Here is a 60,948-nt window from a genome sequence, read left to right as displayed (position 1 = left end):
AAATATAACCACCTTGGGACACCTAGGTGGCTCAGCTGGTTAAGCATCCAACTTCAGCTCAAGTCATGATCTCATGGTTCATGAGTTTGAGCCCTGCATTAGGCTCTACGCTGGCAGTACAGAGCCTGCTTGGGATTCTTGCTCTCTCTTCTTTCTCTGCCCCTCCCCTGCTCATGCTTTCTCCCTCTAAATAAATAAATAAAAACTTTTAAAAAGCTTATGATCCAGCAATTGCACTACTGCATATTTACCCAAAGAATACAAGAATAATATTCAAAGGGATACATACACCCCCATGCTTATGGCAGCATTATTTACAACAGCCAAGATACAGAAGCAGTCCAAGCACCCACTGCCTGATAAACAGATAAAAAAGATGTGGTATGTATATTTATATACATGTATACACATATAATGAACTATTATTCAGCCATAAGAAAGAATGAAATTTTGCCATTTGCAACGAGATGGATGGAGCCAGAAAGTATTATGCTCAGTGAAGTCAGTCAGTCAAAGAAAGACAAATACTGTATGATTTCACTCACAGGCAGAATTTAAGAAACAAGTAAAGGAAATAAAATAAGAGGGAGAAATCAAAAAGAGACTCTTAATTATAGAGAACTGATGGTTACCAGAGGGGAAGCGGTAAGGGGATGGATTAAATAGGTGATGGAGATTAAGGAGTACTTGTGACAAGTACAGAACAATGTAGGCTAAGTGTTGATTCATTACATCGTACACCTGAAACTAATACATTAGTTATATATAACAGTTAACTAACTGGAATTAAAATAAAAACATAAAACATAAAAACAAAAGAAAAAATAAAACAAAACCATAATATAAAACAAAATCACAAAACAAAAACAAAAAACCCAAGTGATGCCAGACCTAAGGACAAAGAATGAACGGCAGGCTAAAAAAACAAAAAGTTGATGAGGGAAATCCTCAGGTAAAATAAGAGAATAAAGTAAGGAGATGGGCAGCTACCGGAGTCAATTCATTAAACCAAAATATTAGAAAGATCTAGAGCAGTTTTTCCCAAATAGTTCCCTCCATCTTCCCCTCCTTCAGTCTAACTCCTAGGGTCCAGGGTACAAAATCAGAGGCGTTAACAGTGTCCACAGCAGAAACTGGGCTGGGAAACAACACAGAACAGTCTGTAGGGAAAATCCCAGAAACACTAACCAAGACAAAAGTGACGTAAAAGAAGAGAGACAAAGGGACCACTTTACTTTCGGCAAATTTAATGACTGTAAGAGCTGTTCACATAACAGCAAAGAGACACATTTTCCATTTGACACAAAGTTGCTTCACCACCTGCAGCCTGTCTCTAGAGCGTCATTACCTCTTTCATTAGTGACCAGTCCTATCTCCCTTCCTGTCAGGAAGGACAGCCATGTCAACTCTAAGGCCGTTTACTAAGGGCGGCAACATGCTGAGGAGTCCTTCAGGGTGGTCCTGCAGAGAACATGTCCTTTAAGTGTCTGAGAGCTGGCGGACGTAATCTGAAAGAAAACCAGTCAGAAGAAGACAAAGTAAGCAGAACTGCACTTGAAGGACTTACGTGGAGCCTCCAGAGGAGAGACCACAATAGAGATCTAACAGAGGTGGTGTCAGGCCAGCAGACTGTATGGTTCCCATGTTCCCCCCATCCTGGAAGGAAGAGATATCTAACATCTAATGCAATGGGAATATGTATCATTTAAGAAGTCTAAAAAAAAAACTGCTACTTCTCCCTTCTCTTGAAAGATGACTCTTCTCCAGTACCAACCCTAAGTTTCTGGTGTGGGCTGCCCATCACAGACCCTGCCCTCCTAGCCCCAGGGATAAGCTTTGATCCAGGCTTACCAAATTCTTCCTTAAGATATTTATGGCCCAAATTTGGTGAGAAAAGCTGTTTTTCCTCCCTAATGGAGAGCTAAAAGCATGTGGCCCCAAAGGAGATTTCAAGAGAAGACTGAAAACAAGTATGTAAACAAAGATGACATCAGGCACTGAAAAGTGTTAAGAAGATAAAATGGGCTAATGTCATAACTAATGTTAAGAGCAAGGCAGAGGAAACCTGCTTTGGCTTCCCTAAGGAGAAGGCTTCTCAAGGAGATGACATTTCAGAGAGAAACTGAGCAGTCATGTAAAAATCCAGAGCCTCTCAAGCAACACAACATGTGCAAAGTCTCTCACTAGAACTTGGTCTGAAGGGTAAAAAAGGACACCAAGGCTGGAGGAGAGAGGATTAAGAAGAGTGGAGGGGACACGAGGTTAGAAAGGTGGGTGGGACAGATCATATAAGGCCTTAGACACCGTGCACTTCATGCTGGCTCCAATGAGGACCCACTAGAGGGCTTAAATAGAGGAAGGAGTGATCTGATTTAGACAGACCACCTCGACAACGGTGGTGCAGACAGACTAGAGGAGGGCAAGAATGGAAGTGGGGAGGGGTGCCTGAGTGGCCTGAGTTGGAACATTCAACTTTGGCTCAAGGCATAGTCTCACGGATTGTGAGTTTGAGTCCCACATTGGGCTTTGTGCTGACAGCTCAGAGCCTGGAGCCTGCTTCAGATTCTGTGTCTCCCTCTCTCTCTGCCCCTCCCCCACGCAGGCTCTGTCTGTCTGTCTGTCTCTCTCTGTCTCTCAAAAATAAAATTAACATTAAAAAAAAAGAATGGAAGTGGAGAATCTAACGCCTTAGGAATTCTCATGCACTGCTGGTCGGAGTGTAATAAGGTACAATTACTTTTGGCTAGTTCTATTATACACACCCTAGGACCCAGCAATTCTAAGCCATATACCCAACAAAATGAATACCTATGTGCACTAAAATCCATGTACAGAAATACTCATAGCAATTCAATTCGTAACAGCTCTAAAATGGAAACAATCACAATGGCCATCAACAGTACAATACATAAACAAACTGTGGGTACATTCGTATAACATGGATATATAATCACAAATGCAATGCACAACACAAGACTGAGGATAAGAAGACAAGCACCAAAAATACATGTTGTATGACTCAATTTTATAACAAAAATAGGCAAAACTGAACAATGGTATCAGAAATTAGGATGTAGGAAAAAGAAGTAACTAGTAGGAACAGAAGGGTCTCTGAGGTTCTAAAAATATTCTATTTCTGATCCAGTAGTAGTTATATATGTAGAGTCACTTTGTGATAATTCATCAAGTAGTACACTTATAATATGGGCAATTTTCTACATTTATGACATGCTTCAATAAAATAATTCCTCTTTAAAATACAGAAGCAAAAAATCATGAAGAAGGCTGCTGAAATCTCCAAACCTAGAAATGGTGGTGGCTTGGAGGTGGAAAGAAATGGGCAGGTTTGAGATATATCCCATAAGTGAGCTGAAACAGATGTACAGGAAAGTGAGTATCTAGGACAAGTCCTATATTTTTGGCTTGAGCAACTGAGTGTTTCATTTACTGGGATGGGGAGGGCTTAAAAAGAAGAAAATTACAGTAAAGAATTCATTCTATTTTGGCCACATTAAGTTTAAGATGCAAGAGAGAAAGGATATACATGCAAATCTCTTGAGAGGATGAGAAGGGATAGAGAGGAAAACATAAGGGGCAGGGAAACAGAACATGGAAATGTTTTCTATAGTCGCATATAAGCAGACAGCATGTATAGGTAGGGAAGTGAGTGGGCTGCTAGAAATAATGAGACAATGAGGTTTCCATCTGTTTGTATCTCTTTTCTCTATGAAATACAAGGCAAAGACAACAGCTGAGACCTGGGTATGGATAGGTGAGTAAAGATTTAAGGAGAGGGGTGCCTGTGTGGCTCAGGTGGTTAAGTGTCCGACTCTTGGTTTTGGTTCGGGTCATGATCTCACAGTTTGCGAGTTCAAGCCTCACATCAGGCTCTGCACTGATGGTGTGAAGCCTGCATGAGATTCTCTCTCTCTCTCCCTCTGTCTCTGCCCCTCCCTGCTTGCACTCTCTCTCTCTCTCAAGATAAATAACGTTAAAAAAAAAAAAAAAAGATTTAAGGAGAAAGAGTAGAAAAGTCAATTTACTAGGGAAATATAGTAGGATCGAGATTTCAAGGCCATCCTGAGTGCTTATGTGAATTTTATGGTCATGAATTTGAACTGAACACAGCTGGGTTCATGTGGCGGAGATGGTTACTTGTATCCCAACATGTCTCCTCTTCTTCCTCAGTAACAGAAATTGTAGTTTTTAGCAGGGCATCCGATCATTCAGAATGAAGACCACACTTACTGGCTTCTTTGCAGCCTGGTGTGATATGTTACAGTGTGTGGAACTCTGGCAAATTGCCCTGAAAGGAAGGGGGCATGCCTTTCCCCCTATTCTTCCTCCTTCCCACTAGTCAGAATATGAACATGATGGCTGGAGCAACCGTCTAGGGTCACGGGGTAACCTTAAGAACTGAGACCACACCCAGCAGAACAAAAGATAGGAGCCTGGACCCCTGATGATCATGAAACCACCACAATCACCAGTTCTGGACCTTCCATATCCAGATTTTTATGTAAACGAGAACCACTATATTTAAGCCACTGTATGTCAGGTTTTCAATCACCATCATCGGACCTAACCTACATAATACAGATTACCTGTGTGCTTTTCCCTAACAATGTTCAGCAGCTAGGGTGCACATGGAGAAAAGGCAGATAACCACTTTTGCCAGGGCTGGGGTTTAGCCAAACAAGCACCAGAGCAAAAAGGGAGAAAATAAAATGAAATTTGGGGCAGCTGGCTGGCTCAGTCCATGGAGCATCCAACTCTTGACCTTGGGGTTATGGATTCAAGACCCATGTTGGGTACAAAGATTACTTTAAAAAAACAAAAAACGAAAAAACCCTTAAGGAATGAGAACAGCAGAGAGGAGCAACAGAGCGAGCCAACAGAGCCTCCGTTTCCACGGCTCCTCCTTCATCTTGGTCCTTCCACTAAATCTTACCTATGGGGTTTACGTCACTTGGGAACAAAAACGGAGTACCAAGGAACACAGGATCACTTTTCTACCTTCCTTGACAAATGGAATATTTCCAGTATAGAAAAGAATATCACACTAACAACAAAACCCAGCCTACCAACCTCATCCCCCTTTTCAAGTAACCCTTAGCTACACTAAAAAGAATTAGGAGGAGGTATGGGAAAGCATCTAAAAACCAAAGATGCAAATACTGAAAAGACAAGAGAAATAAGCCAACAAGGCCATGATCCCCCATCCTCACCCCAAAAAAAGAAAGATTGGAGAAGCCGATGAAGGATTATATCCAAATCAATCACATTGTTGCCTAGTAGCAATTATTCCACTTAGGAAATTCTTAAAGTAAGACAAAGCCCAGTCAAAACAGAGCCAGAAGGGAGTAGGATCAAAGTCCCCAACCACTAGGAGCACCTGGGTGACTCAGTTAAGCGTCCGACTTCAGCTCAGGTCATGATCTCATGGTTCATGAGTTCGAGCCCCGCCTCAGGCTCTGTGCTGACAGCTAGCTCAGAGCCTGGAACCTGCTTCAGATTCTGTGTCTCTCTGTCCCTCTATCTCTCGCCCGCTTGCACTCTGTCTCTCTCAAAAATTTTTTTAAAGTCCCCAACCAGCAAATTGCCTGTTTTAAGTTTTTATTAGAAAGACAGAACATCTCAGCAGTAGTAAAATTTCCCGGCCAATCCAAAGAAGTTACATGCCTTCTTCAACTGTAAGCCATGGACCAGGGCCCCCATGACAAGGCAGATGTGACAGTAAGGACAAAAAATAGAGGGTGAGGAATGAAGGAATAAGGGAAAGGATATAACACTGATCAGAATCAGCAGAAAAAGAACTGCCCTCTCTCTGTCTCTTCCACAGATTTTTCAGAGCTCAGTGTGGGAGAAGCAGCTTTGTTTCTATCTCAGCAGTATGTGTTCCGCCAGCCTCCAGTTTGGGGGTAAAGTGGACATGAGGACCAGAAGGAAAGGAAGATGGCAGTAACAGACCTGTTAGACCCTGTAGGGTGAGAAGAAAAGGAGGAAGGAAGAAAGTACAGGAAGGAAGGAAGAAAGGGGGAAAGAAAGAAGAAGAAATCCCATGGCCATTCATCTTGATCTGCTAGTAAGAGAAGTGAGGGTACCTAGGGCGTCAGAGCGACGATCAACTCACTCAGAATCACTTACACTTCCTAGGCTTTCTGCAGCCTTTATGCTACCGTGTACTCCAATCTCACCAAATTACTTTCTATGACAGATGAAAGGAGAGGAAAAACAAGAAGGCACTAGGAGCAGTTTAAAATTCAACTCAAGGTGCCCTTCCATTATTCAGGCTGAGAAGAGATTTTTATTTTACTAAAGAATTTTTCCTGGGAGCAGCTTCATGGCTCAGTCTGACTTCAGCTCAGGTCATGATCTCATAGTTCATGAGTTCAAGTCCCACACTGGGTGAATTTGAACCCCACTTCAGGTGAACACAAGCCCCACTTTAGGTAAGCATAAGCCCTGCTTCAAGTGAGCCCTGTTTCCTTCTTGCTCCCTCTCTCTCTCTCTCTGCCCCTTGATCACTTGCACTTGTACCTTCTTGCAGAAAAAAAAAAAAGAATTTCTCCTGGAAGAAATTTCATTCCCCCAAATTATCCAACCCAATATCCATTTCACAATGCAAGGCAAAAGCCCAAAAGGACACCTTACCTTTACTAGCACATAGTCCCCAGGTTGAGCTCTAACCTTGACCTCAGAGTTATTAACATCCTCCATCTCTACATTAGGGAAGATCACTTTAAGGTTTCCATCATTCCGGCCACACAGGTCAGTGGTAGAGCGTTTACTGTGCTGCAAAAAGAATAGAAGAGAGTTTATGAATCTGTCACAATCATCAGTCTGGGAGGGCAGAAATTGTGCCTTCTTTGTCTCAGATCCCTAAGGGTCTTACTCATACAGCATTCCTTAATCAAGGAATCACTTAAGACTACAAAGGGGCACCTGCTCTGGCTCAGTCGGTGAAGCATGGAACTCTTGATCTTGGGGTTGTGAGTTCGAACCCTGTGTTGAATGCAGACTTTAAAAAAAAAAAAAAGACTACATGTTTACTGCCAATTTTTTTTATAATGTTTTATTTATTTTTTAGAGAGAGACAGAGACAGCATGAGCGGGGGAGGGTCAGAGAGAGAGGGAGACACAGAACCCGAAACAGTCTCCAGGCTCTGAGCTAGCTGTCAGCACAGAGCCTGATGCAGGGCTCAAATCCATGAACCGTGAGATCACGACCTGAGCTGAAGTCAGACACTTAACCAACTGAGTCACCCAGGCGCCCCCTAAACAAATTTTCACTTTATCCAGTCTCATAGTAAATACTCAGGAATGTTCCAGGGTTGTTTGGCCTGGGTTACTACCCCCCAGTGATAGGCAGACATGAAGCCAGAGTCTCCAGCACAAAATACCAAAGACAGGGTCAGGAGAATAATAAAACCAGTGTGATGGTATTAACTTCTAGCATATATACAAGTTTTTCTCTTCCAGCCATGATGTGACAAGAATCAAATTTAACCTCTGGCCTTAACCAAAAACTGGACAAAATATATGAAATCACTATTTTCAGATACTGAACAACAGACTGTGCAAGACTGTGAAGCTGAGAAAAGGAAAACAAGTGAGATGAGTCCTCCATTTTGTGAGAAGGCATGTGTCAGACGAGGGCATGCCAAGCAGGGAGGAAGATCTTAAGGCACAGCATAGTGGTTCTCTCTGGATTTAGGAAAAAGAGATCAGAGTTCAGGGAGCCTGCAATAGGTAGAAATTGTGGAGCAAGTTCTAGAGAAGAGGGACCTAAGCACAAAAAGAGCTATAGAAAGCTATAGAAATATGCACAGGGATCCCTGGACTCTTTGCTGGATACCAACACATGTTTGCATAGGGTGAAACTCCATGAAGTCAGACAAAGAAAGTAACTGGGAACTGTCAGTAGATGGGTTTCCAGAGCTCATGCAGGGCTGAGAATCACAACTTATCACTGGACAGTCCTCACTGATTCCTTGGGACATGCAGTACTAACTCCAGAAAAGCCATACCTTGGTAATGAGGTCAAACTATCCCTGGGATAAGAAGCGCTTTCCTAACAAAACTAGAAATTGAGCCTTGATAGGTTCAAACTGAACTATAAGTAATATAACCACCTATCAGAACAAAGCCCAACACAAAATCCAGATTTCAAAAATAACACAACGTCAAATGTCCAATCAAAAATCACTAGATATACCCAGAAGCAAAAAATGTAACCTATAATCAGGAGAAAAGTTTTATCAATAGAAACAGACCAAGAAATGATAGCAGTGATGGAATTATCACAAAAATAATAAATCATTTTTTATGATTAAATTCAAAGGAAACTAAGTTTCAAAGGAAAACAAGAGGGGCGCCTGGGTGGCTCAGTCAGTTGAGCATATGACTTTAGCTCAGGTCATGATCTCGCAATTCGTGGGTTCAAGCCCTGCATCAGGCTCTGTGCTGACAGCTCAGAGCCTGGAGCCTGCTTCAGATTCTGTGTCTCCCTCCCTCTCTGCCCCTCCCCTGCTTGTGCTCTGTCTCTCCAAAATAAATGTTGGAAAAAAAAATTTTTTTTTAAACAAAAGAAAACAAGAATACAGAAGTAGAAGGTATTTAAAAAGAACTAAATGTATCTTATACAGATGAAAAATGTAATATCTAAATTAAAAATTCAATAGGTAATAGCAGATTACTCACTGCCCAAGGAAAAAACAGTGAATCTGAAGACAGAGCCAAAGAAACTATTCAGAACAACCCACAGAGATATATAAAGAAAAAAAATGAACAACCACAATGACCTACAGAAAAACATTTTTTTATGTGGTTGGACATATATGTAGCTGGAGTCATGGAAGGAGGGGAGAAAAGGGGGGTGGGGCAGGAAGCAGGAGAAGTACAGAAAAATTATCTGAAGGGGCTCCTGGGTGGCTCAGCTGGTTAAGCATTCGACTCTTGGTTTCGACTCAGGTCATGATCTCATGGTTTTTAAGATGGAGCCCCACATCAGGCTCCACCCTGACAGTGCAGAGCCTGCTTGGGATTCTCTTTCTCCCGCTTTCTCTACTCCTCCCCGCCCCCCATCTAAATAAATAAATAAGTAAACTTAAATATATATATACATCTCAAGAATAACAGATGAAAAATTTCCAAATTTGATGAAAATTATAAATCCCCCAACTAAGAAGCCTCAACAAATCCCAAAGAAAACACAAAGGTATAAACACAAAGAAAGCCATGCCAAGACACATCAAATTTCTAAAAACAGTGATACAGCAAATATTTTTAAAAAGCAACTAGAGAAAAAAGGTATTTTATGCATAACAGGAAGAAAGATAAGGATGACTGCAAACTTCCTGTCAGAACCAAGTTAAGTCAGAAAACAACAGAATGATACCTTTAAAATATCAACTTAAAATTTGACACCTAATGAAAAAACATTTTTAAGAATAAGTGAAAAGAAATTTCTTTCAGACAAACAAAAGATGAGAGGATTCATCACAAAAAGATCTGCATTACAAGAAATGTTAAAGGCAGTTTTTCAAGCACAAAAATAACGATACCAGATAGAAACCTGAATGTACACAAGGAATGAAGAATGGTGGAAGCAGTAAATGAGTGAGTACACAGAGAAGACTTTTTTCTTGTTTATAAAAAAGCTTTTTTAAAGTAACTGAGTATTGTACAGTCAGTGATGGACTGACGGCGGTCCCTCCTTTGTGGGCCTCTCATAGTGAACCCGTGACAGAGGAGTGTACAGCCCTGAACCACTGCCCAGCCTCCTGACTGATGGGTTATGAACACTGAAGGGGGGCTCAGCTGGTTAGGCATCAGACTCTTGATCTCACAGTTCGTGGGTTCAATCCTCACGTCAGGCTCTGCACTAACAGCACAGAGCCTGCTTGGGATTCTCTCACTCCCTTTCTCTCTGTCCCTCCCCAATTCACGATCGTTTTCTCTCTCTCAAAATAAATAAATAAGCTAAAAAAAAAAAAAAATCGGGGCACCTGGGTGGCTCAGTGGTTAAGGGTCCAACTCAGTTTCAGCTCAGGTCAAGATCTCACAATATATGAGTTCGAGCCCCACATCAGGCTCTGCATTGACAGTGTGGAGTCTGCTTGGGATTCTCTCTCCCTGTCTCTGGCCCTCCCCTGCTCAAACACACTGTCAAAATAAGTAAATAAACAAAAATAAATAAATAAAGACAAAAGGTTTAAAAAGAATCCACTGGGGACAATAAAGATGAAACAAGATTAGCCATGATTAACACTGTATTGACAGTTGTTGAGGTTGGTTAACGGGTATGTGGGCATTCATTATACTGTTCTCTCTATATCTATATATGTTTTAAATCCCCCATAATTAAAAAGTCTGTTGTTTAAAGGCTCTGGAACAAAACAGCCCTGAGTCAAATTCTGGCTCCGCCACTCGAGCTGTATGACTTTTAGAAAGTTATTCTACTTCTCTAAGTCTCTGTTTCTTCATCTCATAAAAGGGCTAATAATTAGCACTACTTCCAAACACTGTGGTGGGACTCAATGTGCCAATGACATAAAGTGCACAGTTCCTGGCAGTCAGTGAATGCTCAGTATACAGGAGTTATCATCATCTTCTCTGCCACTCTGGAGATTAGCAACCTGATGTTTTAAACTGGCCAGGATTAGAGGAAAGAAAGACTCTTCTTAGAAAAGTAAAGACTCTCCCAACTACTGGCCTTGAAAAATACATTTATTCTCTAGCCCCAAGTGAGGCATGGCTTATGCTAGATGCATAAGAAAGAATCTTATTTTGGTTTATTTAGTTATAATAGGTTTGTTGTAAGGCTGATGAAGTCAGGGACACAGAATAGTAAACTTTGAGTACTTGTTCATTCAAAAGACAAGTACCCTATTCTGTGCCAGACTCCATGAGGAGGGCTGGGAATAAAATAAGACCTAATTCTTGGGGCGCCTGGATGGCTCAGTCGGTTAAGCGTCCGACTTCGGCTCAGGTCATGATCTCACGGTTCGTGTGTTCGAGCCCCGTGTCGGGCTCTGTGCTGACAGCTAGCTCAGAGCCTAAAGCCTGTATTCAGATTCTGTGTCTCCCTCTCTCTCTGACCCTCCTCTGCTTACACTGTCTCTCTCTCTCTCTCTCAGAAATAAATAAAACATTTAAAAAAAAAGACCTGATTCTTACTGGATAAAATGTAGACTGCTAATAGACACATACATATCTCCAGAATCACAGCTGACACCCTAAATTACAAGGCATTTAGTGAGGCAAAAACCTCTTGGGGTATTACACTAGCTCAGAATCACCACCCATCAGACAACTGCCAGTCTAGACCACAGGAATATCTTCGAGCCCAAGATGGGCTGACCAAGTACCCCTCTTGGAAATCTGAGCTGGAGCTGAGAGACACAACTGTGATCTGTGAATAACGAGAAGTATAACACGTAAACATAGGACCTACACGGCAGCTGTACTCTGCAATAAAGATGAAGCAGCAGGAAACTCTGGTCTAAGGAGACAAGAAAGTATGAGCTTGAAGGTAGTCTTTCTAGACACCTGTAGTACTCCTGCCCTTGCGCTCCACAAGATACCCCTAAGGTCTTTTACAAAAGAATTCTTTTTGGCTTAGGCTGAATGCCTTGAAGAAATTTCTCACTGTTACTCACAACTAAAGAGTCCTAACAAACACAAATACCAGGCAACTGGTGGCTTTGATGCTACCATATCCTGAGACATGAAATAGGACTCTCCCTTCTCAATCCAGGTCTTAGGAGTCACAGAAAGGGCCCATCTCTCTCTTTCCCCTCCTCTCCAATGGCTGCAGCATGTAGCTTCATAAAAGGTCAGGCTCCCAAACTGACCACTTATTCCATGTATTTAGTGTTCTAACTGATGGTTAGGTTCCCTGGCTTGACCACTGATGCCTCCACAAACCCCAAACTTTTTGAAATACAGTACACTTCTAAGAAAATGTGATTTTAAAAAAGGATTGAAGGGGTGCCCAGCTGGCTCAGTGGTAGAGCATGCAACTCTTGATCCTGGGGTTGTGGGTGAGCCCCACATTGGGTGTAGAGATTACTTAAAAGAAAATAAAATATTGGGGCGCCTCAATGGCTCAGTCATTTAAGCGTCTGACTCTTGATTTCAGCTCAGGTCACAATCTCATGGTTTGTAAGACTAAGCCCCTCATCAGGCTCTGTGCTGACAGTGCAGAGCCTGCTTGGGATTCTCTCTCTCCCTCTCCCTTTCTGCCCTTTCTCCACTCACACGCATGTATGCACAAACATACTCTCTCTCAAAATAAATAAACATTTTAAAAAATTAAAAAATAAAAAAGGATTAGAGACAATAAAATTGATTCTAAAACATACATACATAGGATACTGCTTCCAGAAAGATGGAGTAGACATACTTTTCTTTAATCTTTCTGCTGTTAAGTACAAAAATATCTTTCAAGAAAGAAGGAGAGGGATGCCTGGGGTAGCTCAGTCAGTTAAGCAGCTAACTTCAGCTAGGGTCATGATCGCACAGTTCATGAGTTCGAACCCCACATCTCTGCTGTTAGTACAAAGCCTGCTTTGGATCCTCTGTCTCCCCTTCTCTCGTCCTTCCCCCACACTCTCTCACTCTCTCTCAAAACTAAACAAACATTAAAATAAAAAAAAAAAAATGAAGGAGAAATCAAGACATTCTAAGATGAAGAAAAACAGAATCAGCTGCCAGAGTGTCTAAAAGAAGCTGTCTAAACAGAAAGGAAAAGATAAAAGAAGGAAGCTTGGAACATCAGAAAGGAAAAAAAAAAACAAAAAAAAAACCATAATGACATGATTACTTTTGTAGAAAATCCCAAAGAAACTGCCAAAACAATTCCTAGAACTAGTGAGTTCAGCAAAGTCACAGATTACAAGATAAACATACAAAATTCAATGTTTCTATACAATATAATGAACATCTAAAATTAAAAATACAATAGCAACTTTTTTCTTAAAAAAAAAAAAGCCACTTAGGTATAAATCTAACAAAATACATATAAGACCTGTATACTGAAAATTACAAAAACTCTGATAAAAGAAATCAAAGATTTCCATGCTCCAAGATAGGAAGAACAAATATTGTTAAAATGTCAGTACTCAGGCACCTGGGTGACTCAGTCAATTAAGCGTCGATTAAGCATCTGACTTCAGCTCAGGTCATGATCTCACAATTTGAGAGTTCAAACCCCGCATCAGGCTTTATGATGACAGCTCAGAGCCTGGAGCCTGCTTTGGATTCTGTGTCTCCCTCTCTCTCTGCCCCACCCCAATTCGCTCTCTCACTCTCTCTCTTGCAAAAATAAATAAACATTTAAAAAAAAATTTTTTTTAATATCAGTACTACCCAAAGCAATCTACATATTCATTGTAATAACTATCAAAAATGACATCAGCATTCTTCAAAGAGCTAAAACAAACAATCCTAAAATTTGTGTGGAACCAGAAAAGACCCCAAATAGCCAAAGCAATCTTGAAAAAAGAAAACCAAATCAGGAGGCATCATAATCCTGGATTTCAAGCTGTATTACAAAGCTGTAATCATCAAGACAGTACAGTACTGGCACAAGAACAGACACTCAGATCAATGGAACAGAATGGAGAACCCAGACATGGACCCACAAATGTATGGTAAACTAATCTTTGACAAAGTAGGAAAGAATATTCAATGGAACAAAGACAGTCTCTTCAGCAAGTGGTGCTGGGAAAACTGGACAGCAACATGCAGAAAAATGAACCTGGACCACTTTCTTACACCATACACAAAAATAAACTCAAAATGGATAAAAGATCTAAATGTAAGACAGGAAGCCATCAAAATCCTTGAGGAGAAAGAAAGCAGGCAAAAACCTCTTTGACTTTGACCACAGCAACTTCTTAGTCGACATATCTCTGGAGGCAAGGGAAACAAAAGCAAAAATGAACTATTGGGACCTCATCAAAATAACAAGCTTCCGCACAGTGATGAAACAATCAGCAAAACTAAAAGGCAACCAATAGAATGAGAGAAGATATTTGCAGATGAAATATCAGATAAAGGGTTAGTATCCAAAATCTATAAAGAATTTATCAAACTCAACACCTAAAAAACAAAGAATCCAGTGAAGAAATGGACAGAAGACATGAATAGACACGTTTCCAAAGAAGACATCCAGATGGCCAACAGACACATGAAAAGATACTCAACATCATTCATCATCAGGGAAATACAAATCAAAACCACAGTGAGATACCACCTCATACCTGTCAGAATGGCTAACATTAACAACTCAGGCAACAACAGATGTTGGTGAGGATGTGCATAAAGAGGATCCCTTTTGCACTGCTGGTGGGAATGCAAACTGGTGTGTCCAGTCTAGAAAACAGTATGGAGGTTGCTCAAAAAATTAAAAATAGAACTACCCTACAATCCAGCAAATGCACTACTAGGTATTTATCCAAGGGATACAGCTATGCTGTTTCAAAGGGGCACATGCACCCCAATATTTATAGCAGCACTATCAACAATAGCCAAAGTATGGAAGAAGCCCAAATGTCCATCAACAGATGAATGGATAAAGAAGATGTGGTGTGTGTACATACACACACAATGGACTATTACTCAGCAATCAAAAAGAATGAAATCTTGCCATTTGCAACCACGTGGATGGAACTAGAGGATACTATGCTAAACGAAATTAGTCAGTCAGAGAAAGACAAATATCATATGACTTCACTCGTGTGAGAACTTTAAGATACAAAACAGATGAACATAAGGGAAGGGAAGCAAAACTAATATAAAAACAGGGAGGGAGATAAAACATAACAGACTCTTAAATATAGAGAACCAACAGAAGGTTGCTGGAAGGGTTGTGGGAGGGGGGAAGGGATAAATGGATAGGAGGCATTAAGGAATCTACTCCTGAAATCATTGTTGCTGTATATGCTAACTAACTTGGATGTAAATTTTAAAAATAAATAGAAATTTTAAAAAGATATCAAAGATGATCTAAATAAAAGGGAGATATATTGGATTCTAAAACACAAAAAAACACTGGGGTGTCCAGATAGCTCAGTTAAGTATCCAACTCTTGATTTGGTCAGGCCATGGTTCAAGCCCAGTGTCTGATCTTGCACTGATAGCATGGAGCCTGCTGGGGATTCTCTCTCCCTCTCTCTCTCTCTCTGCCCCTCCCCTGTGTGCACACACGCTCGCTCGGTCTCTCTCTCTCCCCCTTCCCTCCCTCTCTCTCAAAAAATAAACAAACCATAAAAAGCAAAAAAAACAAATAAAAAAAAATATATACATATGACCTTACCCCCTCCACCAACACTAGCTGGGTACAACCCACAGAGGCCATGTTGGCTTTTGTTGCTTCTTCTCGAAAGACAGTAATAAGTTCCTCCAAACGCCTTAATTTTACCTCTTCTGGAACATCATCTTTCAGCCTGTGATATGCCCTGGTCTTCTATAAAAAAAAAAAAGAGAGAGAGATGGAGGTCACCAAGGACTCACAGAATCTTTTTTTCCCCTTCCATAGATTCCATTCTTAAGGTACAGAGGAGGACCAGGTTCATTCCACTTGCAAGTCACAGACATATGTACAAGAACCCAAGCCACACCAGGAGGGTTCTCTAGCTCTAAGAATATTCTAAGAGAAAAAAGTAACTATGCAATAAAGTCACATTTTTGCAAGGGTTAAATTCTAAATTTAGCCCATGAAAATCATAGATTCAAAGTTTCTTGATTATTTATAACATACAAATGTAACCTTTATACAAATGTAACATATACTAAATAACTCATGGACCAGGTTACTCAGCAACACTGTTTATAGACAAGACAAAAGATAAAAAGCAGCCTTAGGACGCCTGGGTGTCTCAGTCGGTTAAGCATCAGACTTCAGCTCAGGTCATGATCTCACGGTTCGTGGGTTCGAGCCCCGCATCGGGCTCTGTGCTAACAGCTCAGAGCCTGGAGCCTGTTTCAGATTCTGTATCTCCCTCTCTCTCTGCCCCTCCCCTGCTCGCACTCTGTGTTTCTCTCTCTCTCAAAAATAAATAAACATTTAAAATTAAAAAAAAAAAAGATAAAAAGCAGCCTAAACATTTACCAATAGTTTGTTAGTAAATGAATTATGCTTTATCTATGCACAGAAAACTGCACCACTATAAAAAGACTGATGATTCCATATGTATTGATATGCTTGCTCTCTAAAACATACTCTTAACAAAAATAAGATACAGATCAACATGTACAACTTTGGTATAAAAAGAATACATAAATTTGGGGTGCCTGGGTGGCTTAGTCGGTTAAGCATCCGACTTTCGCTTAGGTCATGATCTCGCGGTTCGTGGGTTCGAGCCCTGCGTCGGGCTCTGTGCTGACTGCCAGCTCTGAGCCTGGAGCCTGTTTCGGAGTCTGTGTCTCCCTCTCTCTCTGACCCTCCCCTGCTCACACTGTCTCTCTCTCTCTACTACAAATAAATAAAACATTTTAAAAAAATTAAAAAAAAAAGAATACATATATTTATAAATACATGAAATAACTCTGGAAGTTTACAGAAGAAATTCCTAAGAGTGGTGGCCTTCAGGGAAGGATACGAAAAACCAGGCAACCTGGGAGAAGGAGAAGAAGAACTTCTCACTGCATACTATTTTGAACTTTTGAATTTTATATAATGAGGTCGTGTTACCTAATCCAAAACATTTTTCAAAGGGAAACTTATCCTAGGGGCACCTGGGTGGCTCAGTCAGTTGACCATCCAATTTCAGCTCAGGTCATAATCTCACAACACAGAGCCTGCTTCAGATCCTCTGTCTCCCTCTTTCTCTGCCCCTCCCCCAATGGTTCTCTTTCTCTCTCTCTCTGTCTCAAAATAAATTTAAAAATTTCAAAAAAGTATAAAAAAAAGGAAATTTATCCTTGAAAAGCCTTTAAGTTGTCTAAAACCATGGTATGCATACATGTGTGTCTATGTGTGTATATACATATATTTTTTTAAGTTTTACGTACACAAGCTTATATAACACAGCTGGGAGAAGCACAGAGCTAGATAAAACTATGGAAGAGGAAAACCTATATATCCAAGTGTGGACATTTAAACCAACTGGCCTTTGAGAGAACTACCAAATCCACGAAAATGGTGAATGGGTTTACTCTATTTTGTCTTATTAACAACTTGCCTCTATTGTGCATTTACCATTACCAAGCACTATTCTCATTTCACAGGTGAAAAGTCCAAAAACCTTTCTCAAGATCACAGTTATTAAGTGAGAAAGGTGCAATGTGAGGGCTTGCTCTCATCCACTAGACTACTTAAGTCTTTATAACCTTAATCCTAACCAAGAAATTAGATCCCAAAGTAAACACTCATATTCAATGCCCATAAGATATGCTTCTACCACACACTGAAAATCCACTTCCCAACTTGAGCATTATAAAAAATTTCTCTTGCATGTTTATGATGTCCATGGAAGAGTAACAAAATGGAGCCCAACATCTACTCTGAAGCTTCATCTCTGAAATAATTATGTGAAATACATAAATATATGCAATGGCCCACTTACACTGCCTACAGAACACTAGGCAGTGGGCTTTAAAAGACATGAATTAGGGGCGCCTGGGTGGCTTAGTCGGTTAACTGTCCGACTTTCGCTTAGGTCATGATCTCGCAGTTCGTGGGTTCAAGCCCCGCGTCGGGCTCTGTGCTGACTGCCAGCTCAGAGCGTGGAGCCTATTTCAGAGTCTGTGTCTCCCTCTCTCTCTGACCCTCCCCTGCTCACGCTGTCTCTCTCTCTCTCCTAGAAATAAATTTAAAAAAAAAAAATATTTAAAAAAATAAATAAATAAATAAAAGACATGAATTAGGTTAGTTGATGGCAGCTGAATGACAGTGGTGGCTAAGATCATGAGTTCCATCATTCATCAATCAGCTTTCCTGAGCCTCCTGGCCACTTTCCACAGCCTCCAGCCCAAACACAAGGAAAGCCACCCCTGAGCTTACTGGAGGGAGGAGAAATGACCCACGCAAATTCATCCCTACCATCAAGAAAATGACAAGAGGGGGCGCCTGGGTGGCTCAGTGGGTTGAGCATCCGACTTCGGCTCAGGTCATGATCTCACGGCTCATGAGTTCAAGCCCCACGTCAGGCTCTGTGCTGACAGCTCAGAGTCCGGAGCCTGCTTCTGATTCTGTGTCTCCCTCTCTCTCTGCCCCTCCCTTGCTCATGCTCTGTCTCTCACAAAACCAAAATAAACATTAAAAATTTTTTAAAAAAGAAGGAAAGAAAATGGCAGAAGACCAGAACTATCCCCTCTCTGTAGGAAAAACACCTTACTCTCCCATTCCTTCCTTATATCCTTCTGCTTTATTTTCCTGGGAATTTGTGTTACAGGAGAAACTCTAAAGTGGTTATCAGTAGGTTCACTGGCCTAAAAAAATGAAAACTAAAAAATAGCTGAGGATTGCTAGAAGGACAACAGATGTATCTGTAAAACAAATCACATCTGTAAGCCAAAAAAGTTCTGCATGTTGAGAAATGATTTTACCCTTCTAATAAAGAGAACACCATCCCTTCCTCCACAATGGCATCCCTCACTTCACATTCAAATTCTAAACACTCTAAACATAATTTAAAATATTTTAATGAAGACAAATATTGTCACAACGAATCCACATTCATCTCAAGTTGTTGAATTATATAATAAGGCAGACAGGCTGATTAGAAAAAATAAAGAAATGAGTGGTAAGATCTTCATAGCTTCTCAAGGACTGCCCTGCTGCCACTTTTTCTTCCCAGTTGTCTACAATCAACCAGAAACTGGTCAGGAATTCTGTCAGTCCAGCACAGAAGTAGCTTTTCCTTCATCCCAGGGCTGACCTGTCTCATACTGTAGGCAAAGAGGAAGCCCATGTTATACTGAACTTCCCGAAGCAAAGACACAGTCTGGAGGTGATCTTCCTCTGTCTCACCACAAAAGCCAGCAATGAAATCGCTGCTGAGGCTCACTCCTGCAACACATGACAAGGGACAAACACGTCACTGCTGCTTACCTTCAAGAAAAGCCCTTTTGGTATTTATGCGTTACAGACAGAGAGAGAGAGGCAGCAATTGTAAACCTTCCCTGGAGCTACTGAGTCCATGTGCAAGTGACAGAACAGTCAGTATGGAATAAGGCCTGCTTATCTAGAATGTTACCATGTCAGAGCCTGGCTTCTCAGTCTATATGGCCCTCAGCATATTAAAATTAGATTTAAGGACACAGCAGGAACTCCATGTTTTCAAACAGGTTCTGCTTTTACTGGTGAAAACTTTGCAGCACCTCATATAAACATGTATTTTTGAAGCCAGTTTAATACAAAGTTTATTTAAGACCATAGAGAGACCTGAGTGCCTCAGTTGGTTAAGAGTCATTCTCGGTTTCAGCTCAGGTCATGATCTTGTGATTTCGTGTGTTTGAGCCCTGCATCAGGCTTCTCTCTCTCTCTCTCTCTCTGCCCCTCCTCTGCTCAAACTGTCTGTTTCTCTCAAAATAAATAAATACACTTAAAAAAAATTTTTTTTAAACCATAGAAACAATAACTACTAGTAACTAAATAATACTAAGTACTATATTTTCCTACCTATTTAATATATTTAATTTCCCCAACAATCCAATAACATACTATTAACTCTATTTTTTTAAATTTCTTTTAATGTTTTATTTATTTCTGAGAGAGAGAGAGAGAGAGAGAGACAGCGTGAGCAGGGAAGAGGTCAAAGAGATTACAGAATCTGTAAAGCAGGCTCCAGGCTCTGAGCTAGCTGTCAGCACAGAGCCCGACGCGAGCTGAAGTCGGACACTTACCTGACTGAGCCACCCAGGCGCCCCAACTCTATTTTCTTTTTAAGTAGACTCCACACCATACGTGAGGCTTGAACTCAAGACCCACAAGATCAAGAGTCACATGCTCTACCAAATGAGGCAGAGAGGTGCCCCTTATTAACTTTGATAGATGAGGAAACTGCAGCCCAGAAAGCCTCCACACTATCCTGCCCCTCCAAAATGAAAGTATTCATACATAATACAAGTTACAATTAGAAATTTGGAAATAAATGTAGACCTTGTCAACCAAATCTATTAAAAGATTACAAAGAAATTTTATTAGAAGGGAAAAGAGAAAAAGGAGTAAGAGTTATGATAATAGGAAGGGAATTACCTCTAAGTACACAGTTTTAAAGATATCAATTGCCCCCAAATCAGAACAAATGGAGACCATACTGTCAGCTAACAAAGAAGGAACAAGGTCTCTCTCATATGTTCAGAAACACAAACACTTTCATCTCTGGGACATCGGCCCAGTTAGTTGGTGTCAGACTCTTGATTTCAACTCAGGTCATGATCTCTCAATTTGTAAGATCGAGCCCTGCATTGGGATCTGTGCTGACAGTATAGACCCTTGCGTGGGGTCTCCCTCACTCTCCTCCCCCTGCTTGCACACGATCTCTCTCTCAAAACAAATAAATAGGGGCATCTGGGTGGCTCAGTCTATTAAGTGTCTGACTCTTGGTTTAAGCTCAGGTCATGATCTCACAGTTCGTGGGTTCAAGCCCCACATCAGGCTTTGTGCTGACAGGCCGGAGCCTGCTTGCGATTCCGTCTCCCTCTCCCGCTGACTCTCCCCTGCTCACTCACTATCAAAAATAAACAAACATTTAAAAAATTGTTTAACAAAATAAAAATAAATAAACTTAGAGAGAAATCTCTTTAGCACTGAGGCCATAAGCTGATCCACACTTTTGAGAATATCTAGCAAGACCAAGACATTAAAAAACCAGAAAGGAGTAAAGTGACAGAAAGAGAAAAATGAAGGGGAGGAACAAAAATATAAAAGGTAGTGCCACAGGCATTGCCTATATCTGAAAAAACACTGTGGTCTCTGGTAATGTGCTCAGTAGAATACATTTCTTAAACGTACCTGGAATAGATTCTCTGATGTGATGAATTAACTCCACATAAGCTTCTCTTGAATATCTGCAATAAGGAACAAAAAGAAAAAGCTTAAATGAACCAATCTTCTTTAAATGAACGTTGTAAAAAGATAACACTATGCATCCACATATAATCACTTCTTATCCACAAGGACAGTACAGTATAAGTTAAAGTATCCAAAACATCCCTTTTGATTCAAATCCTATACTGTAACCTAATCTAGAGCCCATGATTCTTTAGTTCAGGAACATACATTATTTTATTTTATTTTTTTAACATTTATTTATTTTTGAGACAAAGAGAGACAGAGCATGAGCTGGGGAGGGGCAGAGAGAGAGGGAGACACAGGATCCGAAGACAGGCTCCAGGCTCTGAGCTGTCAGCACAGAGCCTGATGCAGGGCTCGAACCCACAGACTGCGAGACCATGACCTGAGCAGAAGTCAGACGCTTAACCGACTGAGCCACCCAGGCACTCCAATAGCCTTTTTTTAATATTTATTTTTGAAAGAGAGAGAGAAAGAGAAAGCAAGCATGAGGAGGCGAAGGGCAGAGAGAGAGGGAGACAAAATCCAAAGCAGGCTCCAGGCTCTGAGCTGTCAGCACAAAGCCCAATGTGGGGCTCAAACCCATGAACCATGAGATCATGACCTGAGCCAAGGTCAGAATCTTAAGCAAGTGAGCCACCTAGGCACTCCAAAAGTCTTTTATTTAAGAAGTGAAGACAGATTAAACCTTTAAGAGGATCTCTAGGGGTGCCTGGGTGGCTCACTTGGTCAAGCGTCCAACTCTTTGTTTTGGCTCAGGTCACATCTCATAGTTCACTACTACCCTGTTTAGTACTTTGCACTAACAGCACGAGCCTGGAGCTTGCCTGGGACTGACTCTGTCTCTCTCTTTCTCTGCCCATCCCCTGCTCAAGCATGCATGCTAACTCTCTCTCAAAATAAATAAACCTTAAAAAAAGAAATAAATAAAGAACATAACGGGGCACCTGGGTGGCTCAGTCGGTTAAGCGTCTGACTTTGGCTCAGGTCATGATCTCACGGTTCGTGGGATCGAGCCCCACGTCGGCCTGTGCTGACAGCTAGCTCAGAGCCTGGAGCCTGTTTCAGATTCTGTATCTCCCACTCTCTCTGACCCTCCCCTGCTCACGCGGTCTCTCTCTCTCTCAGAAATAAATAAAACTTCAAAAAAACATTTTTTTAAAAAGAGGATCTCTAACACTGCCAATGTGGAAAACAAGACAAAGCACTAGTTCCACACAGCCTGCCATTTGTCAACTTATCCTTTCAGTCTTATCTCTGCAGTACATATTAGTCCCAAAGTAAGTGAACACAGAGACACATTTAAATTCTAAGACCTTTTCTTTTTTCTTTTTTTTTTTTAAAGTTTACTTATTTATTTAGAGAGATTGAGCACGCAAGTGAGGAAGGGGAGAAAGGAAGAGAAAGAATCCCCAGTGCAGAGCCTGATGGGGAGCTCAAACTCACGAACTGCAAGATCATGACCTGAGCCTAAGTCAGATGCTTAAATGACTGAGCCACTGAGGCATCCCCAACCTAAAAAACTTTAATGTTAAAAGCGAAAGGATTAAAATTTCAAAGAGTGTGCCACACAGTAGATACTTAATAAAAAATATACCAAACAAATGAAATGAATGATCCAGTCCTTAGTCTATACTTATGGAGTAAAGAGAAACAGGTTATAATGTCCATGGGTTTATTAACGTAACTTATTTACTGAGCAGCTACCACATGCCACACCCTATGCTGGTTCTCAAACACTTTGCGGTCCTTAAGAAAACATGGAAAGGTGCAGGATGTTCCCTCCCCCAAGCAAGTCTGACCCTCTCCGCATGGCCTCCAATACACGGCTACTTCCACTCTGGGCTGGTAGGTGGATCTGTTTACAGATGTTGTCTCTCTCATGAATCAGCTGCAGAACCTGATCAAATAGAACATATTAAAGCCATCAAAGTCTCACCAAAGAATCCTGCATAAAGGAATACCACTCCCACTCTTTCTTAACAAGCTAATTTTTTTTAAAGACCTTTAATGCTTTAAAATTTTTTTTAACATTTAGTTTATTTTTGAGAGAGAGAAAGGAAGACACAGTGTGAGCAGGGGAAGGGCGAAGAGAGGAGACACAGAATCTGAAGCAAGCTCCAGGCTCTGAGCTGTCAGCACAGAGTCCAACACGGGGCTCAATCTCACAAACCATGAGATCATGACCTGAGTGGAAATCAGATGTTCAATCGACTAAGCCACCCAGGTGCCCCTCTTAAGATGCTGATTAAACCAAACATATGAATTATCCAAATCCTTTACTTTTGCTCAAGAAGCCATGTTGTCTGTCCCAGACATTTCCCCTGATGGCATCTCTGCTTTCAAAAAGTGAAGCCAGCAAGCAGAGCTCAGATTCAAGCCACGGGCTGACATGGACAAGAAAGGAAAACTGGTATTTGTTTCATCTAACTTCCAGACTAATTAGCTACTTGAAAAGACACCATCAAGAAACTGGAACAATGTATTTGAAAAAATACATTGACAAAGGATTTGTATCAAGAAAACATAAAAACTCTTAAAACTCAATAGGAAGACATTCCGTGGAGAGAAAAAAGTAGCAGTGGGGCAAAAAGACAGATGTTTCACCAAAACAAAAACCTTTTAAAAAAAAAAAAAAAGGTTTCACATGTGGGCTATACATTCTATGCCTTACTAAAAGCATTTGGTAAGTACCTTCCATATAATACACCTATTCCCCAACAACCCAAAAACCAGGAGGTTATTATTAACCTCATTTTACAGATGAAGATGACAAGATAAAACAGTCAGACCTACTAAGAAAGCAATGGAAGAGCTAGGATTTAGCTCAGGTCCAAGTCTGGACTGTTTTCCACTGCAACATATGGCTTCCCTTTCTGTCCTTCCCATAAAACCTTGTAATAACACCTCTCTAGGCGCGCCTGGGTGGCTCAGTCAGTTAAGCGTTCGACTTCGACTTAGGTCACGATCTCACGGTTCGTGGGTTCAAGCCCCACGTCGGGCTCTGTGCTGACAGCTCAGAGCCTGGAACCTGTTTCAGATTCTGTGTCTCCCTCTCTCTCTGACCCTCCCCTGCTCGCTTGCTCGCTCTCTCTCTCTCTCTCTCTCTCTCTCGGAAATAAATAAAACATCAAAAAAAAATTTTTTTTTAAATAACACCTCTCTCTCCAGAGCCCGCATGGTCCCACAGGTGACCTTAATCTCCCAGTAACATCAGTCCTATCTCTATACTTGCGGTGAGCACAGCATAACATATAAACTTGCCAAAATCACAACATTGTACACCTGAAACTAACGTAACACTGTGTGTCAACTATATCTCAATTACAACAAAAAAAATTTTTTAAGTGCATCAGTCCTAACTGCCCTGACAGTGGTGGACTCTCACTCTGGCAGAACTAAAAGTCCAATATACCACAAGATCCCTAGTGAGATCCAAGGTCTGCTGTATCCCACTGGGCCCAGCCTTTGGTGAGCTTACGGATACTGGTAACAGCTCGGCACAGTTCACTGTTGATACTCACCTCATCAGGAAAGTCTTTGGGGTGGGGAGAAGTGAAACGGATCCTCATTTCAGGATCTACTCTGGAGACCTGATCCAGAAGGTGAGCAAAACGAAGGCCTCCTTGCTTGGGTTTATAGTTGGTGGAAAAGCCACGGCTGAGGCTGGTAGACACTGCATTGTTGAACTGGACCTCAGAACTGTCCCGAAAACTATTAACATTCTGACCAAGTAGGGTCACTTCCTTCAACCCCTGAGAAAGGGAAAATAAATACATTGGAAGCAATTTAAAACTTTTTTGGTAGTTTCCTGCCAAATCACTAATTAATATTAGTTCAACCCACCTAGAGCCATTCATAAATGTATTCTATTCTGTATTTAACCCAGTAATTTTGTATTTGGGGATCTTGTCTGAAGAACTGAACTTTAGAATAAAACTTTACAGGAGCACCTGGGTGTCTCAGTTGGTTAAGCGTCCAACTTCAGCTCAGGTCATGATCTCACAGCTCGTGAGTTCAAGCTCCACATCAGGCTCTGTGTCAGATTCTGTGTCTCCCTCTCTCTCTGCCCCTCCCTTGTTTGCACTCTGTCTCTCTCTCTCTCTCTTTCTCTCTCTCAAAACTAAATAAATCTTTTAAAAAAATTAATTTTTAAAAAAATAAAACCTTACAGGGGCACCTGGGTGGCTCAGTCAGTTAAGTGTCCGACTTCAGCTCAGGTCATGATCTCATAGCTCAAGGGTTTGAGCCCCATGTTGGGCTCTGTGCTGACAGCTCAGAGCCTGGAACCTGCTTCAGATTCTATGTCTCCCTCTCTCTCTGCCCCTCCCCTGCGCACTTGTGCATTCTCTCTTTCTCTCTCTCAAAAATAAATAAACATTTTAAATAAATAAATAAAACCTTACATAAAAATTAACCTTCAAAGCATTTTTTAGAATAACAAAAACCTGGGTGCAAACTCAATATTCAATAGTAATGGTTTATAACACTATAAAGCAAATTATGATGCCATTTTTCCAGTTGAATATTATATAATCACTGCCCATGAAGTATTCTTCCCAAAGTATTTAGTCTAAATTAAATTAAGCTTTTACATTTAACTTCCAGTTTATCAGAATTCAGAGGAATATTTTAAATGACAACATGAAGAAGCAATTAGACAAATCCAAATCAGATGTATTTGATCTCTTCAAAAACTTAATGCATCATTTAAAGCAAACAAAAAAAAAAAATGAAAGGGCTGTTTTAAATTAAGAGAGATTGAAGAAATATAAAAAATAAATAAAACACAAAGTTTGACTGGGTCTTGGTTTGAAAATAAAAAAGGAGTAAGATATTTTTGGGGGCGTCTGGGTGGCTCAGTAGATTAAGCATCTGACTCTTGATTTTGGCTCAGGTTATGATCTCAAGGTTATGAGATTAAGTCCCGTGTCTGGCTCCACACTGGAGCCTACTTAAGATTCTCTCTCCTTCCCTCTACCACTCATTTTCTCTCTCTCTCTCTTTCTCAAAATAAATAGACAGATAGATATTTTTGGACAATTAAGAAATTTTGAGAGGCGTCTGACTGGCTGAGTCTTAAGAGCATGCAACTCTTGATCTCAGGGTCGTGAGTACAAGCCCCACATTGGATGAAGAGATTACTTAAAAATAAATAAATAAACTTTAAAAAAAAGAGAAATTTTGAATATGAGGTACATATTATATAAAATTAGTTGTTAAGCTTTCTACATGTAATAATGGTATTATGAAGGGAAAAATTATTATTCTAAGAAGATGCGTACTGAAATATACAGGGTTAAGGAGCCTGATATCTACAAGTCACCTTGAAATGTTTCAAAAATATATATTGATACATCTATAGAGATATGAAGATGAAGCAAATATGACAAGTGTTATTAACTGTACTTACTATGCCAGTCTTTTAAATTGTTTGAAAATTTGCATTATAAAATTTTATTAAAAAAATAGTTGCTATAAAGACTATTTTTTATAACTTTATTTTGATGCAATTTCAAACTTACAGAAAAATTACAAGAATAGTAAAAAGAACTCCCATCTACTCTTTGCCCAGATTCACTGTTAACACCATGTGCCATCTGCTTATCATTCACATACTAACACTCAAATACACTCTCTCTCTCTGCACACGCACATGCAAGCACATATTTTTCTGAGACTTCTGAGAATAAGTTACAAACAACATACTCTTTTGCCCCTAAATATTCACATACTATAAATCAAATTTTCAACAACAATCCGAATATTGTCCTTTATAACTTTTTTTAATCTTTATTTAACAATGGCATGACTAAGGGGGTGTCTTAACATTAGAGGTGACTAAACAAAAAGTTTATTATAAATATATATATATCTCTAAGGAAAATACACACACATATAAAAAGATATTAACAAGGGGCACCTGGGTGGCTCAGTCTGTTAAGCATCCAACTCTTGGTTTTGGCTCAGGTCATGATCTTGAGGTTCATGAGTTCCAACCCCATGTTGGGCTCTGCACTGACTGTGTGGAGCCTATTGGAATACTCTCCCTTCCTCCCTCTCTGCCCCTCCCCTGCTCACGTCTCTCTCAAAATAAATAAATAAACTTTAAAAATAAATAAATAAAATAAATAAATGTCTCTATCCTGAAGACTGAAGAGTAAGTTCTGGTACGGTGGGGGAGGTGGAAGGGGAGAAGCGGACAACTTGAGCCCAGGAAGCACTTGGAGAGGTGGGGTATGGAGAATACCTCTACCTATGAGCAGCCAGGGACCAAATCAGGGAATTGAGGACTGGGGGATGGGAGATGAGAAGAGAGCACTGCCAGACTGTAAGAACTGCTGAGTAAAAACTGGAGCAGAGGCTGGCCTCCCTCAGTTCCTGAGCCAAGTAAGGAAGGAAACAGGGAGACTCTAGTAAAGAAAAGCTCCATATCCCTACCTACTGTTCTCAGGGAGAGCAGATCCAGGCCAGCTCCCAATAGGAGGAAAACAGCAATTATCTCCCCTCTGGCCTCTGATGAGATTCACTACCCTCATCTATTCTCTGTCCCTCAACCAGTGAGCAGGCTCTGTGATAAAATGAACAAGAGATTTGGGAGGCTTCCCTAGAATGGACAAATAAATCATTCTCTGAAAACTTACTGTATGCCAGGTAGTTTAAGAGCATTTAAACTGGGGCATCTGGGTGGCTCAGCCGGTTAAGCGTTCAACTCTTGATTTTGGCTCAGATCATGATCTCATAATTCATGAGTGAACTCCCATGTGAGGCTCTGCACTGACAGCACAGAGGCTGCTTGGAATTCTCTCTCTTTCTCTCTCTCTCTTTCTGCCCCCTCCCCTACACTCTTGTGCGTGTACACTGTTGCTCTCTCACTCTTCCTCTCAAGATAAATAAATAAACATTAAAAAAAATGTTTAACTACGGGGGTGGCTGGCTGGCCCAGTCAGTAGAGCATGTGACTTTTTTTTTTTTAATTTGAGAAAGAAAGGGAAGCTTAAGCAGTCTCCATGCCCAGCATGGAGCCCAATGTGGGGCTTAATCCCACAACCCTGGGATCATGACCTGAGCCAAAATCAAGAGTCTGATGCTCAACCGATTGAACCACATAGGTGCCCCAAAAATGTGACTTTAATCTTGAGGTTGTGAATTTGAGCCCCATGCTGGATGTGGAGATTACTTTAAAAACAAAACAAAAAACCATTTAAACTAGGACAATCCTTCCAATATACCAGAATAGAAGTTACTATGTTATCTTCTTTTCATAAATTAGGAAACTGTGTTTATAAGAAAAGTTAGGGGGCACCTGGGTGGCTCAGTGGGTTAAGCATCTGACTCCTGATTTCGGCTCAGGTCATGATCTCACAGTTTGTGAGTCTAAGCCCCACATTGGGCTCTGCACTGACACTGTGGAGCCTGTTTGGGATTCTCTCTCTCTCTCCCTCTCTCTGCCCTTCTCCTGCCCATGCTCTTTCTGTCTCTCTCTCTCTCTCAAAATAAGTAAACAAAACTTAAAAAGACATTTTTTTCATAAATAAATTACTAAAAGAAGATAGTTAAATGACCTGCAGCAGGGCACCAAACCAGAGAATGGGGCAGGCAGAATTCACACTCGGCCATCTGATTGTAAACTCATGCTCTCTCCATTCCACTGTGCTGCCTCCGAAGCAAACTTCACATGGGCAGCAAATCAAAGATGTTCAGCCAGGTATTTCTGGCCAGGTATGGTTCTAAACTTCTACAGCTCAGAGACAGGACAGGCAGGGAAACTAGAAAGGCTGTCCTCATCCTCCTAAAAACACACGTGTAAGATGAAAGCCGACAGAACTTTTCACCTGCTCAGAAAGCTTCCTCACTTCCTCTAGAATGGAAGCCACAGGCCGACTCCTCTCCCGGCCGCGAGTGAAAGGGACGATGCAGTAGCTGCACATATTGTCACAGCCTCGCATGATAGACCTGGGGGAAAGCACCAAAACTTAGTAAGAGGAATGGGACACCTCACTCCCACCCGAGGAGCAGGTCAGAGCTCCCTTGACATCACCCTCTGGCTCAGAATCCTCTTGGCACCATATTCACATTGGACCAATCAGACATTTTTAAGGCAGACAGTTTTTATCTTTAAAAATCCGTATCTACTCACAGGATATAAATCACATTGTAACTGGCAGATAGAGCTCCTCAAGTTACCCTGAGGGAGCACAGTGGTGAGGGAAGCGGTGCAGATGTACCAGGAGTGTACCTCGTAAATACAAAATGTAGCCATAAATGTAAAACATTATTTGAACTTTTTACATTTATACCAGGAAAAATATATATTTTATGAAGTGTGCGAGAAACTTCAGATTTAAAGCAAAGGATTTCATAGTTCTCACTCATTCCTGATCCAATTATGAAGTATCTAAGTTAAATCACTCTGTTCCATTTGCATCCTATATATGAAAACCTCAATCTACCTTAAGGAAATAATTATGAATATTAAAGATGTTCACTGAAGAACTGTTAAATAAATATCAGCTATTGTTTTTAATAAGCATTCCAACAAGTATGGGATGGCCATTAAAATGACAGAGGTTGACAAACTTTCCATAAAAAAACAGACAGTAAATATTTTGGGCTTCACAGACCATTTGGTCTCTGTCACAACTACTCAATTCTACCACTGTAGTGGCAAAACACCACAGACAATAAACAAATAGTATGGGCTATATTTCAAAAAAACTGCATTTATGAAAAACAGGCAGTAATTTTTTTTTGCCGATTTGCCAATCTCTATCATAGAAAATTTAATTAGATAAAATTAAAATATTTCACCATTTAAAATAAGGTTATAAAACCAAGTACATCAAGAGCCAACTTTCACAACACAGGTACAAAGCATACATACATAGGAAAGGACAGGAATGATATAGCGAGATGATAACAGTGTTCATTGTTAGGTGGTTGGTATATAGGTGACTCCTACTTTCTTATGTTTTTTCTATCTTTTCCACATATTTTTCAACAAACATGAACTATTTTGTCACCAGATTTTACTACTTTTCTTCAGTTAAAGTTCAGGGGAAGAAAAAAAGGAAAAGGAAAGCTGAAGATATTTTCTTCAGTAAAAAATTAGAATACAGAAAGAACAGTAGGAAAGATCCTGTATTTCATATATGAATGGATATGCAAAGAACATTCCTGGAAGGATTATGTAAGAAACTACTAATTCGGCTGCCTCTGAGGTGGCCTGAGAGAATGGGGAGGGAAGGTGTGAAGGAGTCTGACTTTATCAGTTTTTTGTTTATGTTTTGTCCTATATGCACGTGTTAATTTGTTTTAATGTAGCAAAATTAAAATTATTTTCAGAGTGAGAAAGGAGAAGTTCACTCCCTGTCTCTTGGGCAGCATCTTACACGAAGGCTGACGTAGCACTGGGGCTTGTCTGGACTGGCATAACATCAGCATAGGTCTCATCCAGAGAAAGCAGCACATTGGCAGCTTGTTGACCTGACTCGGCAACAGCCAGCAGCCGAGGAAGGTCCCGATAGGCATCTGGACCAGCCAAAATATCCACCATTTTCTCCCTGTTGAGGATCTCTTCCTTCAACCTCTCAGCCATGCAGCCTGGGGAAAGAAATAAAATAAGCACCTGCTTGTAAATGCATCCGGTCTCATGGTTTCTTCTCAGTACAGATTAGCTCGGGCTAGGATCAGAGACCAGGGCACAGAAACTTCTCTAAGATCTAGGATCATCGTTCCCCAAATTTGCCCCATACTTCCATAGCACTGGAACGGGCATTTCCCTAAACAAGAAAACCAAAGAAGCAAGCAACTAAAGAAATCAATTCAATGCTCAGAACAAATTAAACCATCATCCAGGGGCACCTGGGTGGTTCAGTCAGTTAAGGGTCTGACTCTTGATTTCAGTTCAGGTCATGATCCCATGGTTTGGTGAGTCTGAGCCTCACACTGGGCTCACTGCTGTCAGCACAGAGCCTGCTTCAGATCTTCTGTCCCCCTCAATCTGCCTCTCTCTCTCTCTAAAAAAATAAACATTAAAAAAAAGAAAGAACTATTCTTGGTTATACACCTATGTAGCAGTATCATTCACAATAGCCAAAAGGCAGAGCAACCCTAGTGTCTATCAACAGATATGGTATATACATAAAATAGAATATTATTCAGCCTTAAAAAGGAAGGAAATTCTGGCATATGCTAAATATGGATGAATCTTGAAGACACTGTGCTAAATGAAATAAGCCAGTCACAAAAGGACAAATATTGCATGATTCCATTTATATGAGTTACTGAGAGTAATCAAATTCATAGAGGCAGAAAGTACAATGGTAGTTGCCAGGAGCTAAGGTGAGAGGGGAAATGGGAAACTATTTAATGGGTAGAGAGTTGCAGTTGGGGAAGATGAAAAAGTTATGGCAATGGATGGTGGTGATGGCTGTACAACAATATGAATATTTTTTAAAGCCACTGAACTGTACATTTAAAAAAGGGTTCAGGGCACCTGGGTGGCTCATTCGGTTAGGCCCAGGTCATGATCTCACAGATAGTGGGTTCGAGCCCCATGTTGGGCTCTGTGCTTACGGCTAGCTCAGAGCCTGGAGCCTGCTTCAGATTCTGTGTCTCTCTCTCTCTCTGACCCTCCCCTGCTCACGCTGTCTCTCTCAGAAATAAATAAAAAATCAAAAAAAAATTTTAATAAAAAAGGGTTCAATTAATAAATTTCACATTACATATATTTTACCACAATAAGAAAACTAAATATTTTAAGGATTTCTGAAATTCCTAACAAAGATATAGCCAGGGGCTTCTATAATGAAGGAACTGAAATGAAACAAAACATTTCAGGGATACCTGGGTGGCTCAGTTGGATCAGTGTCCAACTTCAGCTCAGGTCATGATCTCACAGTTCATGGGTTCGAGCCACGCGTCAGGCTCTGTGCTGACAGCTCAGAGTCTGGAGCCTGCTAGGGATACTGTGCCTCCCTCTCTGTCCCTCTCCTGCTCACACTCAGTCTCTGTCTCTCAAAAATAAACGTTAAAAAATAAAAAAAGAAACAAAACACTTCAGCTAATCCTTCCATCTTCCTACATCACTTTAGTACATTAATCTAACAGGATATGCTCCAACTATGTTTTGACTCATCAAGAAGAATTAATTTAATCATTCCACAATGGATGGCCTGTTTTAAAGTTAGATACATTAAATTCTGGGACCAGGAGGGTACAGAATATTCATTTTTGAAATATGCTTTCCAGCTATCTAGATCAGAGCTGTCCAACAGAACTTCCTAAAATGGTAGAAATATTCTTTACCTGTGCTATCCAAACTGGTATGATTACTGAAAAGTCAATATGTGGCTAGTGAGAGTAAAGAAGTGAATTTTAATATTATTTAATTTTAGTTAAAGTTAAATAACCACATGTGGCTAGTGGCTACCATAGTGGTCAGTGCAGATCCAGACCCTCACGTGGCTATACCTCAGGAGTCAAGATGAAAGGTGCCTACACTGTAAATTCATGCTGCTCCTTCAGATGCCAAACTCTCTCCTGTCCATAACTCTGCCACCAACAGCCCCATTAGACTCTAGGAAGGACAGACCAAATTCTGAGCACCCATGACCTCAAGGCACTATGAAAAGCCCTTTTTATGAGCTTTATCTTATTTCATCCTACAGCCTTTGACATTAAGTACAAAGGTTACATGGGATGCATGACATTTCTTCAAACACTGGGAATCCAGCATCTGATGGAAACCCTAGCATGTAAAGCTACATGAAGGGGCACCTGGGTGGCTCGTCAGTTGAGCATCCAACTGTTGAGCTCAGCTCAAGTCATGATCCCAAGGTTCATGGGAGCAAACCCTACATCAGGCTCTGTGCTATTAGCACAGAGCCTGCTTGGGATTCTCTCTTTCCCTCTCTGCCCCTCCCCAATTTACACACGCATGTACTATCTCTCTCAAAATAAATAAATAAACTTAAAAAGAACATTTCAGGGCGCCTGGGTGGCTCAGTTGATTAAGCATCTGACTTCGGCTCAGGGCATGATCTCACAGTCCGTGGGTTCAAGCCCCACAAGCAGCTCTGTGCTGACAGCTCAGAGCCTGGAACCTGCTTCAGATTCTGTGTCTCCCTCTCTCTCTGCCCCTCCCCCACTCACACTCTGTCTCTCTTTCTCTCCCAAAAATCAATAAACATTAAAAAAACTTTTTTTTTAAATTTCATAGAGCCCAAGTGTCAAAACACAAAATCTCCAAATTACCGGATACCTAGAATCCCAATCCTCAGAGGCACTCGGGAACGGAGCCGTTTTGTCTTCAGGGCTTTAAGCTGATGTAAACGATTCCAGATGGTCTGTTCAGCCTTCTCCCTACAAAGATCAAAAGAGGTATAACTGAACCTGAAAATCAACTATACCACAAGTTAAAAGAGTAAGGCAATGGAAATAAAATCAAAAGAAACTTCAACCCTTTAAATGAATATCTACCTCCTAAGTTAAGGGAAGATAGGCAGGGAGCCAAGTGAAGCACCACTTGCTGTAATTCACCATCCCCGCAATGACACCCTTCCTACATATCTCCACACCTGACAAGCCTTTAAGTCAAACTCAGAACTGACTTCACAAAACCTGGTACAGGGTCTGTCCACCCTTTAACTGCCTTATAACAACACTTTTCCCCATACTTAGCAACTTCTTTTTTATTGTTTGGTTTTTTACATAGCACTTTCTGCCAGATGTGTGTCTCTGCCTTAGTTCCCATATCAGACTAAGCTCCTTAAAGCAAGTCTCCATGGAGAAGGGTTCGGTTCTCCCACAGCCATCTAGTTCAGTGTCTAACAGCAGAAACACTCCGAACAAAAATGGTGGATTACATTAACACTAAGGAAACACTAACACAAACGTGTCTTGTACACAGAAACAAGATAAGAAAAAGAATATGTTCACTTCTGATGGATGCCACCCTTCTCTGTTCAGGAGAACCCTGTCCCAGCCACTGACTACACCCTAAACCTCATGATGTGAGCTACACCCTAAACATGTGCCATTACCTGCAATAGAAACCTTAGGAAAAGCTGGGTGCCTCAACATATTCCTCATCTATAAAATGGGTTTGATAATAGCACCTACCACATAGGGCTGTTGTGAGAATTAAATTAGTTAGTGCATGTGTAGTCCTCAGCACAGGAGAGGATACACCGTACGTGCTCACCAAATGTCAGCCCAGTTCCACCACTGCTATCTCCACTGTTGTAAAACTGCAAGTCCACTGACTCATCTCCACAGGTAGGCCAGCCTGGCACTGTTAACTATGACATAAAATATATTCGCTCTCGGGGCACCCGGGTGGCTTAGTCGGTTAAGCGTCCGACTTTCGCTTAGGTCATGATCTCGCGGTTCGTGGGTTCGAGCCCCGCGTCGGGCTCTGTGCTGACTGCCAGCTCAGAGCCTGGAGCCTGTTTCAGTCTGTGACTCCCTCTCTCTCTGACCCTCCCCTGCTCACGCTGTCTCTCTCTCCTAAAAATAAATAAAACATTAAAAAAATATATATATATATATTCGCTCTCTAGGTAAAGAACAAACTCCTACCTGATAGAACATGTGACAAGGAGGATCACATCTGCCTGAGTGGAAAGCAAGGGAAAAAAAGGAAAATTATGATCTTTGAAAACTGCCTTGTAGAATCACTACCCACAGCCTTTTTTAAATTATTATTATTACTACTACTGTGGTAAAAACACACATAAAACTTACCATTTTAACCATTTTTAAGTGTACAGTTCAGTAACATTAAGTACATTAACACTGCTGTGCAATCATTACCACCATCAAGCCCCAGAATCATTTCACGTTCCCCAACTAAATCTCCTCTGTCGGGCACAGAGATTAAACACTAACTCCTCCATTCCCCTCCAACTCACAGCCCATTTTTAACTTAGTTCCTTGCCTAAAAATGAGCACCACCATAAAAGTTTCAAAAATAACCAGAACAAAAATATACCTCAGTCCCATGGTACACACTTTACTCAAGGAAACTCACTCTCACCAGGCCATACCCAATTTCTAAAGCTCCATCTAAGAACTGGCACAAATGCAGAGTCTCACCCAGGCCCAGGAAACAAGGGACGCAGGAAACGCTCGTACCTCTTGGAGGTTCCTGGTACGCAGGTAGCCACTCTTCTGTAAGACAGACCAGGCTATCTCTGTGTCATTCACATTCATCTGGCAGCCATAGGTCTCCAGGTAGACTGCAACAAGAGGAAGATTGCACAGTAGGCACACTAAAAGGGACTACATGTCTCAAAAGGTCTCTTTCCCAAATACCCCAGAAATATCAGAGGCAACTAGTTACCCACTAAGTCCCCAACTGCCTCAATTCTGTTTTTTCCCGTTGCTTCAATTCTAAGATACCATTAACTGAGGTACACAGGTACTGCCAAATTAATGAAAACCTTTCAGAACAAAAGAAATATGTGATATATACATACATAATAACAGGCCATGTCATTTAAAAACACAGGGAAGCATGCACCTGAGAATCAAGGCAATGTGGTTATAAAAACAGAAAAGAGAGAACTAACTGATAGAGTTATCAACTTGGGGGAAAAAGATTTTTTAAGTAGGCTCCATGCCTAGTGTGGAGCCCAGCACGGGGCTTGAATTCACAACCCTGAGCTCAAGACCTGAGCTGAGATCAAGAGTCAGAGGCTAAACGAAGCGAACCATTCAGGTGCCCCCAAAATAAGTTTAAATCCATTATATTCCTTCTTCTCAAAATAAGGTTCTTCCACCTCTGAAAGTAGCAGCAATGGCGGGAGGGTACACAAAGCCACAAAATAAAAATGAGGTAACTTCCTACTACAAATAAAATATAAACTACAAACAAACATCTTAAATGAAAGCAAACACTGTGGCACCTGGTTGGCTCAGTCAGTAGAGCATGGGACTCTTGAGCTCCAGGTGTAAGTTTGAGCCCCACGGTGAGGTAGACATTACTTAAAAATAAAACCTTTAAAAAAAAGCAAGCAAGCAAGCATGGCTGTATTATGATGTAAAACACATATGCATAAAGCTTCTTTTTAATGTCTGTTTATTTATTTGAGAGAGAGAAAAGAGAGAGAGAATGTGAGCAAGCATCCAGGAGAGGCAGAGAGAAAAAGGGAGAGAGGGAATCCCAAACAGGCTCTGCACTGTGAGCACAGGGCCCAACACGGGTCTCAATCTCATGACCCATGAGATCATGACCTGAGCTGAAATCTCAAGTCGGATGCTTAACCAACTGAGCCACCCAGAAGTCCCTTACACAAAGCTTTCAGAACAGCAAGGTGTGCCTGGGTGGCTCAGTCAGTTAAGCATCCGACTTCAGCTCAGGTCATGATCTCTCGGTTTGTGAGTACAAGCCCCGCATCAGGCTCTCTGGTCAGCACAGAGCCGGCTTTGGATCCTCTGTCTCTCTCTCTCTGTCCCTCCCAGGCTGGCTGGCTTTCGCTCTTGCTCTCTCTCTCCCCCAATAAATAAACTTTAAAAGAAAAAGAAAAAGAAAAAGAAAAAGAAAAAGAAAAAGAAAAAGAAAAAGACAAAGACAAAGACAAAGAAAGAGAGAAAAAGTATTTTAACTGACCGCAAAGTTTTTCTCAGAAAACCTTTATTTAAGCATAAAAAGTGAATTTCTACAGCACCAATTGTGAAAGGTGTCTAACAACTTAGATCTAAAAATCAGAACAGAGGCTCTAAGGTTTCCAAAAGTACCAAAGAGAGAACTCCCCAGGACTTCCACCCCCAGTCACATGGACCAAAAGTATGAGTTTCTTTATATTAATGTTACTTGATAAAGTCTGACAATTCCATTAGCTAGCAGCCTTCCCATTCTATTAACCCTGAAAAGCCGGGTCTGCAATGAAAGAACAATTAACAATCAGGTCATGGATGCTGGAAAAGAGCAAAGCAGGAAGTCCAAAGGGAAAAGAAAAGTAAAACCAACCTTTTCTCTGCCTCCCAGAAAGTTCATCCACTGTGAGATAGGGAGGTGGGTCCTCCACATCTGGCTTCTCTTGAGGAGCTAAAGCACTTCTTAAAAAATGCTGAAAAGTCGGGCCAATGGCCAGCCTAGAGCTGAAATCCTTCCGAACTCCATCTTCCTGCTGTCTCTCTGGACTGGGACATGTGGTTCCGTGGACACTACTATGCGCCCTGCAGGTCCTGAGCAGCACCCAGGACATGGAAGCCAAGGGTCCCCATCTCTGCACTTGCAGGACACACTGTAAAGGATGCATGGCACTAAATCAACAGCCCAACGTCTGCAAAAGAACAGGCATCCCAACATTTACTGAACACGACATAACAGGGCAATGCTATAAGCACTTCCAGTGTATTAATACATTTAATACACAAAACCCAAGAAAAAGATAGTCTTAATATTATCCCTATTTTATAGCTTAAAAAAAAAAAAACTGGGGCAACTTACCCAAGATCACACAAAGGAGTGCCAGAGATAAGATACAAATCCAGGCAATTTTCAAAACAAAGGGGTGGTAGAGATCAGATGAGACGGTGTGACAAAATAACAAAGTAGCATCTTGTGCTACGAACAGCTTCAAGGGCTTTCCATGTAATAATGCATTAAATCTTCACAGAAATCCTCAGCCAAATAGACATAGACACAATTACTACCCCCATTCAGAGATGAGGAAACAGACACAGAGAGGCTGAGCAACTTACCTAAGCTCCCACCTAAGCAACAGAGCCAGGACTCAGATGAAGGTCTATACAGCTACAAAGCCCATTCCCCCAGCCACCTTGTTACAATGCCTTCTATTTCTATGAAAACCACTGTCTGGAGGCATCTTCCTTTGAGTTCCTTCAGATGGAAAGTATCTAACATGGGGCACCATATGTCTGATCAGTGACTCCTCCCACCCTCCAAAGAATCTCAAATTACTGCCTTCACAGTTTCTACCCAGGCCCCCTCACACATGGCTGGGGGGATAGAAAACTGCAAATCTTTATACAGGGTGATTTGCCACTTTGCATCAAAATTACACACTCAAGGGGCGCTTGGGTGGCTCAGTCGGTTGGCGGCAGACTTTGGCTGAGGTCATGATCTCACAGTTTGTGGGTTCGAGCCCTGCGTCTGGCTCTGTGCTGACAGCTAGCTCAGAGCCTGGAGCCTGTTTCGGATTCTGTGTCTCCCTCTCTCTCTGACCTCCCCTTCTCACGCAGTCTCTCTCTCTCTCTCAGAAATAAGATGTTTAAAAAAAATTTTTTTTTTAATTACACACTCAAACCCTTTGACCAAGCAGTTCCATTCCTAGATAATTTATCCTACAGACGCAGTCTTACATGTACAAAATGACCCGTGTATAAGGATATTCAATGCAGCAGTGTTTCTGATAGCAAAAGAATGGAAAAGATCTAAATGTCATCAAAAGGGGACTGCTTAAATAAGACATGGTACATCCTTACAAGGGGATAAAATGCAACTGTCGGAAATTAGGCTGAATCTATACACAGCAATAACAAGAAAGCAAAGTGCTCAGTAGTCTCTATAATATGCTATACTTTAATCTGTGGGGGAAGGGAGGAATATGAAGGTCCATGCTTATAAATGAGCACAGTATCTATAGAATGCATAAGAAACAGTGGCTGCCTCCCAGGAAGGAACCTAGGTGACTCGAAGCAGGAGACGGAGACATACGTACTTCTCCCCGCATGTCCTTAGCCTTCAGGGTCTCCAGCCTGGCTGCCTCACTCCAGTCATACCAGACATTTCTGTACTGATCTTCACTAGCTTCTAGGCTTTCACACACGCTGTTCTCTCTGCCAGTATATCTTCTACGTACTGACTCAGCCAACTCCTATGCTTTTTAGACCTGTTTCCTCCTGGAAGCCTGTATCCTCAAAGTCAAAGCTGCAGTCCTCCTCTGGGTTCCCAAAGCCTCCTTCGAATCTCCAACTCAAGACCCATTACGCTTTGCTGTTAATCACTACCTACACTTCTCCCATCCCTTGCAGGCAGAGAGGTCCCTAAAAGTAGGGAGCAAGTCTCATTCATTTCTACATCCTAGTGTCTCCCACCATTCAGTAACGGCCTTCTGGCAGGAGCTGTACATGTAAAACAAGTAGACTTGGCCGGTGACCTCTTGAACTTGATCACCTGCCATATATGCTACCAGCACTTTAGGCAGGAGCAATGCTAACCTATACTCAAGTATCAGAGAACAGCAGGCATTTAGTGGGAGCCTTAAGTCACTCTTCTCTGCCCCTTACTTGCTGTGTGACCTCAGGCAAGTCAAATTCCCATCTCTGAGCTGCCAATTCCACATCTGTAAAAAAAAGGATAAAAAGTAGTACCTATGTCCCAGAGGCATTGTGATGATTAAGGAAATATTAAAAACCCAACTGACTTACAGTAAGTCTTCAGTAACTGCACATTTGCAGCCCACACTCCCCTTCCTGGGAGGTATAGAGCAATACAGTTAAGGGCATGGGTTCTGGGCTTGTAGTCTGACCCAAATGCAGCCTAGCCGGGTAACCCTGGGCACCTTGGCTGCTCTTTAAACCCTCCATTTCTCTGCTGATGCATAGAAGCACATGTACCCCAATGTTCACAGCAGCACTCTCAACAATAGCTAAAACATGGAAGAGCCTAAGTGTCCATCAACGGACAAATGGATCAAGAAGATGTGGTTTATCTATACCATGGAATACTACATGGCAATGAGAAACAATGAAATCTGGCCATGTGTAGCAACATGGATGCACCTTGAGGGTGTTATGCTTAGTGAAGTAAGTCAGGCAGAGAAGGACAAATATCATGTTTGCACGTATAGGAGGATTAGGAGGAACTTAACGGAGGACCATGGGGGAGAAGAAGGGGGGAAATGGTGGGGGAAAGGGAGAGAGGCAAACCATGAGAGACACTTGAATGCTGACAAAAACTGAGGACTGATGGATGGGGGGGGGGGGAGATGGGCATGGAGGAGGGCATTTGTGGGGATGAGCACTGGGTGTTATGTCAAACCAATTTGACAATAAACTATTTGTAAAAAAAAAACAAAACAAAACTCTCCATTTCTCAACAATGCCTATCTCAAACGTGATAACGCAAATAAAATGTCTGCACAACACAATGTAGGGGGTAGGTAGGGAGTAAGGCTCAAAAAGTGGTAGTCGGCAATAACGTTAAGACGGCAGCCTCATCTCAACAAAAGTGAACCATAGACGATAAAACACCCCAAACATTTTGTCGGGTAGTTCAACGCTTCAGGCGCGGTGCTGGCCCTTCCCACGGACTACACTATTTAATCCTCACAGCAGCAGTGTGGAGCAGGTTCTAGCATCCCCACGTCACAGGTGACGAGACTAAGGCTCGGGGGCAAGGGAGGTGACTCGCCCAAGGTCACAGGCGAGCAGGCAGCGGGGCTGGGCGCGAGCCCCGACAGCCTGACTCAAGGGCCCGCGCCGTCTCCCCTTGAACGCCGCGCACCTGCGGGGCCCCGCCGCCCTCCTGCCCCAAGCACGGGCCCCCTCAACCCAGGCCGCTCACCTCCCGCAGCCCGAAAGCCCAGCATCCAGCAACAGACGCTCCCCTCTGGCGGCTTGGGTCCCCGCCTCAGCCTTCCGCCTCCGCGGAGCGCGCGCACGAGCGGCTTCCGGTCCGCCGCGGCTTCCGTCCCCGCCGGTGGAACGGAAGTGCCTCCCTCTGTGCGGGCCGGGTGGGGTCCCGCTCTCGGCCTTCGGGGACCCCTGTGGTGCTGGTGCTGACCCGTTAGGTCGCCGCTGCTTGGCCTGTGGCAGCCCAGCGCTCGGAATTGAGTGAGTGAGAGTGAACGTGCCGTAAGTGTAAAATTTACACCAGAGGGGCGTCTGGGTGGCTCGGGTTGAACATCTGACCCTTGATTTTGACTCAAGTCATGATCTCATGGTTCATGAGGTGGAATTCGACATCGGGCTCTGCGCTGTCAGAGCCTCTGCTTGGGATTCTCTCTCTGTCTCTCTGTCTCTGTCTCTCTCTCTCTCTCTTTTGTCTCTCTCTCTCTGCCCCCTAAGCCCCCCAAAATAAATAAACATTTTTTTAAAAATACACACCCGGTGTGGAAGAAAGAGTGCAAAATACCTCATCAATTATTTTTATATTGATTACGTGTTACAATAATATTTGGGATATAATGGGCTAAATAAACATAAAGTAGCTTCACCTGTTTCTTTTTACTTTTTTTAAGTTTACTTATTTATTTATTTTGAGAGAGAGAGAGAGTGGGGGTTGTGGGGGGAGCAGAAGGAGAATGAGGGAGAGACAGAATCCCGAGCAGGCTCCATGCTGTTAGCGCAGACCCCACACAGTCCTGTCTCAGGAACTGTGAGATCAGGACTTGAGCTGAGACAGAGTCTGACCCTTAACCGACTGAGCCACACAGGCGCCCCTCTTTTTACTTTTTTTACTGTGGCTACTGGGAAATTTTAAATTGTATACTGGTGAGCACCTGGGTGGCTCAGTCCGCTAAGCGACCAACTTCCTCTGAGGTCATGATCTCATGGTTTGTGGGTTCACTGCTGTCAGCGCAGAGCCTGCTTCAGATCCTCTATCCAGGCTCTCTCTGCCCCTTCCCCTCCTCTCTCTCTCTCTCTCTCTCTCTCTCTCAAAAGTAAATAAGCAGTTGAGCCTCTGACTTCAGCTGAGGTCATGATCTCAGTTTGTGAGTTCAAGCCCCACATTAGGCTAGCTGCTGTCAGCGCAGAGCCCACTTCAGATCCTCTGTCCCCTCTGTCCTCTGCCCCGCCCCGCTTGCACTCTCCCCCAAAATAAATATTTTTTAAAATATATTCTAAAACATAATAATAAAATAAATGTTTAAATAATAAATAATTGGGGCGCCTGGGTGGCTTAGTCGATTGAGCGTCCGACTTTCGCTTAGGTCATGATCTCGCGGTTCGTGGGTTCGAGCGCCGCGTCGGGCTTGTGCTGACTGCCAGCTCAGAGCCTGGAGCCTGTTTCGGAGTCTGTCACTCCCTCTCTCTCTGACCCTCCCCTGCTCACGCTTTCTCTCTCTCTCTCTCTCTCTCTCTCTCTCTCTCTCTCTCTCTCTCCCCCCTAGAAATAAATAAAACATTAAAATTTTTAAATAAATAAATAATAAATAATTTGTGTGCGTGTCTCACGTACTCTTTCTATTGGACAGCACTGTGCTAGAGGTTAAAGACTTCCCATTCCAGCCTGAACCCCTACCTTGAGAGGGTGGGTACAGATCCATAGTTCAGCTGCCTACAGGGGCATGTCCTCTTGGGTATCTAGTGATCAACTCTACCTTAATACGGAACTCTTCATTTCCACACTCACAGTCTCACCCAAAACCTGTTCTTTGCCAGTGTACCCCATCTCAGTACATGACCCAACCATTTCCCAGTTGCACTAGGAGAAACTGAGATGAGCCCATTTTATTTCCTGTCCTTTAACCTCCAGATTCAATCTGTCAGCAAGTCCTGCCAGCTCTAACTCAAAAATGTCTCCTACTTCCTGTGCTATACCTCTAACCGAGGCCACCAGCATCTCATCAGAAATACTACAATGGCCAGCAAAGTGGTGTCCATGCTTCTGGCCCTGCCGTTTTCTCCTACAGACTTCTCCCCATACTGAGCCTAAAAGAATTTCTTTGTGTTTTATTGACTAAGATCACGCCACGCCTCTGCTGAAAACTCTGGCTGGCTTGTCATTGCCATGGCAATAAAATCGAGATTTCCTACAGTGTCCTAGGGCCTGCATGATCTAGCCTCTGCTTACTCTTACTTCCCCAACTTGCTTCTAACATGTTCTCTCTAGTTGACTATCCTCAATTCTGTAACTTTATTTTGCTCCTTTCAGTAAATACTCCAAGCACATGTTTATGTCAGAGTCTACTTACATTTACCTTTCTGGAATGCTTTTCCCCCAAATTGTTTCTTGGCTGGTCCCTTCTCATTCTTCAGTTCTCAACTTAAATATCGGCTCTTCAGAGAGGCCCTCCCTGACCACACCTTATAACCTGCTCCCATCACATCACATCATTTTCTTCACAGTATGTGTCACTATCCAAAATGATGGCATGGTTTACTTGCCATTGCCTGAGAGCAGGGATACACTGTGTCTTATTCGTTACAACATCCCCAAGATCTAGTAGAGAGTCCAACTCATGGAAGAACTTAGTAAATAGTTGTTAAATGAATAAATGATTGCATTATATTTTAGTTCGGGTTCTCCAGAAACAGAGCCTGAGACAAGGATTTGAGTGCAGGTAGGTGGTCTCAGGAAACACTCACAGCATAGTCAGGGAATGAGACAGGGTAGGGGAGATAGCCAATAAAGAACGTTACCATGGTGGGCATCTGGGGTGTAATTCTGTTGGGGAGTTCTGGGAAACAGTGTAGTACACGTACCTCAGAATTATTTCACCCAAGGGGAGAGGATAGAGCGGTTATATGCTAGCAGCCATGGTGGAAAGATGCTCCTATGTATTTTAGTTCCTCAGCACTTCAGCTCTGTCTGTGCAGGAATATCTGTGGTTTGGAAGAAAGCTTTGTGTCGATAAGATGTAGACACTGGCCCCAGCACTCCGGATTGTAAGGCTCTGGGGCCCTGACAGCCCCTGCTGCAATGACTTCTCTAAATCCTCACTAGAACTTTATGAGGTTATTATTGGCACACTTTAAGGCAAGAAAAGTGAAAATACAAAAGGTGGTCACGTGCTGAAGCTCACACAACGACTGCATGGCAGAACTGGGATCCACTCAGAGGCCAGGCCGATCCTAAAATGCTATTCTTACCATTGACTGACCAAGTGAAAGTCAGACTGGCTGGGTTCCCGTTGAGGTTCTGACCCTCACCGTGGTAGTCAAGGCCAAGTTAGTCACCCCTGCTGATTCCCAGTTTCTTTACCTATAGAGTGGCTGCAATGTGGAGAACACACTGCTTTGGGGGTAAGAGGATGGAGAGACAAATAAGGAGGGCATTTAGGAGCGTGTGGCAATTGCCCAAAGATTGTGGAGTCTTGGACCATTGTGCTCTCTTGGGGCAGTAAGGATGATGGAAACAAAGCTGGATTTCAGGATTTGAGATATACAGGAAATAAGCTCACGCTGTCTCCTTAGATGACTGCTGGGTACCAATTCAGTCAAAAATACAAAGGAAAACACAGGCCAAAAAGTATATTATGGTTCTTGATTTTTACTGTGGTTCTCCAGATAACCTAGGATGTGATCTGATCATTTGGGGTAACAGTACTGTGAAAGTATACCAGAATTCCTGGAAAATGCTTAAACTCTAGAGACAAGTTCCTGGATACTCTGGGATCTAAAGACCCCAGATGGAGAAATATTCAGGTTTACTATCAAGTTGCAGAGGGAAGCTGTCCTGTCCTAATATGGCCATGGAGCAGGAGATGCAGGGTCACCTGTGCCACACAGAGCCCCATCATGGTGGCAGCACCTGTATCTCAATGTGAGTTATGTTGAGAGACTGTCAAGGTCAGACCCTTGCCCTTCCCTGGTGACACCCCCAGCCATGCCCAGCTTAGAATAGTCAAACTGCAGACAGCATGCAGCCCCAGGAGCATGAAAATAAATGCTTGTTGGTTGTGGCCACTGAGGTATTTTTTTCCATAGCATTATTGCGGCCGGAGCTGAATTTTAGCATACTCCTTTAGATGAACACCAGCTTCCATGTCTTTTCTGAGGAACCTCCTGTAAATCCCTAGAGTCGGTCAGGTTCCCACTGGCCTCTCTGCTATTTCCACGTCTGCCCAATCTGAATCACACATTTGGCTGTGGGAGACCCTGCTGAATTTCTGTTCCCTGTGCATGGGGACCTGTCAGTCTTAGCTACTTAGTCCAACACAATAGCCACCAGCCACATGTGGCTACTGAGTACTTGATATGCAGTTAATTTAATTGTCATGAGCACACTCAAGCCGCCCTATGGTTGGCCCAGGTGGTGAGGAAGTGAAGCTTCCTGCCCACAGCCATATGTGTGAGCAATATTGGAAATGGGTCCTATAACCCCATTCAAGCTTTCAGATGAGTGCAGCCCCAGCCGATAACTTGATTTGCAACCTTGTAAAAGCCCCTGAATCAAGGACATCCCAGCTTAGCCTTTCACAGATTCCTGATCCACAGAACCTAAAAAATAATAAACGTTCACTGTTTTCAAGCTGTTAGATTTGGGAGTAATTTGTCACACAATAATAGATAACAAACAGATTTTCTTTATGGCCCTGTGGTTAAAGGTCTGCTCTCCTCCAGGGAAAGGAGCCCCAATCCTGGGTCTGGTCCGTCTTGGGATGGCAGGGGCCACCAAAGAGTCCAGAGGCCAAGGCACAAACCACAAACACTAGGCCAGGTTGCCTATGTACTCACAGGCTGTTTATTTATCCAAGAGTAAGAAGGAGAGAGGATGAAGAGAAAAACCAGATGCCCCAAGGTGGTGGAGCTGAGGGGAGAAGTGAACAGAAAGGTTCCTTCTCTTTCTCTTGCCATGGACCCCAGGGAACTCCAGCTTCAGATGAGGCCTCTGAGGGTGGCTTAGGGGCCTTGGAGAGGCCTGGCAGTTGTTGTCTGGGGTCAGGATCCCCACAGGGGCAGGTCCCAGGCTCGGAATGGCTTTTGTGTACACAAAATATCTCTCTGCAAAAGGCACTGGTGTGGGGATGATGGGGCAGCTGGGAGGCTACCCCATCACAGGCAGGATCCACTGTGTCCTGAGTCTGGGTCCCAGTCCCAAGACTATCCCAGCCTCCCTTAGAGGTGGGGACTCTGCACTCTGGTTCCTTTCCTCTCCCTTCCCTCAGCCCAGCGGTGAGCAGGCAGTCAGCGGAGGGCCAGGTCAGACCACATGGTAGACAGCCTCTCTTCAGGGCTAGCGCATCTGGTGATCTCTAGGCCAAAAGCCCCAGGCGGGTGACTTTTGCCGAGAGGAAGGAGTGGATGATGAAGACCATGGTTTTGGGGCACGAATGCAGGTCCAGCTGCTGCAGGATGGATGGAAAGAAGGGTCAGGAGCCCCATCCAGCCTAGCCTTCAGGAGAGCAAAGCCCCCCAGCCCCTCCACTCACAATCTCTCCTTCAGCACCCCCGAAGTCCAGGAAAAGGAGGCTGGCACCATCATCTGAGGACATCTGCAGCTTCTCAAAGGGCTGCCGGAGCAGCACAGCTCGGGCTGCACCGGGCTCAGCTGCCCACAGTGTGAAGCCCTTGTCGATGTGCACAGAGAGGGTGCAGGGACGGCCGTTCCACGTGCAGGCTGTGGGGAGGCATGTGGGCACAGGCACAGCCAACACCTCAGAGACCATAAGCCCCACCTCCCACCCTCACCAGCAACTCTGAAAACAGGACTTGAATACCACCAGGGATGGGAAGCTCACTGCCTCTTATGCCCTCTGTATATTCACCCTGCATGGAGTTGCCTCACCCTAAAATACAGAAAATAGGCCCTCAGAGAAACTATAGCCTACTTCTAGTCCCACTTTCAGCAACAACAAAAGTAGAACCAGAAAGGAGTGCCTGCGTGACTCAGTGGGTTAAGCTTCAGACTCTTGATTTTGGCTCAAGTCATGATCTCATGGTTTGTGGGTTTGAGCCCCATGTCAGGCTCTGTGCTGACAGCACAGGATTCTCTTGGGATTCTCTTGGGAGTTCTCACGGGAGAATCTTGGGATTCTCTCTCTCCTCTGTCTACCCCTCCCCCACTTGTGCTTACTCATTCTCTCTCTCTCTCTTTCAAAATAAATAAATAAACTTTTTTTAAAAAGTGGAAAGGGAAAGCTTAAGCTCTGCCATGTACAGAGGGCCCGCTCCTTCACTCCCTATGAAGGTATCAGTAGACCCACCAAGCATGGCCCTTGAAGACCTTAGCGACCTGAAGAATTGCCCCGTTAAATGTGTTTCAGATAAACAATGGATAATTGGGACATACTTATGCTAAAAAAGTGTTTGTTGCTTATCTGAAATTCACATTTAAGTGGGTGTCCTGTATTTCATTTGGAACCCTACCCCAGGCACCAGCTCACCCTCACCAGTGTAAGCACGAAAGCCAGGGCAGGAAAACCCAGGGAAAAGAGTACCCAGTGAGTCACCTGCACATCCAAAAGAGAGAGACTTTGGAGACCTCAGACCCCATGTTACATGCCCCTCCTGAGGCACCTGAAGAAGGAAGTTTGAATGCCTCAGGGAGAAGGGGACTCATTACCGGAGAGGCACTCCCGGATCCACCCAGCCCACCTGTAGACACCTCCTGCACACCCTCAGCAGCCCGGTGACAGCCATCCACCAGTTGGCGGGTCCAGGCGGCCAGCTCCTGTGGTGACTCCACGCTGAACAGGTGAGTGTCCACACCGTGCCGTGTGCCCGTGCGCAGGGCAAAAGTGAGCTCTGCATTGTAGGGCACCGAACCCTTGGAGGGGCCTGAGTGCACCAGCCTGGGGGCAGGGGGCAGAGGGTTAAGTATAAGGCCTCAGACAGTGGGGAAGTAGTTCCGGGCCAAGGGGGTGGTAATGCGGGAAGGGACCCTGTGACTCCTTTACCATACAATCAGGGAACAGGACTTCCAGACGGGCCCTGATTGACTCACAAGAGCCCACCTCCAGCCACCCTACCCCTTGATCCCTCCATGCCAGCCATACTAGTGTCTCCAGACACACCAAACACGTTCTTGCCTCAGCACTTCTTCATATGCTGTTCTCTCTGTCAAGGACACTCTTCCCCAATTATCTGCACAACTCACGCCCACATTTCCTTCAGATCTTTGCTCAAATGTCATCTCTTCTGAGAAGCCCTCCCTGATCTTCCTGTCTAAAATAGTACCCCTGGCACTCACTAGCCTTACTTTTCATCATGATACTGGAAATTATTCTCTATTTGTTTCCATTGGATTTTTTTATTGTCTTTTTCACTAGAATATCTTTTAGGATACAAATTTTTGTCTAATTTGTTCACCACTCTATTCTCAGCAATTAAACCAGTGCCAGGCATATAGATGTTCAATAAACACTTGTGACCTGAATTAATGAGTCACTTGATTAGTTTGGCAATCCATGACCTGCTTATCCCTGACAGACAGGCAGCTCCTGACACATAAGCCAGAGCCCCACCCAGAGGAAGAGGCATGAGCAACAAGGGCCCAGGCCTTCAGTTTCATTCCCACTTGCTGTGTAACCTTGGGCAGCTTCCTGCCCCTCTCTGGGCAACAGACTCAGAGTTCTGTCCCTTAGCCCTCTTTAGTTCCTCACTCCACACACACTCTGTCTTGTAGTTTCAACTCCCCCCAGAGCTGCTGCTGACACTCACTTTCTCATTTTCCAGCCCAGAACTGTGAACCCACAAGTCCCCAAGATTCCTATCCAAGCCCCCTCGCCATCCCCCGCACACTTTGGACTCAACTCAGCATCTTGCTCCAGCCTCCCTGCTTGGCACTCCCACCCCTGGTCCCACTGCCCACCCGGACCCAAACTCCAAACCCCCCATTCATCCATTCATCCTGTACACCTCCCTCACCTTCCCCATCTGGCAAGCACTACGCCTAGTTAATTTTATCACCCGTGTATCTTCCAATGCAAATGCGACCTTTCTTCTCCATCTGCTGCCTCCACCCACCTCCACCATCCCTCCTGCATGACTGCACCAGCCTCCCAGCTTCCATCCTGCCCCCTCCGGTGCATGTTCCACAACCCAAGTCACCTCACTCCCAGGCTAAAACCATTCCACTCCGCCACAACTCTTAAGATAAAGTGAGCATTTCTTAACCAGGAAGCAGAGGTTCTACAAGATCAGGCCCTAACAACGGTTTCATTTCTCTCCCTTTCTTATATGGATTCTACATACTGGTTATAGCACACTCAAAGATCAATGAACATGCTCTAGCCCTTAATACTTCTGTACCTTTGACCGTGTTGTTCTTGTGAGATGACCTTCCACTCTTTCTTAAATAGCAAACTTCTACTCAACCATCAAAGTCCAGCTCAATATCACCTCCTGCTAAAGCTGTCCCCATCAGGCGAGGCAGAGTTAAGTGGTCCCTTCACCTCTGAACTTGAAGGCTGTCAGCCTCCCCCACCAGACTGATATTCCCTGAGGGTACCCTGTTGGGAAAAGCACCCCATCCCCTGAACCATGCTGCACAAGGTTGGGCAGAGTAGGTGTCAATCAGTGAGTGACTAGTGGGACCTCAACCTTCTGTTGCAAACCCCCATTTTATAGATGAAGAAATTGAGGCCCAGACAAGATAGAGGCTTGCTTTAGGTCACGTGGGAGCTAACTCAGGGCAGAGTGGGGCTGGGGTCCCCCAATGCTGAGGCCCCTTGAGAGCATCATGCCCCACCCTCTGGGTGAGGCATATGCACCCCTGCCTGCCCGTGTATACCTGGTGGCAATGAGTGGGGCAGTACGGGCTGGCTGGCTCAGAGCCTCTCGGGTCTGGGGTAGATGGCAGTAGAGAAGCAGCTCCTTCTCGGTCAGCAAGGCCAGGGTAGGTGCTGTGCCCCCACTGGGCAGCTGCAGAGGGCAAGGCAACAGTGAGGCGAGGCGGGGAGGGGAGAGGTCAGAGGGCCAGGGTGAAGTGAGACGGTAATGGGAATGGGGTTAGCTCCAGGGGAGGGGGTGGAGGTAGTGGACAGACGCCTGGCCCAGCAAGCACCTGCTCGGTCAGCCAGCCGATCTGCTTGACGTCCTGGCTCCCAGCTGTGCTGGCGGCTGCCAGCAGTGCCTGCAGCTCGTCCTTGACCCAAGGCATCAGAGCGTTGACTTGGGCCTGGATAGCAGCTGCCCATGACTTTGCGCTAGCCTCATCCTTGGCCCTCAGGAAGAGGGTGTCTTGGCCATCTGCTGAACAGATCTCCAAATACCTGCAGGCACAAACAGAGCAGAGGGGAGGACAAGACCACCAGGCTGCAGCTGCCCAACCTTGAAATCTGGCCCAAAACCGCATTCACTGCAAACCCAGGAGAAACCACAGGGTGTCGTGAGACCATCAGGAGCGACACTCACTGCTGGGGCTCCAGCCACAACTGGGGCTCCTGGGGTCTAGGGACAAGAGACTATGACATACATACACATGGTCCTATACTTACAAAGGAAACACAGACTCAAACTTATGTGATAGGAGCCAAAATCATTGCGTGAGGATTCGTGATCTTACTCTTTTCTCCTGGTTTCTAAGGAGAAGGATTCTCCTGCTAGGCCAGCTCCCAGCTTCTCCTTTGTGGCGCAGGACCAAAGTGATACACTGCCCGGGGTGGGGGGGTGGGGGGGAAGGAGGGGGTGGGGGGAGCACAGAAACTGGAGAGGCTTAAGAGGCCAAGTCAGTCTACAGAAAAAGAGCTGGAGGAGTGGAGGAGGGAGAAGGGAGGAGGGAGCGTGGACAAGTGTGGGGGAAGAGTTTCCGGGAGGTACCAAGAGGACTGGTGACAGGCAAAGGATTTTAAAATGTTATGGGGACTATTAAAGATTCGCTCCTCTTCGGCCTTTCTGTAACAGATGAAGCAGGGCGGACACCGGAGGATGGCTTACACCATACCTATTCTGAGCCCCTTCACCTTTGCCTCCCTCTACTGTAAGAGCGAGGAAGCAAAATACTTGAATTCCCACCTCCCTTGCAGCTAAGGCTGGCCATGGGACCCAGGTCCGACCATGAGATATAGCCAGAAGTCGCTGGGGAGGGTGTTCCTTCCCAAAGGAAGGTAAAGCTTCCCTAGATGTGGAGGTTACTCTCCAAAAATGGTCTCCACCAAAGCCATCCCTCTCTGAACACACAGTCCACTTTTCTCATCAAGAGGTGAAATGTATTTCTCTTCTACTTGACCTTGTAACTTGGTTTGACAAAGACCATGTGGCAGGAGTGACATTCTGGCATTCCCGAGCCACCATGAAATCTGAGTACCCTGGTACCAACCACCCCTGAGAGGAAGAACAAACAAGGCACGTGGAAAGGACTTCTGGAAAGAGGAATGCTCAGCCGGCCCCTAGCTGTTCCACCCATTCCGGCTGACGCAGCAGACATGGGAGCGAAGCAGCCGTCTTGTACTTCCAGCCCCAGCAGACACCACACAGAGTGGAAGAACTGGCCAGCCAAGCCAACCCTGGTTACAGAATTATAAGAAATAATAGTGTTATCTTCCAAGCCACTACATTTTTGGATGGTCTGCTATGCAACAAAAGAACAAAATGCAAGGAGAAGATTGCCTTTGCCTTTGCCTTCTTCCCGTCTGGAACGTGGATACATGCTTGGGCACGCAGCCACCGTTCTACCTCCACAGAGAAAATACACAATAAAAGTGGCAGAGGAAGAAGCTGGAAGGCTGATTCCTCAAAGGCATTCTTGAGCAATGATAAAAACCTAAGTAGCTGATCCTGAACTATTTCTTAAACATGTGGAAAAATAAATCCCTCATTTATTTAAGCCATTGCAGATTGGCGTTTCTGATACTTGTAGCCCAACATAATCCTAACACTTAGTAGAAGTTTGAAATATTTTTATTTTGGTTACCAGATTGTATTCCTTTGACTGGAATATTGTACTGATATGGACCACAGTTATATTCACGTTACACAGGTTACATATGTGCACATAGTCAAGCACGTGTGCATGCATGCATATACACATATGAATATTAACAGACACCAACACGTATGCACAAATCTACACCCATAACCATGCAAATGCTCACATACACACACAAACACTTGCATTTACATGTCAACTACAGGTGCACACACAGAAATACATGTACACACTTGCTTCGGGTGATATCTGGGATCAGGCTGGGAACCACAATTAACCTAATTAAGTAAGTCTTAGGAAGGACTAATATCACCTTACTTTCACCCAACACAAAAAGCCCCTACTGTGGAACACCTTAAGTGACCTGTGGATCACCAGTGCTTGCCTCATGGGGGCAGTCTGGGGCTGGGGCATCGAGTGAGGCTAAAAGATTTGGATGCTGAACCTCCAGATCGATGTTGGGCTATACCTAGGCATTGACCCCGGCTATACCTAGGACCCACAGCACAAGCCTTTTATGCTCATGCCATATACACACCACCCCAGATACTGTATACCCCACCTGGTCAACATATACTCCATTCAGCCACCACCATCACTCAGGCACCTATAAATTCTAAAGCAGAGAGGGCTACCTGGAATGAGGCAAGTTCCATCCCTTCCTGGTTGTGTGATCTTGGGCAGGTTACTTCCTCTCTCTGTCCTCATCTATAAAATGGGGGTGAAATAATAGGACTTTGCTCATAGGGTCCCTGTGAGAGTTAAATGAAAATGTTCATGGTAAACACTCAATAATGATGGTTGTTAACAATCTTACCATCAGTGACCTGTTAAGGGCTGCTCATATGTGAAGGATGGTACTTTCCATGGCCCTGACACGAATGTTACTAGACATCTAAGAACCTCAGCAGAGTTAGAAGAGACTTGAAGGGACCACTGAGCCTAAAAACTTTATTTCCCAGTGATGAATCTACAGACCAGTGAGGAAAAGGGACTAGTCCACAGAGAACCGGGACTGGAGCCCAGGGCTCTTCCACAGACCGAGCTCCTCCTCAGATGTGAACTGCTCAGAGGAAGAAGAGAGAAGCAAAGCATACCGTCATCCCCTTAACTTCACTCTTACATCCATTCAACAAACATTTCTCAAGCCCCACTATGTTCAGACTTCGTACTGGTCACTTGCAACACAGAGCTATCTTTCCTTTAGCCCCACCACTTAACACCAACGCATATCTTGGTTGCCCCCCACTCCAGACTTACCTGGGCTCCGGGTCAATGGGGGTGCACCTCCTCGAGACGTATGCCATCTTCAAGGATATGTGTCTGGCATCACTGAGGTCCCGAGGTGGGGGGCCAGGGGAAGACAGCTGTCGCTGAAGGGGTGAAGCAGGAGGTGAGTCCCAGACAACCGATGTCCCGCTGGCAGAGTTCTTGAAATACGGTGAGACCTCCTTCATGTACTTCACTGGTCAGAGCACAGGTCAGTAGTTACTGTTGTGACATGGGCTCCCACGTGACACACATCACAATTGTCAGTCATTCGTAAGGGTTTAATTTATGTCCAATATCACTATCCTTCTCTAGGCTAAAGTCTCTGACAGAGGAGTGTGGTAGAAAATACTGGATGCATGCCAACATCCAAGCTCTCGTGTTTCCCCTGGTTTATAGATCCATGCCACCTGGAAGAAAGACCACACTTCCCAGTCTCCTTTGCAGTTAGGTGTATGGCCATGTGACTCATTCTAACAGAGTAAGTAGAAGCATTTGGCTCTTTGGGATGGCTATCTGAAGAGAATGGACAACAGCTACAAGGCAGTGAAAGAGCCCTGAACAGGAGTCAGGAGATGTGACTGCTCTGCCACCGGCCCACTGTTTGCCTCTATTTCTTCAGCCTGCTCATCTGCAAAGAGGAGGCATTGAATGGGACAGGCTGGCAATTCTCATCCAATATAGTGATAGCCTCCCAGCTTAAGACTTCATTTTCCAGGCTCCCTTACAGCTATATGTGCTTATGTGGCCTAGTCTGGCCAATAGGATGAGAGCAGAAGGGATGTGTGCTGCTACCAAGTTCTGCCTATTAAAGAAAGGGGGATGGGGCACCTGGGTGGCTCAGTCAGTTAAGCATCCAACTTCGGCTCAGGTCATGATCTCATGGTTCGTGGGTTCGAGCCCCGCATCAGGCTCTGTGCTAACAGCTAGCTCAGAGCCTGGAGCCTGCTTCAGATTCTGTGTCTCCCTCTCTCTCTCTCTGACCCTCCCCTTCTCACATTGCCTCCCTCTCTCTCTCAGAAATAAATACAAAACATTAACAAATTTTTTAAAAATAAAGAAAGAGGGATACCCTTCCTTTCCTCCTTTTTTCCCCTGACAGGGTTGAGCTGGCTGGGACCCAGACTGGTCAAGGACTATCATGACCATGAGGACATAAGCCACAGTCTAAGGGAGGCTGACCAACAAAACAGAAATGAATGGATGCTGACACTTTGGAGATGCCATGTCAGACTTGGACTGTTACCTAAGAAAGCAAAGGCCTCTATGACATTTAAGCCATAGTACTTTATGAGTCTCTTGTTACAGCCATATCACTTGTACCCTAACCAATAGAAGTGCTCTTAGCTCTGAGCAAACATCATTGAGTAAGTAGACACCTTGTAGAATAGCACTGTCCAACAGATTTTTCAGTAATTATGTCCGTCTTCCATATATACACTGTCCAATACAGTAGCCACTAGCCACATGTGGCTATTGAGCACTTGAAATGTGGTGAGTACAGATGAGCAACTAAATTTTTATTTTTATTCAATCTTAGTTTAAAATTAAATTCGCGGGTGCCTGGATGGCTCAGTCAGTTGAGAGTTCGACTTCGGCTCAGGTCATGATCTCACCGCTCGTGGGTTCGAGCCCCGCATCAGGCTCAGAGCCTGGAGCCTGCTTCAGAGTCTGTGTCTTCTTCTCTCTCTGCCCCTCCCCCACTCGCAATCCATCTTTCAAAAATGAATAAACATTAAAAAATATTTTTAAAAACTTAAATTCAAAGTCACTTGGAGCTAATGGTAGCCACACTGGACAGCAGAGTTCTAGGATAATAGCCTGGATCTCCTTCTCTGCCCAACTGACCCAGAAATTCATGTTCTTGCTATGTGTTCCCTCTCTTCTGGATATGCTACCTGGACCAGAGTGAACACCTGGCCCACACTAGTATACCCAAATTGAGAGTAGGAGAGATCCTTGACTGGTGTCTTGAATAAACTTGAATGCGGTGGGGGCAACCACCTTCTGCTGTGAGGACAGAGAAGAGGAGAAACCGGGTTTGTAAGAGAGAAAAATAGTGGAGATTCATGTTGAGAGACAGAGGGAAGGCCCTGCCAATCACCTGTTAATGTTCCTGTTTCTGATCCTTGTCCTTTAGAATGTGGAACTACCATCCCAACAGGAGTTGGGATATTTGCAACCAAAAGAGACTTGGTTGGGGCCTGGACCAATGCCTTTTTAGAAAAGGAAGATCTTGCTAATGACGGCAGCTAGAAGCAAAAGGCAACATAATGTGGTTGATCTAAGAAGGGCCTGGTGGGAGTAGAGATTCAGAAACAAGTCAGTTTTCTTGAGTACCTACTATGTGCCAGGTATTTAACTGGCCATAGGTAGGACTGGAATGGTAAACATATGCACTTGTGCTACCCCTTCTTTATCCCTTGCTCATGGACGACATCATAAGTCAATCACAGTGTTCTGTGGTAGCCATTAACAATCCATCAAGGCTAATTGGTAATAAAATATTTTGGTCATTCTTGCTATATTTATTAGATGAGTTGGCTGCAAATAATAGACTATATGATAAAAGTGTCTTAAGAAACAAAGATATTTATAATTTCACATAACAAGAAGTCTAGGGGCGCTTGGCTGGCTCAGTTGGTAGAATGTGCAACTCTTGATCTCAACGTCGTGAGTTTGAGCCCCATGCTGGGTGTGGAGCCTACTAAAATAAAAATAATTTAAAATTAAATAAAATGTTATTTTAAAAAAGTATAGAGGAAGGCACTTTTAGGATTGGTTCAGTGGCTCAATGACACTGAATGCAGGGTAGGCCTCTCTGCCATTCTCTTGGCCTTCCCCTCATGACCACAAGATGGCTGCCACAGCTCAAGCCAACCATTCCTTACATGACAAAATCCAAATCAAGAAGGGAGGAAACAGGCAGTAAAAGGTTTTCTCCTCACAGCTCCCTCTTATTAGAGCAGCAAATACTCCCATGAAGTCTTATATCTCATTGGCCTGACTGGGCTCATGTCCACTTTTAGCACAGTCATTAGCAAAAGGGAATAGTCATGACTTAGACCAATCACAATTCAGCCTCAGGAGCTGAGCATATTTCCATCCAATAAAATTAGGCTTCTATTAGGAAGGAAGAAGGGGAAATACTTGGTAGATTTTCCCTAGCATCTGGACTATTACATTTTTTTTTAAGTTTATTTATTTATTTTGAGAGAGAGAAAGCAAGTGGGGGGGGGTGGGTGGTGAGAGAGAATCCCAAGCAGGCTCCATGCTGTAGCACAGAGCCTGACATAGGGCTTGAACCCACAAACCATGAGACCATGACCTGAGCCAAAACCAAGAGACAGCCACTCAACCGACTGAACCACCCAGGCACCCCTGTTCCCAGTTCTGATGAGTAGCAGTCTCCTCATCCACTAAGTGGTACCTATGCCTGTTAGCCCTTGGGAAGCCTCCCCCTCCTCCCCTCAACTACTATGCCCTCATGGCCATCTGCATTCCTAGCCATCTGACTTCTGTAGTCAAAAGCCAGCCAGTATGCTCTGCCTGTGAGCAGACAAGCCAGGAAGGGGTGAGGAAGCAGGTCTTGGCCAGGCTCCCTGGAAAAACGAGATAAGAAGCTATTTCTATCACAGAAGACTGTTCCTCAGGCTCAGACAGGATCCAAGACAAATAGCAGTGAGAGTGAGAGGGAGTTATGAACCCTATTGGGGTTGGAAGAGCAGTTAAGTTGAAAGTAAATGCAGGATTTTTTTTTTAAAGAACTAAGACTCGGTCTGAAGTTTGGGAACTAGGACTAAAAATGACTCAATGACTCATCCTCATCATTACAGCAATGACTTACTCCAAGACTGACTATTGGCTTGTGTCTCAAGGGGCCATGGAGGTGGGACACCTCACAGCCTATATGACAGCCAAACCATTTCCCCCTTTCTTTGCTACCAGAACTCTGAGCCCTACAGATTGGGCTTCTCCCCAAACAAGGAAGAAACTCGTGATTGGTCAAAGTTAATCATGATCTTTCCATCCCTCTTGCTTGTGATTGGTCTAGATAGAGGCAGATGATACAATTCTGGCCAATGAGAAGTGAGGGAAAGTAGTTCCCTTCCCTTTCTCTCCGTAAGGCTTTAAAAGTTACTGAGAGAGGAGATAGTCCTAAAGCAATGATACATGTTTTTTAAAAAAATTTTTAGGGGCACCTGGGTGGCTCAGTCGGTTAAGCGTCCGACTTCGGCTCAGGTCATGATCTCATGGTTCGTGGGTTCAAGCCCAGTGTCAGGCTCTGCGCTGACAGCCAGCTCAGAGCCTGGAGTCTGTTTCAGATTCTGCGTCTCCCTCTCTCTCAGACCCTCCCCTGCTCACGCTGTCTCTCTCTCTCTCTCTCTCTCTCTCAGAAATAAAGAAAACATTTTAAAAAATAAATTAAAAAAATTTTTTTTAATTTACTATTTTATTTATTTTGAGAGAGACAGAGAGAGAGGGGCAGGGAGAGAGAGAATCCCAAGCAGGGTCTGCACTGTTTTCCCAGAGCCCGACATGGGGTTAGAACTCACAAACCATGAGATCATGACCTGAGATGAAATCAAGAGTCGGATGTTCAACCTACTGAGTCACCCAGGTGCTCTGATAGTCACTTTTTAAGCACAAAGGGGCTTAAACACACTGAGGATGGTGAGGTCTTAAATTAATTAACTCTGTGGCCATGCTGCTTTTAGGTATTCTGGAAGAAAATTCATCTCCTTCAATGTTTAAACCTCTTTGAATTGAGGTCCTGTTACTTGCAGAGAAAAGCATCTTGATTAATACAGTCCCCCCCACCCCCTACACCATATGGGGAGGTTACAACTGATACATCCCCCTGCTGTAACCAGCCACACCCCTCCCCTGTCCAAAGTCCTGCTCTGGCTCCCATCATCAAAATCCAAGACTCTTCAGGACCGGGGCCTTGCCTACACCTCTGGCTTTACCTCCTGACACATCTCGAATCTCACCGTCTAGTCTGATCATCCTGGCCTTCTCAGAGCTCTAAGAAACTGTATGTGTTTCCAAACATCCACACCTTTCAAAATGTAGTTCCCTTTGCACAGAACATCCTTAGTACATAGTTTAGAGACAGGGACTCTTGGGTTTGCCTTCCAGCTCCAGCACTGTCTAGCTATTGTGACCACGGACAAGGAAATTCATTTGTCTGCAAGTTGATAACAAAGGGATAACAATGTCTACTTCAGAGAGATGTTAGAATTAAATGAGATGCTATAAAACATGTGGCACAGGTCAGGGACTCAAGTAACATGAGTTTCTTACCTATCAGCCACCCCTGCCCTTTGTAGAACTCTGCTGTGATTTTTGTGGGTTGGGGCTGTCTCTCTCACCAAAATGCAACCTTCTGGGGGACAGAAGCTGGACTTGATTTGAACCCGGAGTTAGTGTTCTGTGAATGAAGAAATGAATGCCAGGGCCGGACAGGTTCATTCAAGAGGGAGAAGGTGCCACAGCCCAGTCCAGTCCCATCACCCCTCTAGGAAGCCTTCCCAGATGCCCACTCTGGGATCCACCACACCCATCACTCTGCAGGCCCCTAGACCACACCCCACTATGTATCTGTGTGGGGGTTTGTGGTCCCCACTAGGCTGGGAACACTGTGAGGGCAGGGACTTCATCTGACTTTTCTCTGTGTCCCCAGAATCCAGCAGGGATCTCCTATGCTACATTCTCAGCAAATGAACATTTGTTAACCTTGAAGCCAGAGAAACTGCTACAGCCCCTGCCCACCCATCTGGGCTGTCCCAGAACTGGATCCTCCTTCTCCTTTCCCACAGAAACATCTATAAATGGACAGGCTACCAGCCAGTGCCCAAAACAAGGCTTGAGTTTCACAAGCCAATTGGCTTGTCCCAGAGTTGGGGGTGGGGTGCTGGGGGCCCCAGAGTATGGCCATAAATAGCCCAGCTCTGAGGCCTCCTCCCTGCTCTGATTTCTGTCTGAGTCACCCAACCAGGCAGGGTGTGGCTATCCAAAAGCAGTGGCCTGAGAGCTGATGGCCCTGTGGTCAGCATTCTTCAGACTCCAAAGATAAGTCCAGCTGGTATCTACATGCTCCCCAGCCAAGCTCCTAGCCAGGAGCCCAGGAGCCTGAGAGCAGTGACACATGGGCTTTTCCTCCCCCAAGGAAGCTAAGACATACACAGGACACCATGCCTCTTCCAGAGGCCCCAGTTCCCAGGGACTTCCTGCTCTGCCAACAAGAGACAGGCCCTAGCCTGACCCCTGAGGATTCCACTAGAAACACAAGGAACTGAGACAGGACCATTCACCTGGCCCAGTACCACTGGGAGGGAACATATGTGCTGTAGGGATACATCTGTTTTGGCTCAACACAGTCTCCCTAGCACTTATCCCAATGCTCAATAAATGTTTGTGACTGAATGCCCTGGCTTTGAGTCTTGGCTGAAGCCTGCCCTCTAAGCTTAAGCCGGTCCTTGTCTGTTCAGTGGATGGTCACTTACTTGCCCCTACCTAAAAGTACACAGCCTATCCAATTGTTTACTAGGCCATACCTCTCTCCTCCAACCAAAATGTCAGTTCCGTGAGAGCAAGGACCTGTGTTCTTTTTCACCAGAGGATCCTCAGAGTCTAGTATAGTACCTGACATATAGTACCAGGTAATCAGGAAGTATGAGATTTGTTAAATGAATGAATACAGACAGGCCTGGGGCTTCTCATCCTGGAGAGAAAACATTAAAGTGGGCTCTGAAGTGAGGCTTGGGTTTAACTTCTTTGTTCTATGACCCTGGACAAGTGACTTGATTTCTATGACCTTCCATTTCTTCCTCTTTATAATAGGAGTAAAATATATCCACCACCCAGGGGTGTTTTTTTGTGGGTTTTTTGTGTTTGTTTGTTTGTTTGATTTCTGAGTGAGAGAGAGACAGCATGAGCAGGAGAGGGTCAGAGAGACAGGGAGACACAGAATCCAAAACAGGCTCCAGGCTCTGAGCTAGCTGTCAGCACAGAGCCCAATTTGGGGCTCAAACCCACGAACCGTGAGATCATGACCTGAGCCGAAGTTGGACGCTTAGCCAACTGAGCCACCCAGGCGCCCACACCTCCCAGGGTTTTGAGACTCAATACCTGTACAGCACTTTGCCCTGCCTAGCACAGAGTAAGTCTTCAGTGAACAGCAGTGTGGTTATTATTTCTGCTACTGTTCTTAGTAGGACTGTATAAGGGTAAGGGCACGGGAAGCATGATAGACAAAGATTTTAATCCAGGCCCTGTCACTTGCTATCTGGCATTGGCAAGTCCCAAGGTCTCTCCGAGCCTCATTTTCCTTGCCTATATAATGGGCACTGATACACCAACTCTCAGAGTAAGGTGTTGTGAGGATTCGAGTCCAGGCTGCCCACCAGCCCGTGAAAGATGGTGTGGAGAGGACACGGGGTTCCAACAGGCTCTAGAAGGGGTGACCTTTAAGGTCCTGCTGGTCCAGCAAGCCTGGGTTATAAATAGTCCCCAGCCCCTGGCAAGCCCTGCATCAGGGCTGACCAACAGGGTCTGAGTTGGTATACTCTGGGGCATAAAAATCTCACCTTACTGCATTCTTGTGCAGTATAGGGGATACTATCTCTCACGATCCTAAAGACATATGAACCCTCTGACCTAACGAGACCCTTTGCAGGAGCCCCACTTCAGATGAGTGCTCATGGGTACACAGAGGGCTCACAGCACCATTGTCTGGGGGCAAAACAGTAAAAACAACTTGAATTTCCACGAGGAGGGGTAGCTAAATACAAGACATGAGCTCCCTGACTGCCAGAGTGTTCAGCCTTGAGCATGGCTATATGCATGGTGTCTACATCTAGTCCTGGCACAGAGCAGAGGTTCAGTAAATATTTGTTAAATGGGGGTTCCTAGCTGGCTTTATCGGTGGAGCATGAAACTCTTGATCTCAGGGTCGTGAGTTCAGGCCCTACATTGGATATGGAACCTACTTAAAAATATTAAAATAAAAAAAAACACTTGCTAAATGAATATATGAATTCCAATAGTGGGATATTATCCAGCCATTGAAAAGAATGAGACAGAGGGGTGCCTGGATTGCTCAGTCAGTTGAACATCTGACTCTTTGGGTCAAGTC

At 43.9% G+C, this 60,948-nt stretch overlaps 2 protein-coding genes across 3 annotated transcripts in view; both read right to left on the bottom strand.

The window, feature by feature from the left end:
- Positions 1–1,230: 1,230 nt before the first annotated feature.
- Positions 1,231–40,662, bottom strand: CDK5RAP1 (CDK5 regulatory subunit associated protein 1). 2 transcript variants are annotated; one of them, XM_039248671.1, is made up of 14 exons: positions 40,569–40,662; positions 37,005–37,320; positions 35,168–35,271; positions 34,613–34,647; positions 33,294–33,394; positions 30,421–30,631; positions 28,864–28,984; positions 24,553–24,783; positions 22,831–22,928; positions 20,969–21,024; positions 18,891–19,021; positions 15,326–15,475; positions 6,655–6,795; positions 1,231–1,508 (listed from the first exon to the last, which is right to left on the bottom strand). In XM_039248671.1, exons 2-14 carry the CDS (start codon positions 37,294–37,296, stop codon positions 1,422–1,424), a joined length of 1,758 nt encoding a protein of 585 aa, XP_039104602.1. In that variant the 5' UTR covers positions 37,297–37,320; positions 40,569–40,662; the 3' UTR covers positions 1,231–1,421. The 2 variants fall into 2 exon arrangements, with proteins under 2 accessions (XP_039104602.1, XP_039104603.1); XM_039248672.1 differs by having other exon boundaries at positions 37,005–37,281; positions 40,569–40,646.
- A 4,717-nt stretch (positions 40,663–45,379) lies between these two features.
- SNTA1 (syntrophin alpha 1) overlaps positions 45,380–60,948 on the bottom strand; it is a 27,141-nt gene continuing 11,572 nt past the window's right edge. The window contains exons 3-8 of the mRNA XM_039248759.1: positions 52,800–53,004; positions 49,677–49,884; positions 49,404–49,534; positions 47,267–47,463; positions 46,102–46,289; positions 45,380–46,017 (exon numbers count right to left, since the gene is read on the bottom strand). Of these exons, the coding sequence (XP_039104690.1) occupies positions 45,925–46,017; positions 46,102–46,289; positions 47,267–47,463; positions 49,404–49,534; positions 49,677–49,884; positions 52,800–53,004 (1,022 nt within the window). The 3' untranslated portion in view covers positions 45,380–45,924. The remainder of the gene's footprint in view (positions 46,018–46,101; positions 46,290–47,266; positions 47,464–49,403; positions 49,535–49,676; positions 49,885–52,799; positions 53,005–60,948) is intronic.

The sequence above is a fragment of the Hyaena hyaena genome, unplaced genomic scaffold, assembly GCF_003009895.1.
Source record: "Hyaena hyaena isolate Hyena2069 unplaced genomic scaffold, ASM300989v1 scaffold_315, whole genome shotgun sequence".
In the NCBI taxonomy this organism is placed as follows: Eukaryota; Metazoa; Chordata; class Mammalia; order Carnivora; family Hyaenidae; genus Hyaena; species Hyaena hyaena.
The sequence above is the reverse complement of the archived record's forward strand: the minus strand, read 5'-3'. Positions and strand labels throughout refer to the sequence as shown.

Excerpts from the sequence above, each read along its gene's own strand:
- CDK5RAP1 (XM_039248671.1), bottom strand. The coding sequence starts at position 37,296 with ATGCATCCTTTACAGTGTGTCCTGCAAGTGCAGAGATGGGGACCCTTG. Across the intron at positions 34,648-35,167 it reads GTACCAGGAACCTCCAAGAG|GCAGATGTGATCCTCCTTGT; the intron begins GTACGAGCGTTT and ends CTTTCCACTCAG. Across the intron at positions 6,796-15,325 it reads AGCTAGTGTTGGTGGAGGGG|CACAGTAAACGCTCTACCAC; the intron begins GTAAGGTCATAT and ends TTCTTTTTGCAG.